This window comes from Schistocerca gregaria, chromosome 3 (assembly GCF_023897955.1).
Source record: "Schistocerca gregaria isolate iqSchGreg1 chromosome 3, iqSchGreg1.2, whole genome shotgun sequence".
Taxonomy (NCBI): domain Eukaryota; kingdom Metazoa; phylum Arthropoda; class Insecta; order Orthoptera; family Acrididae; genus Schistocerca; species Schistocerca gregaria.
Genome location: NC_064922.1, coordinates 732,773,005 through 732,845,093, shown reverse-complemented (window position 1 = coordinate 732,845,093; position 72,089 = coordinate 732,773,005). Strand labels below are relative to the sequence as shown.

The 72,089-nt window shown below is 38.3% G+C and overlaps 2 long non-coding RNA genes across 2 annotated transcripts; both read right to left on the bottom strand.

Annotated features, from left to right (window-relative positions):
• Positions 1 to 33,766: 33,766 nt before the first annotated feature.
• LOC126353773 (uncharacterized) lies at positions 33,767 to 58,197 on the bottom strand. The gene is made up of 5 exons (XR_007565203.1): positions 54,734 to 58,197; positions 47,681 to 47,736; positions 46,436 to 47,166; positions 38,317 to 38,578; positions 33,767 to 38,069 (listed from the first exon to the last, which is right to left on the bottom strand). It is a non-coding gene; the product is annotated as an uncharacterized LOC126353773 (long non-coding RNA).
• Positions 58,198 to 58,760: 563 nt separating this feature from the next.
• Positions 58,761 to 66,127, bottom strand: LOC126353772 (uncharacterized). Its single transcript, XR_007565202.1, has 5 exons — positions 65,927 to 66,127; positions 61,508 to 61,650; positions 61,320 to 61,423; positions 61,051 to 61,171; positions 58,761 to 60,957 (listed from the first exon to the last, which is right to left on the bottom strand). It is a non-coding gene; the product is annotated as an uncharacterized LOC126353772 (long non-coding RNA).
• Positions 66,128 to 72,089: the final 5,962 nt, after the last annotated feature.

Here is a 72,089-nt window from a genome sequence, read left to right as displayed (position 1 = left end):
ATGGTCTAATTATATGATGACCCCTTTTTTAAGATGCCTTTGAGAAAAATTTATTTTTAACTTTTTCTAATTAAAATTACCAACTTTTATTGACGTTAAATGTCTCCTTATAAAGTTAACATATGACTGTTCCAAACTCATGTCCATTACTGATTGTCTACATTTTGATAAAACAAGGAGAAATAAAATAAACAAAATGAAATTGTTTACCTTAACTTGTATCTTAACTGCCGTTTTTGTTTATGTAGCCAGTCATATGTGATGCCACTATTTTTAATCATCATCCTAAAGGGGCAGGTGTGAAACTTGTATCTTCACCATCACAAATATTTGTTTGTTCCTTCTGAATATGTTGGGATTTCTGAGATTGTGGTTACTGTGTGACTTGAGAACTCAGCTTTTTCTTTCTCAACACACAGTCGATTTCACTTCTATACTGCTATGAGAGTGATACAATGTCTCTTGATTCCAAACTTATCGTCTGCCCACTTCTTTCATTGGCTGTGTAGAACCAACAGCTCACACAGCCCCTATCATTCCCATGGAACCTTGTGGTTAATGTCGACAACATTGCTGTACGAAACATGGAGACTAGCTCCAATTTAGACTTAACTTCTTCTGCAGGAATCTATGCTACTGTTCAATATTTGTCCAATTTTAAGGGGACCACTACGTGGTTCAGGTAGAAAAAAATAGATTTTCGGTTTTCATCATATTTCGATAGATTAAGATTTTATTGAAGTACTCTGAAAATGATTTTGCTGATTTTTTTCCCCCTGAGCATTTTCCTACCACATGTGTTTATGGCCATGCCCACTTTTCTGTCACCCACTGTCAACTCTAAGCCATATGGAGATGCCTTTACTAGCAAAATAGAATGTGTAGGCCATGTTCAAAAATGTTTGGGAACAAGACTGAGAAAACTAACTGTTGACATGAGAGGAAAAAATTAGAATATGGAAAACTGTTGACCAGACAGGGTCGGTTAACTAAAACTGAAATGGTAAACTTGCAGGTATACTATGGGCAGGCAATTAGGAGAAATAAAGAGAATCTAGAGGCAATGACGACAGATGTTTGGGCCATATTCTTCCATAAGGCCTCTATTGATAAGCCATGTCATGGATTGTATCCATCAGGGGAAAATTCATGGTGCAAATACAATAGGGCTCATGCAACTGGAGAATTTTATTCTCACCAGCATTGTCTTCCTGCTGCTGTTATTACAGCAATTAAACCTACTTTCAGAGACCTGGCTAATCCAGACCTAAGGAAATGTCTGTATGGGCAGATACTGAACCCAAGTGAATGTTTCAGCAGCATAATTTGGAACCGCCTTCCTAAAACTGTATTTGTAGGTATGCATACAATGAAACTAGGAGTTCATGATGCTGTTATTACATTCAATCGTGGTAATATTGGGAAGTGTTGGGTACTGAAATAGCTGGGCTTTAATCCTGGTGAAAATATGATCACTGGGCTGCAAAACTGCGATAAAATGAGGATAGACAATGCAGTCAGGTGTGCATCAAATATGGCCAAGAAAGCAAGACAAACACCCACGGAGATGAAAAAGAAGCTGGAACACCGGCTAGAGGCCAAAGAAAGGCCATCATATGCAGCAGGCAGTTTTAATTAACTGTAAGTAACAAATTTCAAAAGTTTTTTCTTTAAAGTCAGTTTCCCACAAACTAAAATTTTCAGTACATATGCACCATTGTATCAGAAACTATTATGGATAAATGAATGAAATTTTCAGACTCTGCAAAACATAAAAATCCACCTCTGGTACTACATTTATTAATATTCCTCCATTAGAAAGTTCACAAAAATATTTTCTGTTAATAAATTTAAAAAAGTATTTCTTAAAAACTATAAAATGGATAAAGTAGATTTTAGTACAGTTGACTATTAGCACCACATAACATACAGTAAAAATATTAATCTTGCATCAAAAAATGTTTTTCAGAAATGGGTCAAGTACTTGCCTAAATTAACATGGGTTGGATAGGCAGGATGTGGTCCCTTTAAGGGGACACAGTCGCGAACAGGCTAAAAAAAAAAACGAATTTTTTTTAGTCTTTATCTATGCTTCAATTATTTGGCTACAAAATGCCATTTGTTTCATACAAATCTGATTATTAGATTCGGAGTTATTAATTTGTTCGTGAAGCATGGTAACTAGCGCCACGTCCATTTTTGCTGTGTCTTGCGCAGTAGTCAGCATTGACTATGGTACAATAATCATTTATGTTCCACGGATATAATACTCTTTATTTGGGTTGCAAGAGAGAATTATTATTCTGATGTTTGCCAGTCTGTCTGCATTGTCGACTATCGTTTGTCAGTTTCTTCATCCTAGATGTTTACGTTTTGGTGATTACAAATGTAACGATTTTGTGAAACGTTATAAACACAATGGGTAGAATAAGGAAGTTTGGATATAAGCCTAAGTTTCGTGGAAATAAATATGTAAAAATAAACCGCGAAACTGCTAGTTTTGAACAGAGGGCAGAAAATAATATTGAAAGTGAAGTCAGTGTGAGTGTCAGTGCTTCAAGCAAGAAGCTTCTGGGTGCTGCCAGTTTTCAAAGTGCCTCTCAAATGCATGACAATGCAATATGTTGAGTGAACAGTGTTTCTGTTGTTACTGACACAAACATTCTGATCTCCATGAGATTATTACGTGAACTTATCGAAAAACACATAAATTGTAAAAACTGTGGTGGAAACATTACTTTGCACTAATATGTGGTGAAAACCAAGGGAATTGTTTGTAATTTAGTTTTGACATGTTTGGAATGTAGCTGTACTGCCAGTACAATGTCATCCCACGTAACAAGAAGCAGATTGTATGAAAACAATATAAGATTAGTGTATGCACTTAGATCTATTGGAAAAGGGCGAAGTGCAGGTGCTGTTCTTTGTGCAGTGATGAACATTCCTCCACCTCCAAGAAAGTTTGATGTTTACAACAAGACTATTGGTGCAACTGTAGCTGAGGTAAGTGAATCTACAAAGTTGAAAGCAGCCAAAGGAGCAGTTCAGTTGAATGATACGAAATCTGACCCAAGGCAAATTTCTGCTGGTTTTGATGGCAGTTGGCAGAAACGTAGCCATACATCCCTAAATGGCATTGTGTCAGCAACTTCTGTTGATACTGGGGAGATTCTGGATACTGAAATTATTACTAAGTTCTGTGACATCTGTAGCAAAAATCCCACTATACAACATGTGTGCAAAAAGGACTATGATGGTTCTAGTGGAGGCATGGAAATGGCTCGTGTTGCTAACATTTTCAAAAGGTCTGTGCAGACAAGAGGTATCCTCTATACAAACTATCTTGGGGACGAGGACAGTAAGGCTTATCAGAAAGTGGTAGAAGATAAACGTTATGGGACTAGAGTCAAAATTAATAAACTGGAATGTATAGGACATGTACAGAAAAGAATGGGATCACGACTTCTAAAGATGTGTAAGGAAAAAAGTTAGTTGGTAAAGGGGGCCTGACAAAGGCTGAAATAGACAGAATCCAGACTTATTATGGTATGGCCATTAGAAATAACTGCAACAATGTAGAAGCAATGAGGAGAGCCATCTGGCCTATATTCTTTCATAAAATTTCAAAAGATGAGGAACCACAACATAACCTTTGCCCACGGGGACCTGACAGCTGGTGCAAATTCAACAACCCAGCTACATCTTCCAGCTATAAGCACAAACATTCAATTCCAGAAAAAATCCTGCGAGCTGCGAAACCCATTTTCAGAGACCTTAGTCGACAAGAGCTATTGAAAAAGTGTCTCCATGGAAAAACTCAAAACCCAAATAAAAGTTTGAATTCTGTCATTTGGACAAGGCTACCAAAAACTGTTTTCGTTAGAAAAGAAACACTAAAATTTGGTGTTCATGATGCAGTGACGTGCTTCAATGCTGGTGTGTCAAAGAAGACTGATGTATTAAGACTCTTGGGAACAAAGGATGGTATCAATACTGAAAGGGGACTGAAAAATATTAACATGGATTGTATCCATTATGCTGATATTTCTGCAGGAAATGCTACCCAGGAGGCCAGGATAGCCAGATGATCAAAGAAAATAAGAGAAGATCAAGAAGCTGAGCCACAGTGTAGCCCTAGAATGTTTTAAAAGTGTATCTGTCTGACATTGTACATTACTTTCTTGTATGTAAAACTTTAATACCATTTTTTCCAAAACTACATTTTTTGACCTTCTGGTACACTTTTCTCAAAAACTATGACTGCTACAGACATCAGACTTACTGTATCTCTTGTTAATACAACGATAATTAATTAGATAAAAAATAGACCAGTAATAAAAAGAACAGATTTACAAGCTCCAAGGTGTTCAGAAGAGTTTTAATTCTTTGTCTTGTAGCACAAAAAAATGATTACTCATGAAATATATAAAATGCATTAACTATTTTTTATGTGATTTGAGAATGATGTTTCAGCTGTACACTGTAAAAGTTTCGGTCTTTATCTCCATTAGTTACTTCAGAAAGTGTACCTGACGTTTGCTCGTTTTAGCATTGATTCCTTATGGGAGTTCCCTCGCGACTGTGTCCCCTTAAAGTCATTTCAATTCTGAGTACAAACGGATTCAGGACGATTGCATTTTAAGACATGGCACATATTAACCCTTCTAGTGCCAAATACGATCTAATCAAATCGTGCCGGAAGCGCAAAAAGTGCCTCGTACAATCTAATCATACTGCCATTTTCGCTCACTTTTCTTTCAAACTAAGGCACAGATCGTGGTATATTGATGTCGTGAAGACAAACGAAGGTCGAAAGATACTCATCAAGTACTTTGTATCAATTGTTGATGCCAATAATCGATATTTTCGATTTCCAAACACAAGGTTGTTTTCAGTTAGTTTCGAAGCCACTAAGGCACCACCAAGGAAGAAGTCTCAGTTGAGTGCGATGTATACCGCAGAAACTAGTGGAAGTGAGAGCGATTTTGCAGGTTTTTCAGACAGTGGATCAATCTATGAGTGGTCTAGTTGTGATTTCTCATCATGTCAGTCATCAATAGCTGAATCTGCACCCAGCAGCAATGAAGACAATATTGAAGAATTGACTGCAACCAGCGACATGTTTGCCGAAATTGGAACTGATGAGTTGGACCATCCTGCTCCTCACTGCTTCACGTTTTTGGTATTACCAGGCTCCAACATGTACCAATAAACGCTACACTAATTGACTCTTTAACTTGTATTTTTTTCTTTTTTTTCAATGCAACTGTTTACAATAATCGCAACGGAAACAAAATATGCTCGGCAATTTCTCAAAGCAAACGTAAACTTATCAGTGAACTCTTGTGTGAGAAAGTGGTATCCTACCTCACTTCCAGAAATGAGGGCTTTTGTGGCAGTAATACTAAATATGGGACTCATAAAGAAACCGACAATTTTTAGTTACTGGTCCACAGACGAAAATATGTTAACTTTATGGTTTTCCCGAATGTTTTCGCGAAATAAATTTCAGTTGTTCCTAAAATTTCTCCACTTGACGGACAATACAAAATTGCACCCTCTTGGGCATCCAGCATGTGACCCCACTGCAACGTTTGATATTACGCTGAACATTGCCAATAATGTGTTTCATCACCATTATACGTATCATCAACAGCTGAGTGTTGACGAAGTCTTGTTGGTCTTAAAATTCATTCTCAACTCATCCAGTATCTCCCTAATAAACATCACCACAGATGGGGTGTAAAGTTCTAGATGCTATGTGATTCTGTGTTGAACTACTGCCTTGGATTTTGTGTGTACTGTGGAGAAAGATGTGAAGCTGACAGAGTGGAAGTAAAAGAGCACAGATTAGGCTATGTAGTTATTACAAAATTACTTGCTCTTGTTAATTGTATGAACAAGGGGTACAACATTTTCTGTGACAATTTCTTCACATCAATTCCTGTAGTGGAAAAACAGTATTCTGTGGGAACCTTCCTCACTGGTACAATACGGAGGAACAGAAAATTTCTCCTACCTAATCTTGTTTCCAAATTTGACGTTGGGCAGGCCAAATTCTTTAGAAAGGCCTTTGTGCTTCTCTGTGGCTTCAGGGAAAAGAAGTCACAGAAAAATCTAGTTCTGTTGAACAGTTCCTCCTCTACTGCAACAGTGTCAGAGAGATTATTCGGAAACGACAACCTTTGAAGAATCCTGATGTCATATTTCAATATAATAAATACATGGGAGGCATTGATTCCTCAGATATGGTGACAAACTGTTATCTGGATGAGGGGAAGATGGTGAAATAATGGAAGAAAGTGGTTTTTAGCCTATTTGGCAGAATGTTTCTGAATGCTTACTTTCTTCATAAGAAGATCTATCTTCGTCCAAGAAACCACTCACACGTCTAAAATTCAACAGCAAAATCATCTGCATGTTGTCCCGGGAGTGGTTCAAGACACAAAACTTAGCCCCCACTACATCAAGTTCAAATGCAGCAGCCCCCACAGTGTATGGTTTAGAAATACTACCGGGAAAGGAGGAGGAGCCTGTGTTGTGTGCTCTACATAATATACAATGCGACAATCAAGAATCATGTGTGTACTCTGTAAGAAGGGATTACATCCCAAATGTGTTGGTCAACATTTATATGTCAATAAATGATCCTAAAACATAATTGGTATTATGTTATTTTCTGTTGGAACTAGTGACAAAATTATAGATGTTTTGCCCATTTTTCCCCTCAGATTTTTCAGGGTGCATTATCTTCAAAAATATGTGAGACAAACACACAAACAAATATTACATTGCTCAGAATACTATGTAGATTGATAATACGAAACAAACTTTAAATTCAATTATATTACATTTGGCTAAATATGACATAAAACCAAAGTTTTAATTTTTTCCATACAAAAACTCTAATACAAATGTTGTTTTCTTTAGAAGTACAAGGCCTAATGGTGTACTCTGCTCATATTCCTGTAGCTGAAGGTACTAGCTACAGAAAAAAAATATGGTCCTATGATAAAACGGTTCAGATTTTATGGCAAGTTCAACAAACTTCTACAATTCACTACAAAATCTCCTGGCGCTTTTCAGCTGATACCTCGAAAATCACATGGCACCAAAAGGGTTAAGAAAAAAGGAACAAAGTATGCAGTTTAGACTCCCATGGTTGGCAGCATGCAGAAATTTTGCTACCTGATTAACACTCTCTTCCATGCACTCGACATCTTTATCAGCCAAGTTAGCGTCACTGTTCCCCCTGGAACATTCCGCAGTGCTGTTTTTGAGCAACACTGAAACACGGATGGCACTATACACTATGGTGGTCATATGTAGCAGCAGCAGCAGCAAACACGCAAATAACATATGGCAATCACAATTCAGTCCTATTTTCGAACTTTTTCTCATCTCACATTCCGGTAACATTGTTGGTACAATCTTCACAACGGGTCTTTCCACTGTAATTTAGTCTTACAATAACAACTGCAGTACGTTTAATGCTATTTATTTTATTTGTTAAGATATTTATTTATGGATTAAGTTTCTTTCTTGTTTCATCTGAGTGTTACCATCTTGTTCCAAAGCTCATGAAAACCTGGTAACATTTTTCCCTCGGTATTCTAATACGTGAACAGCAAGAATTTCTTATTAGCAACCCACTTGATACATCATTACAGTTTCTCATAACCAAGTAAAATATTGACTTGGGTTCAGGGATCCTGTAATGGTTTTTGAATGACAAGATTTTTCACCTTTGAATGTTACATTCACTTATAAAGCACCATAACTGTATGTATACAGTACCCATACACCATTTTAAACCTGTTCAAATACAACAAAAGTTTATAAGTTCACAGACTTTAACACTATTTCGTCCTGTGTTTCACTAAAATGTCAGTTTTTATGCACAGCATTAGACTGTAGTAGTCACTACTTCATAGTTTCTTGTATGTTCCTTGCACTACAGCACGAGTCAGATGTCATGTGATTGTTTGAGGAAGGTCGATCTGCAGTGACATATTACGATATCTCAAGCCTTTTTGAACTCAAGCGCAATCCTTCAGAATGAATTTGTATGAAACCCAATAATCAAAGCTTTGTCAGTAAATTCAGACAACCCTCATATTCATCAATTACACAATGTAAAAACATTGACTTCAGCCATCAACAGTAGTTTAGCATGCAAATGTAAGAATGTACTATTTGAATGACAAATTTCGGAAAAAACCTTGTCTTTTCATCAGGTAAACATGGTATTTTTTATGTATTGGCTTGCAGTCCCATCAGAGAGGTAGATCAGTTTGTTTAAGAAAAGGGGTGCTCTTATGTAATTTGTTAATTGCAGCTGAAAAGTGACAGTCAATGATCCCTTCAGTGCAAATGCACAGCAAGCTTAAACTCTCACGCAAGATGCTGCAAATAATGAGGCCGGGACACTACACCAATGGAGCTGAGAATTTGGATTTGATGGGAAGCACAACTATGGTAACCTGTGTCCAGATGGCATAGTGCCTTAATCCTTTCGAACCTAACAGGACATATATGTCCCACAAAAAGTTCCAAGTAGACTGTTGTGATAAAGGCATCCCAATTTAACAATGAATTTGCACATTAGTCTTTTAAACTTCCCTCCCTGTGTCTGGACTGTTGGCAGCGCTTGTGAAACTGTTGTGAACAAATCACATGTTCGTGGTGATATTTGCATCGTTTCTTGAAGAAAATCATTGAAATAGAGCTAAGAAAACATGAGTGTCATATGTAAGTATTATCTACACCCTTTTATGTAGTATGGATTTATAGTTTGCACGATTATGGAAGTATGTATGGAGGGAAAAAAAAAAAAAAAAAAAAAGAAAAAAAAAAAAAAAAAAAAAGAAAAAAGAAAAAGAAAACAGAAATAGTGTTTTTGCGACTTGGGATGCATATGTCCCAGTAGTTCTCTTTCTTGGGACATCATTGTCCCACCAGTTCTCAATATAAAGGAAACACACTCTAATAGTTTTTATATTCTTTATTATTTCAGAAACACTGACGCAGGACTGAATCAAGGATGGCTTCCGATATGGATAAATATATCTCACAGTGGCTTGATGAAGACAATGATGACTGTGTTGATGATCCTGACTTCTCTTGCAGCTCTAAATCACATGATGGCAGTGCTTCTAACACGAGTGATTCTGGTGACAGTGACCAAGACAACAATGAGGTTTCGTACGTCAGAGGTTCAACTAACGATGTAGTATTGTGGTCAAAGGTTGATGCAATGTTCAGACCTCAAAAGACTATGTCAAACATGGTAATTCCAGTTGAATTAGCGAAATTGGATGGGAGTGCTTCAGAACTAGACGTTTTTGAGAAAATATTTCCTCCCAGTCTTTTTATATTTATCTCTCAGTGTACGAATCAGAGATAAAAATGATAAAGAAAACCACAGTTCAGAGCACAGACCTGGAGAAATTAGGTTGGTTCTTGGTGTTATGCTTGTAATGAGCTACAATAGAGTGCCCTCATTTTCGGACTACTGATCACACAATATGTCAATGGGAAATGTTGCTATAAAAAGAGCAATTTCCAGAGATAGGTGCAAAGTGTTACTTTCTAAACTGTACTTCAATTTCCCTGGGAAACCAGACACAGCTGGTAAGCTCTAGGTAGTAAACCTTGAGCCAATAGTCGCTTGTCTGAGAAACACTTTTAGGAAAGTGAGGTCAGGAAGTACAGCACAAAGCATTGATGAGTCTATGGTATAGTTCATAGGAAGGTCAGCCTTGAAACAATACCTTCCTGTGAAGTGTGGGATAAAGATATGGACAAGGAGTGATTCTGTAACAGGCTACACATCAACATATACTGTGGAAAGGATGCAAATAATCTGGATGGCACATTGGGCGAGTGTGTAGTTCTGCAGCTCTCAAAAACAATTAGACACTAATGTAATGTTGTCATTTGATAGATTTTTTTACATCAATTCATTTGATGGATACCTTGCCGTTTGCAGCTGTTGGTACATGTGTGGCTAACAGGAAAAATGTGCCAAAGTCGACAAAGAAATTTGCTTGGGGGGAATGTTCCTTTGCAATTCATCTGGTACATTGTGGTGTAAATGGCAGGACACCAAAGAAGTAATGTTGGTCAGTAACTGTCATTCTGATGATGTATGTACAGTGAACAGAAAAGCAAAAGATGGATCTAAATTGGTTGTAGAATGTCCAGTGGCACTGAAAACTTATAACAACTATATGGGTGGCATGGACTTGGCTGATCAGATGAGTACATTGTATGATTTAGACAGAAAATCTGATAAATGGCAGAAGAAAGTGTTCTACAAACTGTTGCTAACTAGTGTTGTAAAAGCCTGGATTTTACAAAACGAAATTCAACACAAGACAGTGCTATTAAAACATTTTCTAGTCAACCTAGCAGAGCAGATGATTGCCAAGGGACAAAAGACTGCCAAGGTACAGCGGAAATCCTCAACTAGGTGCCCTTCTAAGAGAGCAAGAGTTATGCAGAATGGAGGGCTACACCTCCCCAAAGGAGGACCTACAAGAAGAAGATGTGTTTTGTGTTCCAGCAACAACAAGGAAACAAAAACTATCTGCAAAATGTGCCAGCATCCATTATGCAAAGAGTGCTTTGCAACATGTCATATGTAATTATAATAAATCAGACGTGTAATTCTTTGATAGTGAATGTGTTCTACAATTGTTACTAACTAGTGTAATAAAAAACTGATTGTATACATCTTGTTTTCTATACATATTTTAGTAACCGCTATTGCTGTTGGGTTCTGGTGGGACATTTGTCCCACTCAGTAAGCCTAGTGGGACACCTGTGTCCCACTAAATAAGAATACTGGGACACCAGTGTCCCAGGGCCTAATTGCAGGAAGTGAGTTCAGAATTGACAAAAATGTATTTGTAATATTATCAAGACTATAAAACTCTACTTGGTCAAAAGAAGAAGTTTCTATATAAAATTTAAAAAATCCACCTTGAAAGAGTTAAGCAGGAGACTCAGATTAAAATCCCAGTCTGGTACATATTTTCTAATTGTTCCATTGATATAAACTAATGTGTGTGGACAGATAATGTCTAATTCCTTTGTGTATTTATTCAAAATTGCTGCAGTATGAAAACAGTGTGTGTTGTTCTGGACTTGTCCAAAGGAGCAGACATCATGTATACATGACAAGGAAATGTCTTTCTTTTTGAAGCATTGTGCACTGTTTGCCTTTCCAGTTATTAGTGGCACCAACTTTTCTGTTCCGTTTTTGTTACAATATGATACAACAGCTTCTCTTAATAAAATTTTCCACGTGGCATTTTTCTCCTCTGAATGCAAAATGTTTTTTTCAAGCAACCCATTACATCTGCATTAAAAAAATTCACTGGGTCTGTAATTTTCTGTAACTGATGTAAGTGTATTTTTCCATGACTACATTGTGTAATGTAACAGACTACTGAATTACCGATACCACTGGCTGGGGAGATGTGCGGTGCCGTCAATCAACTTGAAGGAGCACGTGAACTTTAACTACGTAAACATAAACTGAAATATTATTATTTGGTTACAAAACTGTTAATATGAGGACAATCATGAGGTATATTGCCACAGAACTATATTATAAACACTTTTCATTTTTCGTACTATGTTTTTGATATATGTATATGTGTGATGTGTAAAATATCGATATACAACCAAGGTTGGCAGTACTGCACAGTTTGTAAGCTCTGTGAACAGGAGCCAGTTGTTGGCGGGGATGATGCCCTGTCGTCATCCGAATGGAAACCTACTTGCTTTTTCCGTTACGTGGACGACACATTCGTCATCTGGTCACATGGTATGGATAAACTCCTCGACTTCCTTACACATCTAAACTCCATACACCCCAACATCAAATTCACTATGGAGACTGAAACGGAGGGTAAACTAGCTTTCCTTGATGTCTTGGTCAAGGAAGGGCTGACGGCACCCTAGGTCATGGGGTGTATCTGAAGACAACGCACTCTGATCTGTATTTGCACGCAGACAGCTGCCACCACCCTTCACAGAGGAATGGGGTACTTAAAACTCTAGTACATAGGGTGCGCACTATCTCTGACGCACAGAGTCTACCTCAAGAATTGGAACATTTGAGAACTGTATTTCGAAAAAAAATGGGTACTCAGAGTGGCAGATTCAACGTGCTCTCCGTCCAACCACTACAGCACAACCTGTGGAGATGGATGAAATCACGAGGGAGGACGTAGGCACTGCATTTATTCCATATACAGGCGCACTCTTGGGGAAAATCGCCCGCATTTTGAAGAAACACCGGTCGGAACTGTGTTTTGTCCAAATAAAACACGTGCACTGGTGGGGAGCCCCAAAGATGACCTCGGTTTGAGGAAGGCCGGCGTGTACCAGATTCCGTGTCAATATGGCAAGTCGTATATTGGTCAGACGATGCGTACCGTCGAGGATCGATGCCGTGAACACCATACGTTGTTTGTTGGAAAATCATGCTAAGGAATATGAACGCACGAAGATTCTGGTACAGACGTCGAGATACTGGGACAGCCTTGTTAGAGAGGCCATCGAAATTCGCACCAATGACGACCTCATAAACCGTGACTGTGGCTAGAATCTTAGCAAGGCTTGGGAACCAGCGATTGGGTTAATCAAGAGTAAATCGAGCAAACGTATAGTTGTGACGACCACGGCGGACAGAGTCATCACTCCGACGTAATCTCAGACGCTGTCACAATCTGTTCCACCGCGCGTCCATGGCGCGGATAGCGGAGGAAGCGTGGCGCGGGCGGAGAGTATTTAAATCGGCCGCCGCCGCAACCGAACCCAGTTCCCTCTCAGCAGCCATAGTGTACGGATCTCCGTGCCGGCACGTTCTCAGGAGCTCAGTCCGTCAGTTCACCTGATGATGGCGACATGTATGATCGCCGAAATATTGTGCCCGTTGGACACTGTAGACCGGCAGTACACCCGTGGATGTTTTGATTAGCATTTATAAAAGTTGGAGGCTTAAGTATTTGTCAGTTTTTACGTAGCAGAACACACACCCTGGACCTCAAATAGACTTAAACAGTGGATGGCGAGATTCATCAGTTGACCACGGGCGTGCAACAACTACCAATAAAGGTAAGAAAGTCATATTACTCTAAATTCAAATTGTGATGATACTTTTTTTTCTCCATGTCTTCAACCCTGTATGTACTCTATTGTTAGAGTGAACAGCGTGACGGTGACTTGTTGTCGACTAGGCACACCAGGGAGACCACATAGGTTTAAAATGATAATTTGTAGCTTAATATACTATTACTGATAATAATTAATATTTGTCCCCCAGAGAAAGAGGTGCATTACATATGGGGTATCTTTGTCCGGGATCTCAATTGCTTTGTTTGAACTGATACTTGTATGTTCACAGGTAACAATTCGTCACACTACAGTAAATTAACTAATAAAGACGAAGAGGAAAGTGAATCCAATGAAGAAGGTCAATAACATTTATTAAGGACGGACGCAAATTACGCAGCAACAGAAAGTAGACATATAATTACGACGGACGCGAGACCACGCGGAAAATAAGATAAGTGTAGTAATTTGTTCATATTGGTGACTTGTTGAACGTACACTCCTGGAAATGGAAAAAAGAACACATTGACACCGGTGTGTCAGACCCACCATACTTGCTCCGGACACTGCGAGAGGGCTGTACAAGCAAAGATCACACGCACGGCACAGCGGACATACCAGGAACCGCGGTGTTGGCCGTCGAATGGCGCTAGCTGCGCAGCATTTGTGCACTGCCGCCGTCAGTGTCAGCCAGTTTGCCGTGGCATACGGAGCTCCATCGCAGTCTTTAACACTGACAGCATGCCGCGACAGCGTGGACGTGAGCCGTATGTGCAGTTGACGGACTTTGAGCGAGGGCGTATAGTGGGCATGCGGGAGGCCGGGTGGACGTACCGCCGAATTGCTCAACATGTTTGGCGTGAGGTCTCCACAGTACATCGATGTTGTCGCCAGTGGTCGGCGGAAGGTGCACGTGCCCGTCGACTTGGGACCGGACCGCAGCAACGCACGGATGCACGCCAAGACCGTAGGATCCTACGCAGTGCCGTAGGGGACCGCAAGCGCCACTTCCCAGCAAATTAGGGACACTGTTGCTCCTGGGGTATCGGCGAGGACCATTCGCAACCGTCACCATGAAGCTGGGCTACGGTCCCGCACACCATTAGGCCGTCTTCCGCTTACGCCCCAACATCGTGCAGCCCGCCACCAGTGGTGTCACGACAGGCGTGAATGGAGGGACGAATGGAGACGTGTCGTCTTCAGCGATGAGAGTCGCTTCTCCCTTGGTGCCAATGATGGTCGTATGCGTGTTTGGCGCCGTGCTGGTGAGCGCCACAATCAGGACTGCATACGACCGAGGCACACAGGGCCAACACCCGGCATCATTTTGTGGGGAGCGATCTCCTACACTGGCCGTACACCTCTGGTGATCGTCAAGGGGACACTGAATAGTGCACGGTACATCCAAACCGTCATCGAACCCATCGTTCTACCATTCCTAGACCGGCAAGGGAACTTGCTGTTCCAACAGGACAATGCACGTCCGCATGTATCCCGTGCCACCCAACGTGCTCTAGAAGGTGTAAGTCAACTACCCTGGCCAGCAAGATCTCCGGATCTGTCCCTCATTGAGCATGTTTGGGACTGGATGAAGCGTCATCTCACGCGGTCTGCACGTCCAGCACGAACGCTGGTCCAACTGAGGCGCCAGGTGGAAATGGCATGGCAAGTCGTTCCACAGGACTACATCCAGCATCTCTACGATCGTCTCCATGGGAGAATAGCTGCCTGCATTGCTGCGAAAGGTGGATATACACTGTACTAGTGCCGACATTGTGCATGCTCTGTTGCCTGTGATTCTGTCAGTGTGATCATGTGATGTAACTGACCCAAGGAATGTGTCAATTAAGTTTCCCCTATCCTGGGACAATGAATTCAAGGAGTTCTTATTTCAATTTCCAGGAGTGTATTTTGTGGGTTAATATGTTTCTAAATTTCTTAAAAATGACAATAACAGAGGAGCTTGCAAACAATCTACATCTACATCCATACTCTGCAAGCCACCTGACGGTGTGTGGCGGAGGGTACCTTGAGTACCTCTATCGGTTCTCACTTCTATTCCAGTCTCGTATTGTTCGTGGAAAGAAGGATTGTCGGTATGCTTCTGTGTGGGCTCCAATCTCTCTGGTTTTATCCTCATGGTCTCTTCGCGAGATACACATAGGAGGGAGCAATATACTGCTTGATTCTTCAGTGAAGGTATGTTCTCGAAATTTTAACAAGAACCGAGCTTCTGAGTACCTCTCCTGCAGTCTTCCACTGGAGTTTATCTATCATCTCCGTAATGCTTTCGCGATTACTAAATGATCCTGTAACGAAGCGCGCTTCTCTCCGTTGGATCTTCTTTATCTCTTGTATCAACCCTATCTGGTCCCAAGACGTGCATGGCTTAATCTTTGAGACAAGTATATGACTACTGGCAGGATCAACCAGGGGGGAGGAGGCAAAATCGAATGCAAATCGTGAAGCTAATTCCAGTACAGAAGCAATGGATACTGTATCAAAACCGATGTTCAGGAATTAGATACATCCACGATGTTGCGATTACTGTTAAAACGAAACGCTGAACAGGTAAAACGAAACGCTGGACAGTTTAATTCTTTGAAGAATGTAGTATCTGATTTGAAAACGAAATTGTTAGAAAATTCAAAACTGGTGGAAGAAAAACTTTTGGAAGAAAATAGCCTATTAGCTCAAATTCTTTAAAGTAAGCAGAACTATCAAATGAGAAATGGAATTAATCAAAACCAATTTAGAAGAACGTGCTAAAGATATTGAAGATAGGGTGGGGGACGTGGAAGATAAGGTCGGTAAAGTTGAATTAACAAACGGGATGAGGAAGCAACAGCAAAATGTGTCTAATCCATTGTGAATGAAAGAAACATTAAAGAGGGGGAAATGATTACCAGACTTGACTTGCATACGAAAAGTTTCGACAGCAAATTGTCAATGCTTAAATACAATGTAATGGAAAAGGTTAAGACTGTTGAGCATAATGTTGATTCTTGTAACACTGTAGTTAAGGACAATGAGCATGAGGTGACAAAATTACAGAAACAATTAAGTGAAATTCGGGATAATTTAGCCATGAAATTGGTGGCGACTTCTTTTAACGGATTTTGGCCAGGTGTTAACGTGCGTAATTTTCCATGAGGCAGAAAATTACACCCAGTTGACTTTATCATGAATTGTCGTGACAATTTTTCGTCTGAAATGAGTGACACTGTAAAGAATAAATTCATTAAAAATTTACTTTACAGTGATGCTTTGACGTGGGCGAATTTGTCCACCACTTTTAATTTAACATACTGTCAGTTTGAAAAAAAGCTTTTTGAACAAATTTTTCTCAGTATCAGTTAGGCTAAAATTAAAAGTGATTTCCTTAATGGACCTAACTATAAAGAATGTGATGACGCAATAAGGGAATTTTGTGAGAAACAGTTATGAAAATTGGCACATTTGGACAGACCTGTTGACAAATGAACGCAAACAGACTTCAATGGGACTTAATTTATGGACCAGATGACTCTATTAAACAATTTTTGAATTATGTGGAAAAAGTACATTGTGCATTGGAGAAAAACAAAAGATTTAATGGACACCACTATGAAACCACTATGAACAAAACCATGGGGAAGGGGGGTTGGAACCAAAATTTTAATAGTAGGAATAGTCAAAGAAGAGACATTGGTAATTATCAGAATAATTATAATGGGAATCATCAAAATTATCAGCAACATCAAAATGAGAATTATCAGGAAAACCTCAATAGGAAAGAGAATGGGAACTAGGGACGAAATGAGGACAGGGAAAGCAATAATTATAGCGGGAACAGGAATAGACAATGGGAAAATTCTGATAGAAGACAAGATGTTTATGGTCAAGGCCAGTTAAACTAGTTGTCCTGATGAAGGCCTGTCAGTTTGGGACAAACAGATTTAACTTTAGAAATCAGGCTATGAGAAACCAAAGTAGTCATAGACAGAATAATTACAGAAAAAGACAGATTATTAATACAAGGAGGACACCTGAAAATGTTGAGACCTTTTGATAAACAATTTCGGCAGCAAATAAGTGATGGGGGCAAGCAAAACTAATTGACACATTAGTAATGATGATTCGGAAATCAGTGGAGATGTAATGAAGAATTTGTTCATGGAGGAAGAAAATGTTGTGTGAGGTGATGGTGGGGGGGGGGGGGGGAGGTTGTTTCTATGTTGTTAATACTAATGACAGCTATGATACTTAGTATTCTGAACTTGTACTAAGTGGTGATCTGAATGATGTTGAGACTTCTGTAAGTGGCAATGAGACTCAAGTACTGAACAACAGAGTTGTAGAACTGAAGAAAGAAGGGGGTGATATTAATGTGAGGGATAATATTGAAGTGGTTGATGTTAGGGAAGTTGAATCATGTGTTGAGGTATTGAAGGGTTCTGAAGAAGAGGCTGTTGTTGATAGAAATGCTATGGAATATGGAAGCGGGGTAAATGTTTTTGTTGTGGTTAAGGATGATGCAGATGTGGGTATTGAGGAGGAGGGTGTTAGTAATGAGAGTAATTGTTCAATACAGGAGGATCAAGAAGCAGTCATGTTGGTCAATACATAATCAGTAGTCAACAGGATAGATGCTGAGAATGAGGAGGAGGTAATTATTGACATAGAAAACAAAGAATAGAGCCTTATTTGTAGGTTGTGGGATAAGCTTAGTGAGGGTAATAAAGATAATGTCTTGGAGGCAATTATTGGAAATTTGCAGGAAGGTTTATCCAGTTTGGTGGGAGCAAGCAAAAGTGGCTGTAATATGTAAAGAATTGCTTATGGAGAATATCAATAATGTGTCTATGTGAGGAGAAGCCTGATTGTCTTGTGCACAATGTGCAGACTGAAAATACCTTAGCTTATGTTAAACAAAATGACCTGAAGTGTGGAAGATGATTTATTGCATGAAGATGTTGAGGAAGAGAGTGAAATTATAGGTAGCCCTTATATAAAAATTTGTATTAAAGATTGGATGGGTTGTTGTCTGATTGACACAGGGAGCCCCATATCAGGAGTCAGTGGAAAGTTAAGGGGTAAAAAAAAATAAAAACCATGAGTTTGCAGAATTGCCAGTAGTAGGGGTTAAAATCAGGGGGGCAACAGGAAGATTCAGTAAAACAGTAAAAAGTCAGGTACTTTTATCTTTCAAAGTTGGAGATGTGATCTTGTCATTCCAGAGCTGAGTGAAGATATAATTTTGGGCATGGATTGGAGATTGAAAGTGGAAATGGGATTTGACTGGGGAAGCAAAACTGTTATACTTGTTCATCCTACAGATAAAGATAAGAGTTGTAAAGTGAATTTCATTGAGAAGTGCAGCAATAGCCATAATCAGATCAGGGGGTAGATTATTCTGATGATGGGGGATATTTGGATTGTTTTGGACAACAGACTTCTGATGATGTGGATTATCAAATCTTAGCAGAAAACAAAATTGCTGAATTGGGGAATTTAACCCATGAAAAGCAATCTGACTTTAAGGAACTTTTATGGGAATATTCTGATGTATTTAGCGACAGACCAGGCAGAGTAAGAGGTTATGAATGTAAACTTGTACTTAAGCCCCATGAACCCTTTTTCATGAAACCGTATGGTATGCCAATAAGCAGGAGGGAAACAGAAGAGAAAGAGTTGGAGAAGATGGAGACTTCGGGGGTTATTCGAAGATGCAATAGTGAATATAACAATCCGAGTGTAGCTATTGCCGAGAAAGATAACAGTGTAAGACTTGTCCCTGATTCCAGATTTCTGAATAGATTATTATGTAGGTAAACTGATCATCCTGAAAACATTAATGAATTACTACACAAGTTTGAACATGTAAAATTTATGTCAAGTTTGGATTTGACCTCAGGATTTCATCAGATACCATTAGCATGGGAATCTCGGAAATACACAGCATTCCTATACAATGGAAAATGTTACACATTTACTGTAGTACCTTTTGGACTTAATGTTTCTATTGCAGAGTTTATCAGAGCCTTTATGTTTTGGGAAAAGAATTGTTGAGTAAACTAACTATATATGTGGATGACATTTTGGTTTTGGGAGAAAGTTGGGATGAACACATTGGGTTACTTCAGAGAACTTGTGAGGAGTTTAGGAAAGGATGCATGTCTCTCAAGCTATCAAAATGGAAATTTGGTGTGAAACAATTGAAATTCTTCGGACACATTATATCAGAGAATGGAATGATGCCAGATGATGAGAAAATTGAAGCTATTGCAAAGTTTCCACCTCCTAGAAATAAGAAACAGCTGAAATCATTCCTTGGAATGTGTGTATTTTATAGGAAGTTCTGTGCTACTCAGACACTTAATGCACCATGTTTGGGGAATTTGCTTAGATTGTCACACTGCTTTTGAAGAGATCAAACATCAATTGATAAATAGTAAAATCTTATTTAGGCCAGATTTTGAATTACCATTCTGTCTGATGACTGGTAGTAGCAACTATGGTTTGGGGGCACATGTTTTCCAAGTGAAGATAGAGAATGGGATAGAAGAACATAGATCAATTGCTTTTGCCAGTAGGACATTGCAGAAACAAGAGGGAGAGTACACCATTGCAGGAAAGGAATTGTGAGCTGTACACTGGGCCTTTTCGAAGTTGACAAATTAGTTAGTGGGTCATGAGGTAATAGTCTTTTCTGATCACAAGGCACTTTCTTATTTACAAGAATGCAAGTTATACCATAGTAGAACCACAAGATGGGCACTCTTTCTTCAGCAGTTTAACTACACCGTCAGATACATAAAAGATAAAGAAAATTGCATAGCAGACGCACTTTCCAGGCATCCTTTGGGAGAATCAACTGGTGACAATGACAACGATGAGAGGAATGAATTTAGAATCATGTATCTAAATGGAATGAGTGAAGAGAAAGAAGTCATGAAAATTTGCAACGATTTCAGAATCATGATTCAGATTGGAAGTTGGTGAAAAGTTATATTGGAAAAAAGGAAAAGTAGGGCACTATTACAAAGTTCATACAGGAATACTATTTAGGAGAATGAAGTAAGATAGTGAGGTATGGAAATTGTGTTGGCCACATGTATTTGTTAACTTGTAAAATATACCCACGAGAGTTATGGTCATTGTTAAGCACTCAAATGTGTTCAGAAAATCCAGAAAATGTTTACTTTTACAATATGGCAAGGATGGTCAGGAAAATCCTGTCTATTTGTGATCTGTGTCAGAGTTACAGTGACAAATCAGACGAGTAGGGGGTCAGATGCAAAATATAAATCCTAAACAGCAGCTTGACATTGTAGCAATTGACTTGTATGGAAGACTGCGAACTTCTAGAGGAGGGTTTACGTATGTCTTTGTAATTGTGGACCCACTTTCTAAATTTATTAGGTTATACCCATTGAGAAATGCTACTAGCAAGAATATTATTACATGTTTTACCCAAGACTATTTTAAATGTGTGCGAGTACCCAAGGCAATTCTCAGTGACAATGGATCACAATTCACATCCAAAAGTTGGGAATCATTCATGTATAGAGAGGAAATTAACCATATTCTTATTTCAGCTTATCACCCTTCGAGCAACCCCGCAGAAAGATACATGTGGGAAATTGGGAGATTATTTAGAACTTTCATACTGACCATAACACCTGGATAGAACACATTAGCAAACTTGAAGATGTGATGAACAGCTTACATCACAATTCAACTGAGTTCTCCCCTTATGTGATACTTTTTGACAAAAAGCCACCAAATTTTATTAGTGAATTGGTTGAGTTTCCAACATGTACCAGTCTGACAAAACCGGAAAAAGATGAAATAGTAAGGAGGAATATGAAAAAGAGAGGGGAAATTGGAAAAGCTAGCCATGACGAGCGAGTTTAAAGTTGGTGATCTAGTCCTCGTGAAAACGGTAGAAGTCAAAATCATTATGTGAGGAACTTAAGAAATTCTTTGAGATGTAAATATAGGACCTTTTGTAATATCTGAGAATCCTTATCCAAATGCCTTTAGGTTGATCTATCCGGAATCTAGAAAACTTTACGGTCTACGAAAAATCACTGAGTTGAAACACTATAAAAGTCCATGTTAATAATTACAGTGTCATATCTGTCACAGCTTAGGTTACAGTTTCTGTCTGGAATTTTGCCAGTCAGTTTGCAATATTGTATATATTTATGGTTTACAGCATGAAGATCTTATGCTCTTGTCTTACATAACGAATGCTAACTTGGGAAATTTATTCATGCTCATGCCTTTTGAAAACATTTTAATTGTAATATAGATAATTTTGTTAATATGCACTTATTGCAGTATTTGGGTTTCTGGAGATCATTTGACCCAGTTTATTAATTTACTGATCTATTCACCCTTGTGCTATGTTCGGGCTGAAAGTTCATATGTTTACTATATAATCCAGTATTGTGTCTTATGCAGTTAACTGTTGAATTCTGAAACACACTATTCAGCCATGTGGCGTTATAACTGATCACTAGTCATATTTTGTTTGACATGTGCTCTGTGCACCTAGGTAGATATTTGGTCAGGTGTACACTTCTGAACCAGGAATATAAATATAATTTGCATGATAAATACCATATTTACTCTGATCTTAGCCACACTTGAATCTAAGCCGCACCTGAAAAATGAGACTCGAAATCAAGGAAAAAAAAAAATTCCCGAATCTAAGTCACATCTGAAATTTGAGACTCGAAATTCAAGGGGAGAGAGAAGTTTTAGGTCGCACCTCCCAATCAAAACAAAGTTGATTCACTGTTATATGCGACACAATTAGGTCGAATGAATGACGATACAGCTACATAGTTAGGTTCGAATTGTAAGCTTTACCAGGTATCCATTGCTATGCGTCAGGCACTCCGTCCGTATTTATACGAGTACCCTTTCTTTTTCACGTGCTTCGTCTGGTTTGAATTGATTGCTTATATCTCTTAAGTGCCGTTCTCTTTGTTATAGGTGTTTATGTCACTAAGCTGAAAATGCAGTACTGTACTGTGTCATGCATTGTTTGTCGCATTCTGATAAGGAGTGTTTACGGACTGGCGCCGCTCGCGGCATGACTTGCTTTTGTGTACGCTACCGCCGCTTACAATTTTTTTTTCTCTTTAAAAAAAGTGATACGAATCGTCTCATTAGCGAAACAATGGCAAGAGACTGCTATTTCTTGTTACTTACACTGCTGCTTTCTTTGATAATGATCAACAAGAACCAAATAATAGACTGCGTGTGATAGATGTTCTGAATAAGAGTTTACCTAAAATATTTCTCCATTTGTAAATCTTTGCAGACGCCTCTTTAGTACATTACATTACGCGCACAGAAATTAGTCAACTCAGATTTAAAAATCTAGTCAATTGCCGTGCTTCCTTTCTGACTGTATCACTATTAGGCATAGGAATAATACGAATATAAACATGACATGATATGTTTATTCTTATGCGTTTGCTGTTGTCTCGCTCTAGTTTCGTAATTTATTAGGCAGACAGGATTTAAATGAGATAGCAGCAAATACGAAAGAATACATGGTAAAAGGTTTATATTCATCATATTCTTATGGTGAAGAGAATACTGCATGTGATACAAATTCATAAAAGCTCCTATTAGCAACCATCTCTTGTCACAGATAGGAAAAAATTCAGAACGTAGAGTTGGCCACAATGACAAACATCCCAGTCTTGCCAGTTGGGTTTTTGTAGTACATTGAAATACTGCTACATTCGAAGATGAACAATGCGGAATTTGTATATGAAAATGCACTGGTCAAAAATAGGGGCGGAGAAGAAAAGCTCGTCTTCCACCTTCTTTTTTTTAAAATTTATTTACTGACGCAGAGGTTTTGGCGCCAGTATTTATCTTTGTGCCTGCAAAGCATGCCTGTGTAGCGCTACATATATTCTATGGCAGAAGTTAGTTGTGGCATCACCTACTAACATTTTTCAGAACTTCCGCTTAGTTTGCACTCGATTCTAAGCCGCAGGCTGTTTTTTGGATCACAAAAATCGGAAAAAAAGTGCGGCTTAGATTCGAGTAAATACGGTATACGTGAACTATGCTTTTAGACCACACATATACATTATGCTCATTATGTAGTTTCTTGTTGAGCCATAACGTACAGAGAAGTACTGCATTTGAATTGGAGAGAAACAACAGTAAATGAGATTTTTCAGTGGTAAACCTTTCCATTAGTGAACCCATTTTACATTGTAATTAATTTTCTATAAGCTTTATGCTACTTTATATTCAAAATTTCTGGAGTTGTGATGTTTCTGCTGTGCCACTGAAACATCTCGTTCAAACTTACGTTGTTTCTGATATTGGATCTATAATACACAAACATTTATATAATACTGACAAACAATGAAAATATATAAGAAATGTACGCTTGACACTCAAGAATCTGAAATCAACCTGTACTTAATAACTGTGAACTTATAAATATGGAAATACCAATCATCTGCATACATATATAACGATCTGTTGTCTTACACATCATATTACAAGCGCATGGCTGAAAAATTGTATTGCCTTTGAACAAAATTTTGAAACAATTGGAATCCTGTAGTCACATGTTGTGAATAACTATGCTTTGCAAAGATTTTACATGCCATGATTAACATTAAGAAGAGACGGAAACTAACGTATGAACATCATGTTCAACTTATACTTGTACAGTATGATGACAATTCAAATACCTATTAGTAGGTGAATAACCGTAAGAAATATTCAGGCTGAGGCTGCAACTTTGCTGATGATACTTTATATAAAGACACTGGATATGTGATACTTGCTGTATCAGTTGCCATTCTTGTGAAACAATTTTAATACAGAAGGTTGAGGAGAGAAGGTGTAATGGAATTCCATGATCAGCTCAGAGGAGTTGGACAGTGTATCATACTTGTGGCACAGGTGACTCATACACACTTAACACATTTTCTCACTTGTGAGGCGAACTCTTCTTGCGACTTTTGTGCGGCGACGTATCATGTGACTATTGGAGGAAGTGACTGGTGTAATCTGCTCATACTGCAAACTGTGTGACAGGAAGCTTTGGAGTCTGCAGTATGTTTGTATGAACCAGTGTCCATACACATTTATGGTGATGCTAAACCAGTATCGGCAAGTTGCGAATACTATGTGGTTCTCACGGAGACACACAGACCTTGTGCATGTTTGTATTGGTTGGACTATTGCTCACTACGGTATCACAGGTTCTGTCAATAAGACATGGAACAGTTTATGGCTGTGTGCTGGTGACCGAGAGGAGAAGACTCCACGGTTTACTTGGTTATTCTAAACTTTTATTGTTTGTGAAGCATGGACCTTAAATGAAGGATGCTACACACTGTACATAACTACACATTACATATTACCTATGGCATAAATTTAGGGAAGTTTTATATATGATTGACTACCATTTCTATGCATTTTTAGGATTAGGGATAAATTTACCATTTTGTTGTATAGTATAAAAAACTGAACTGACCAAGAAATTGCTATCCTCTATTTTACACACATGAGAAAACAATGACGTTTGTGTGGATGGAGACTTGAACCTCCACAGAATTACTTATAACTACATTGAAAGAAATCAACTAGTTTATACACATGATTTGATATGAGGGAAAGGTATGAGAGTTACAGGACAGAACGGATAAAGGCTGTAGGGTAATGTGCAAGAAAGTACTATAAACACACAGGTTTGTAAAATATTGACAATAATATAGTTTATTTCCTTTCATTTTTGTACACTATATGACATCACATTAGGATTAGACAATTTTGATGCACTCTTGCTGCTTGTGAAGCATTATTCTTTAGGTTAGAGAGATGATGTGGTAGGGAATTATATTTTGTCTGATTCACATTATTGAACTTTAAACACTAGTGACCCACTACTACAAACCAAATCAAGTTGCAATCTACACTATTATTTCTACATTTTGATACAAGAGATGGCTGGATTAATATATTCCATTGCACTGCCATCACTGATTTCAACTATTATATATCTTGAGAAAATATGTTAGTACTGAGGATGACTGGGTTAACAGGTTCCCATTGCACTGTCACTTCTGATGTGAATTATTAAAATTTGGTAATCAAGCCCAGAAAGATAGAGAACAATCGCCCTGGGTGAGATACCATTATAAATATGTGCCATTAATTGAATGTTATATAATTCCAGGATAGTTACCAATGTACTAAGTCTGAAACCTTACAGATGTGGAGATAAATTCAAGAGAAGATTGGCGGGCACAAGAGGACATCTGAAGAAGATTGTTAGCATTTGTGTAGTAGGGTCAGTTCCATTGCATGTCTTGCCAGGTCCCCAGAGGATTTAATTAACATAACACAGCTATTCTTAGCAACGCATAATGTAAAGGTTCAGCCAGTATTTCTTAAGCGGGTGCAGCGCAGTGAAACCCGGATTTCCGCAGACACGGAAGGGAAAGTGTCACACAGTACAAATAGCCTGAGCTAGTAAACACGTTGAGGATACAAACAGCACATCTCCCGGAACTTTGATGGTGAGAAGGAACTTTCTGCCCCGGGACTCTGCCGAACATATCGAAACCAATATAGGTCCACAGCAACTAAATGTCCGGGAAGACCAAAAAATAAGTTAGAGAAAGCAGATGTGAGGGTTGTGACCGAGCAGGGTAGACCTTCAAAATGGGTATTTCAGGGCATCCACAAGCAGCAAGGAGGAGAGTCATCGCAGAAGTTGAAGAGGAAACAAGCAGATGAGGCCCGGCAGCATTGAGAAGGTAGCAACCGCTACTATACTCGGGCCGCTGAAACATTGCACTTGACGTTTGCGTATGAAGTTGGCAGCGTAACAGAGTAACAAGTGAAGAACGATAGGCGCTAGGCGTTCAGCGTGGGGCGCCAGCCAATCACAGCGCAGTGAGCACTGCTGTTACTCACGTGCTGTGACGTCAAAGTAACCGCGTTGCCGGCTTTGTTTAGTGAATGTGTATACAATGTGAGTTGTGTGTTGTTTACCGCGTGTTTTCGTTGTACTGTGTGCTATATCGTTGTGACTTTTGTTACGTTGTGAGTTTACGTAATTGGAAAATGCCACCGAAAAGACTTCGTTCACCTAGTGACAATCCTTTGCGTCGAGGGGTGCCGCTAAACAGCCAGGCACTGGAGTTCCTACGCAGAACTCTTGAGTTTTACCAGCAGGAGAAAAACTACGTAAGCATTCATGGACAGCCATCAATTCCTGCCGACAAAGTGGTGGAACGTACGTCGAAAACTCTTGGTATTAGTGCAAGAACGGTAGTAAGTAAGGGAGTATTACTACAAAACGTGGAAGATACTGAAGTGAGCCGTAATGATGTTGTAACCGCAGAAAAGCCAAGTCTAAATGCAGTTGTTCTCAGACGATACACCAGAAATCATACGGGGAGATAGAGTTAACAGGGGACGCCAGGCGTGTCAGAGGGGTCACAAAAGATAACGACGCAGCCAGATAGCCGAGGCGGCGGTCCAAGCGGCCAGGCAGCTGCACGTGATAAGCAAGGAAGCAGACTCAGCTATTAAGATAAAAAAAGAAAGAAGTCATAGAACTATTGTAGAGTATCTCAGACACTTTGTAACAGGAGATCAAAGTTCTTGGGACAAATGGGTACCGTATGCAATTTTTGTGTTCAACACTACACCACACAGCAGCACAGGATACACACCATTTGAATTACTATACGGAAGAAAGGTTAACATACCAGGAGTACTGCAGCAAGAAACACAGCAGGTAAGTTACAATTATGAAATGTATGTAAATAAACTAAGAGCGAGAATGCAGGAAGCCCACAGAGTGGCCAGAGACTCGATTATAAGAAGTAAGAAAATCAGTAAGGAACAGTATGACATGAAACAAAATCCAAAAAACTTCAAGGTAGGAGATAAAGTATTACTGCACGATGAGTCGGTGAGACGGGGTAGATCTCGGAAATTAGATTCACAATGGAGAGGTCCATTTGAAGTAGTAAAAGTGGAAGGTCCTAACGTAGTAATAAAAGTTAAATGAAATAAGGAAACAAAAGTACATGCCAACAGGCTGAAACAATTCTTTTAAATTTCAGGTATGGCACTCAAGTGGCAGGTCGTGAAATTCGTCATAGTGATAACAGCATACTACATCACTGCATCAGAGCATGCAACAAATGAGTACCAAGTGACGCCATTTCCGAGTTCATCAAGAGTATATTACGATAATAGAGGACAGGTAGAAATATACAGTACCACATGGAGAATAATCACATACGTAAATCTAGATATAATAACAGAAAGGTTTCAGAATGCGGAGAGGTATGGTAGGGCAGCGGTACAAAGGTGCCGAGAAACACTAACACAATTAAATGTAGGATTAATAGAATGCAGGGTACTAGACCAACAAGTAACCCATCATGTGGAACAAATCACAGGATTGCAACTTTTAGTACAGCAGCTAACGAAACACGAGACCAGAAGGAAGAGAGGAGTATTCAACTTCGTCGGGCAGGTAAGTAAAATACTGTTCGGGACGTTGGACGAAGCAGATGCAGCATACTATAAGGAAAGAATAGACGCTATGGAGAAAAACTCAGAAGGGTTGTTGAGGCTAACAAAGGAACAGGTGGCAGTGGTAAGAGCCACATTGGCGGGAGTAAACAGGACGGTATATACACTAGAGTCAAATGAGCACGTTCTGAAGACAGGTATGCAAAGACTAGAACGATTCATGAAGGAATACGTGAAGGAAACCGATATAGGGTTTAAACGTGTAGCGTCCTTCGCCACAGTAACAGAGCAAGTATTACAACTATCGGCAGTGTTTGGTCAGATCGAAGAGGAATACGAACAAATGATAAATGCCATTGTAAATGCTCAGAAGGGAATACTACAGCCTCATATAATTAATCCAGTCCAAATTGTAAAATACCTAAGTTTAATACGGGAAGAACTAAAAGATGTAAAGTTTCCTGTTCCTCTTACGGAGTCCTCAGGTTATCTATTGTTATGAATAATTGATTTAGATGTTTTCATCTCGGTTAGCATACTAGGATATGTAATTAATATTCCATTAATAAATAATAACAATTTCAATTTGTATAGAGTACTCCCACTACCAAAAGAAATTCCTATAGAGTACTCCCACTACCAAAAGAAATTCCGAACATGAAAGGTAAATATGTGTACATACAGCCAGAGAAAGAATTCTTACTAATAGATGAATCCAAAAGGCAGTACGCGAAACTTTCTGCGGAGGAACTAAAATGCAAGGAGCTAAGTAAAAATAAGAGACTGTGCAAACAAGCATTCGCCTTGCTGTCAACATTCGACCACGAAGAGTGCGAAGCCAAATTGTTGCAACCGGTAAGAGAAATTCCGGAAGATTGTGTGCGAAAAATAGTCGCACTGAATCAGAGCCTTTGGACTCATCTAAACAGTAACGAATGGCTATATGTAGCACCGAAGGAAGAAGGCTTAACAGTATCGTGTGGAAGGGAACCTAGTAATAAAAGGGGTAGGAAAAATTAGTTTTTCCAGTAAATGTGAGGGGTATGGCACTAGAGTGTTCATACAAACAGATAGAGTGATTCAGAGTAATGTGACGAAGTAAGACATAGTTCCGCAGATCAATCTAAAATTCGATTGTTGCGTGGTAAACAAGGAAAAAAGGAATGTCTCAACGTTAGCATTAGATTTGCCATTGGACCAGGTAATAACACAGTTAGACGACTTTAAAGTCGCAGGGAAAAGACTGGATGATGTCCAGAAGATGGTAGAGAGACAAGAGGAGGAAATGAAGTACTCCAGGTACTTCACACATTACTCCATAACTACGTATGTAGCCATATCAATAGTTATTCTAATCATAAAAACATGCTGTTGTAAAAACTGTAAATGTTGTAAAGACTGTTTTAAAAGTATATGGAAATATTTTGAAGACAGTGATTGTTGTGGAAAAGTATGTATAAGAAATACCATAGTCAACCAATACCCAGAGACTAGTTCAGCTAGAAGACACACTAATAAAGAAACTGAAGAGATAGTAATTTATGAAAGATGTGGAAAAGACCAAGGTGATACGGACGCTTTCAGAAACAGACGTTAAATAACTGTATCTGAAATGTGTAATTGAAATGTAACTGTATTTGAAATGTGTAATTGAAATGTAACTGTATTTGAAATGTGTAATTGAAATGTAACTGTATTTGAAATGTAATTCTAATTGAAATGTGAATGTATGTATCAATGAAAGTGTCTTTTGATTTTAATGCAAATGCTTTTGACATAACTGAATGTTAGGCATGTATAATGTAATTGTATTATTGTGTGTTTAATGAATTTGACTTTACTAAATGAAAATTAAACATATAACATATCAGATGCTAATGTAATAAACAAATCTGTAAAGCATGTAATGGAAAAAAATAAAAGAGTCACAATTGATGCTACTCTGAGGAGTAACGCCAATTTCCCTGGCGGGGGAGGTGTTGTAACCGCAGAAAAGCCAAGTCTAAATGCAGTTGTTCTCAGACGATACACCAGAAATCATACGGGGAGATAGAGTTAACAGGGGACGCCAGGCGTGTCAGAGGGGTCACAAAAGATAACGACGCAGCCAGATAGCCGAGGCGGCGGTCCAAGCGGCCAGGCAGCTGCACGTGATAAGCAAGGAAGCAGACTCAGCTATTAAGATAAAAAGGGCGCTCTGGGCAGGTCCCTTAATAAGCAATAACTTACAGTATCAACACTCTTGGCTAGAGGGAGAAGTCTGGGAGCGGAGAGAGAAAGAAAGAGGGCCCTAGGTGGGGACCGCACTACGTCATGAGGAGCCAATGAAGGGCTCAGGACCCCGTGACCATATAGGGAGAGGCCCCTCTACCCCTCCACCCAGCTTCTGAAGAAAAGTACTGAAGTTAATACTAAAACAATCCCTAATAAGGAAAAGTTGCACTCGACGCTACGTCATGCCAAGCGCTGGCGGGGTCGAAGGGGAAGAGCTAACAAAACTCGGAGGCACGCCGCTCCGGGGATCTCTCTCTCTCTCTCTCTCTCTCTCTCTCTCTCTCTCTCTCTCTCTCTCTCTCTCTCTCGGGTTTAGGCAGCGACGGTAGTCAGCGTGAGTAGCAGCCGACTTGGGCTGAGGGCGGGCTGCAGGCAGACAGTTGGAGATAGTCGCCGATGAGCGTTTAGGCAGCGACCGCGGGACTCTGACGCAGGGTGCTAGTGTGGGCAGCAAAGTGCTGGAAAGTTCTATCAGGCAGCCAGAACGGTGGAAGTCAGTCACCGTCTCTGTAATGGGCTTGGCTATTCTGTAGGTACAATCACTACGCAGTTAGGGTGATCTGTATTCTTTATGAATAAATTAGAACTTTTATAACGTCCATACGAGTTTACTTCTACCAACATCCTAGCCTTGTACCTTCACACCAGGGAATTTTAACATCTTAGCCAGATCAAAAGTCTCCCTCTCAATTAGGTCAACCGGCTAATTCCCGTTTACGAACCGTGTCGCTCAATCCCTTGCAAAACCCACGCTTGGGACGCGACAATGATTCCGAGCTGTCTGGATCAAATAATACATTTTTATCAACCCCGGGAAAGAAGAAAAAGCGGTGTAGTCCTATCACAGATTTAGATTCTTTCCAGACTGATGCAGTTCGTAGGCATGTTTATGCTTACTACAGCAGAAAAGAGTATCCGACTGTAGCTAAGTTATTAATCTCTTTAAAAGAAAGTGAACTCTTCAGGGGTGGTAAAACATCACTAAAAATTGTGCTAAAAAATATGGGTTTCCGTTACAAAATGCTAGACGGACGCAAAGTACTGTTAGAGAGGGCACATATTGTTACCACTCGTAGCATTTTCTTGCACAAAATTGTGGGCAGAGACATTCATTCCATAATTTGGCTAGACGAAACGTGGGTTAATGCCGGGGAAGCTGTCAGTATATGTTGGACGGATAACACACCCAGCAGTAGCGGCCATCAGCCAACGGGAAGAGGAGCTAGATTAATTGTGGTCCATGCAGGCTCCTCTAGTGGTTTTGTTCCTGACGCACTTTCAGTTTTTAGATCAAAAAAGACTGGTGATTACCATGAAGATATGGATCACGCACGATTTGTTGAGTGGTTCAGGAACCTTTTAAAACAATTCCCTGACCCTACAACAATTGTAATGGACAATGCTCCATATCATTCAGTGATACAGAACAAAGCCCCAACTACAAATGATCGGAAAGAAATTATGGTGCAGTGGTTACAGGCTCGAAATATTGCAGCGGATATGGGTATGACAAAGGTTCTGTTATATTCTCTTGTTAAAGAAAATAAGCCTACGACACCTACATACGTAGTAGACGTAATTGCCAAGGAGCAGGGTCATACTGTAATAAGGCTGCCACCATATCACTGCCATTTCAACCCTATTGAGTTGGTATGGAGTGACGTAAAAATGTATGTAAGGAACAACAACAAGTCCTTTACAATAACAGAGGTGGAAAAGCTGTCGCATGAAGCTATTGTGACTGTGGATGTGAAGCAAAGCAAGCGCTGTATCATGTATAAGATACAGAGGCGAGCGAGTGCACGGGACTTACCCTAGTTCACTGCTAGTAGCGTCACGTCATCGTAACGCGCCTGCATATAGTATTGCACCACATTTAACATAAAAGTAAAAATTAAGATTTGTGTGTAAAACTTTGTTAAAGTATAGTTCTATGTAATAATGTTTCAGGTAACAAATTTTAATGTTATAAAATTAGTAGTTTACGTAAAATTCACGTTTTGAAAGAAAAATCAGAGGCGCGAAATAATAGAGCTACAATATTGAAAATTGGTAGGATGCTTCAGTTCACCCTAATAATAATAATGGAAATACCACAATCAGTTACCTCTTCTAGTTTTTTTTAGTAATTTAGTAAAAACTACTTTTGTGAGTAAAATGTACATAAGCATTATAGATTAAGTACTTTAAATTTTAATGATAAAACAAATTCTTTAAGACCAATGATCAGATAGGACAATTAACAAAGCTACACCAAGTTTTAGTCTTGTAGCATAATTAACAGCTGATACAAGTCTTGATAAAGCTATGGTTCAGAGGTAACAATCTACCGTTAGTTCCATTGTAAAAATTCTAGAGAGTAAAGTTTTAATTTTAGCGGGCTGAGATTTTCTACGTGCTTCTGTACTGCTCAGATGTATGTATACAAAAATTGAGAAGTTTGTAAAGCTATTATTAAATGTGATATTTAAGATTATGTGCCTGAGATAGCGATCACTTGGAGGCTGCAGGCATCTGCATAGGAACGGAAAGAACAGATGCTCTCTTGGCGGTACGCGCCGGAGCTATATAAAAAGAGCGGCAGAGGCAGTAGTAAGCTCACTCCGCATTAGACCAACGCCTAGTCCACGCGAGCTTAACGTCCGATCGCGCCTCGCCTCGGGTGACGTCATAGCGGGCTGTGACATGCGCGTACTTAGCAATGTAAACGGACATTGAAAATCGCGAGGACTGTACACCGTCCTGGATCGTTTAGACTTCGGTAACAAACTGTTATTGTGCCGTCCGTGTGAAGTATAATTCCGCGTGGCAAGTGGTGACTAACTCCACTTTTAAGGCGAGCATTAATCTTTTTTTTTAACATTATTGCGAACTATTAATAGAGCACCGTTAGTTAGAGTAATGAACTATTCGGGAGGAACTTGCTGTAGAAGTCGCCTCTGAACTATTAAACGATTGGCTGAATTAACAATATTTTATGTCTTTAGCATTTTCAGAAGTTTCGAGTAATTTGTGTGAGCCTTTAAGATAATAAAATCTTGTTTGGAACTTTAAATTTTATTGAAGCAGCCCTAATCCCGTGAAGAACTATGGATATTTTTCGTTTAGCTGGGCTGTACAGGAATGTGGCCGTGCAGACTGGGAACTAAGGTCAGTAAGTTTCCCTTCGCTTTCTGACTGGCCACCAAATTAGTTGCCAGGCTCGCGTGATTTAAGGTGGCAATGTTCAACTTTCATTCAACATTAAACAACGACTTCTTCGCCGTCCCACATATGTTGCATCGGCAATAGTCTGTTACGTGAAATGAACATTCAAACAACTCATTCGACAACTTCTTCGCCGCCCCACAGATGCAGCCTCACGGAGAAAAAAAGTAGAGCACGTCGAGAAGCTTATACGAGCAGCACAGACAATAGAAGGCATTATCAGTGGCCATGAACAATTAATGATTTGTCTTGCCGATGAAGACGGTTTTAGCGATGAATCGGACAACAGTGACGATGGCGAGCTGGATGGAATTGCGCCATTATCGCTGTAAATTGGTGAGTGAAAAAATTCTAATATTGGTTATTTATTGCAATCTCGGTTATTATTTATTTTGTAAACTACGTACATTATTGATTTTAAAGTACCAGTCATCAGATGCTTGTTTTTTGTATTTCTTTGCTCCGTTATCGAAAAGGTGCGCATTGTTATGCTTTTACATGCATTATTATACGGTTGTTTACTTCCTGTCATTGTAGTACAACTAAAAACGAGTTTTTATATACATTGTAATTGCTCAATCGCTTGCATTTACGAGACGGGACGGAAAACTGTATCGTCTGCTGTGTGTATAGAGGCTGCTGTTGCAACATCGCTATTACAGTATAGCCAACCTAACTAGACCAAAAGCGAACTGTCAAGTGCAATGTTTCGCCGGCTGGGGTATAATGAGTATATAGGAACTGCAACTACGAGAAGACAGTGATGCTCTGGTGGAAGCAACTACAACCGTCAGTTAAGTAGAAGTTTTGCACTGGATTAGCTTTGAACAGGGACAGTTTGTCTCTGTCTCAAGTAGCCTCTACAGTTAGTTTCAGCAATAGAAGGAACAAGCCACTGGCTGGTGTTTGTCTCCTGTAAGATAGGATAAAGGTCCATTATTGAAACGAAGAGTGAATTCAAAGGTGGTAGTTCTCGTGAGTAGTCATCGTTGACAGAGTGAGAAGTGGAGATTCTGGCTTAATCTATAGAAGTGTACAGAGTAAGGGGAAGGGTCTGACACCTCACATGTCCTTTGTGATATTAGTTCAATAAATTGCATTAAGGAGACATCTCACCTTACTGTTTTGACAGTTCAGTGCTGCCAATTCCTCCTTTGAACCTGCCACCTATTGAAAGTACTGTCTAATGTATCTACACCTCCTACACACCCTTAGACAGTCCAGGGAGATTCTACTCCCTCTCACCTCCGTAATAAATGCTAGTTAAAGGGAACCACAAACCTTTAATTTTCGTCAAGGTCCCGATTGCGCCACACAGGCTCCACCAGCTCTATAGTGGTATCCGGGACTTGTGCCGGGACGCGACAGTCTGTCGAGATCTCATGCGAAATTCTTTCACATGAAATCTCTAGGGGTGTGTGTAATGTAAAGGGCTACACGAAACTACCGATACCACTGGCTGGCGAGGTGTGCAGTGCCATCAATCAACTTGACGGAGCAAGTGAACTTTAGCTACATAAACATAAACTGAACTATTATTATATGGTTACAAAACTGTTAATATGAGGACAATCATGAGGTATCTTGCCACATAACTATATTATAAACGCTTTTCAGTTTTCATACTATGCTTTTCACATACGTATATGTGCGATGTGTAAAATATCAATATACAACCAAGGTTGGCAGTACTGTACAGTTTGTAAGCTCTGTGAACAGGAGCCAGTTGTTCGTGTGGGTAGAGACAATGGGCAGTTGGTGTTGAGATGTCTTGTTATACACTTGGTTTGAGAAGGTCAATGATATTAGGAATGAAATGATGTATTGGAAAAACTGTTACATTGAAGACTATTGAATACTGTCACAATCAGCATTTACATTGAAGACTATTGAATACTGTCACAATCAGCATTTTAAGAAGTTGGAAGTTTAAATATGTGTCAGTTTTTACGTAGCAGAAAACACACCCTGGACCTCAAGTGGATTTAACAAACAGTGGATGGTAAGATTTATCACTGGACCACAGGTGTGCAACAATGACCAATGAAATTAAGAAAGTTATATTACCCTAAATTCAAATTGTGATGATACTTTTCTTTCTCCATGTCTTCAACCCTGTATGTACTCTTAAGAGTGAACAGAGTGACGGGGACTTGTGGTCGACTAGGCACACCAGGGAGGCCACACAGGTGTAAAATGATAATTTGTAGCGCAACATACTACTACTACTACTACTACTACTACTACTGATGATAATTAATATTTGTCCCCCGGAGAAAGAGGTGCATTTCAGTTGTCAGTGTCCACACTTCACCTCTAACACATTTATATACTAAATTATGTCTGTTCTTGAACCTTTTGATCCAACCACTGGATGCCTTAATGTGCAAGTCTCCACTTTTGCACCAATACACTGCTTTAGCATGAATCAATGTACCATCAATTGAAATGTTGGGAGTATGTGTTTCCTTTATCCACTTTAGGGGGCTGTCGTGCACTCTTTTCATTTGCCACTTTCTCCTTCCAAACATGCGTCTCCCATTATTTTTCATTTGTTTACCATGGTATTTACTATTAGAAGAAGCCGTTAGAGCTACAATCAACCTATACAAACTTCTTCCACACATTATTTTTCTACCATAGCAAATGATCTATAAGACTTGCACACTTGCCCACACTGAACAGCACTGTGTCCCTGCATATTTTTGCACAACACAGCTGCGAACGCCCTGCCTCCACCACCCTCAACTCTTGGCCGCAAAAATTGCAGGGGTCAAACAGTACCAATATGCCAAATTTGAATGTGCTAAGCAGGAAGGAAAATGCAAAAATGTGACAGTGTACCATCTGTTTAATGGACGTGGGACTTCCAAAAATGGATTTCCTGTGCAAGAGCGGAAAATGCAGTAATGACGGATCTACTAACAAGATTCAATATATTTCCCACATCTCCACCACCTGAATGTGTGCACTGTCATGAATTGCAGGAAAACAAGCTAAATTCAGTAGTAAAGTAGAACATAAATTCTTAGCCAGAGTAGCAAAGGCGCATACATGAGCAGACGCAGCCACTGTTTACTAGTTTTTCTGCCAACAAGAGCAGACTGTAGCATCACAAGGCTCTGAGTAAGCAAGGAAAGGTGATCTTTTGACAGTCAATATGGAAATACCATACGGGTGTCTCGCTCCCGCGTGATTGGCCCCGCCTGTGTAAGTACAAGCAGCTTCCAGAAGGATGGGGCCGTGCACAAAGATGCCTATAAAGGGGCTCCCCACCCTACTGGAAAGATCGTTGTATAGTCGTTGGGAGGAAGTTAGCAAGTGTCACTGTGTTACAGGGGCTGGACTTAGAAGAATTCGGTGTAGTGAACACAGGCCAGCATGCTCACCTCTGCACGACAAGAGTTAGGCTCAGGGAAGAATAGGAAGTCTTATAACCAAATGAATACACTTTGTAGATAGACTTGTACACAGGGAATATGCCAGTGGGTGCTTCCAGTAATAGTATCTCTCAATTTATGATATCCTCCTCGAATCATCGAGATTCCTGCGAAGTTCCGTACTTTAACCCACTCAATAGCTCACTTTTCAGCCAACCAAGTGAAGTGCAGGTGGCCCACTAGCAGAAGTGTTTTTGCCGTGCCTTGATGGCGAGTTTTATGACACATTTGTGCAGTCTTTCCTAATCCCTCTCAGGACTCGTTGGTGGGACACGACAGTCGCCCCCCTCCCATGACATTCATTCAGAAACTAAGACTTACAATAATGGTTGCATACGAGGAAGTGTGTGAAGCAAATTACTTTCATACATAAAGCAGATTTGATGAATCTCACATTCGTGCATTTACTCTGTACATTTCTGAATGAAAGCTTGTATCTGAAATGGAACTCTGTCAAAGTTTCAAAGCATTTGGGTTCATCAACAGGTTAAGCCATTATCCAGCCATGGCAGTGAGAATTGATGTGTCAGTTGAAATTATGTGAATTGTGATTTTGTCTTCTGATAGGTTATTTTGTTTGTGCAGATCATAAGGAACACTAGTGTCTTATTGCGGCCTGTAAGAATCCAGTACAAGCAGAAGTTTCTCTCCACTGATTTTTTCCCCTGCCATTTCTTGTCTCAACAATTCTTTGGTCATTTTGCTGGAGGAGTGAGAATGGACAATTAAATTTGGTGTTGGGAACACGGACTGACATGTACGAAAACTCAAGGAACAAGACTCCCGAAGTGCAACAAAAGCCTTAGGGCATGTCTGCCCATCTGTGAAAGTGATGGAGTAATTATGTACGCATGAGTTGTCATGTGAACAAACTGTACAACTCCTACAATCTCTTTAGAACCTCTGAGTGCTTGAGTGCGGCCCACAGTCATCTCCTTGTTGAATACACTTTCATCGGCATTGTAGACATTTGTGTCTTTAGAGGCTATCATGAGTGCATGAGCTGCTTGTTGCCAGTTTTCTACCATTTTCTAGATGGCGTTTCTGTTGTGATACATTTTCAGTGTAACAAAGAATTTTACTTTACAGTTTACAATATGGTTTGTCCACCTTTGGCACGGATAACATCAGTGACACATCGTGGCATGGAAGCAATCAGACAGAGGAAGGTTGCTGGAGGGAGTTTAACATCTGCATACATGTCACCAGATTCCTGTAAATTCGAGGAAGGGAGATGACTAGCTCTAACGCCATGTTCAGTCACATCCCATGTGTCCGATCAGGTTCACATCTCGCTGGGCACCAGCACATCAATTGGAACTCACCACTCTGTTCCACAAACATTCCATCAAACTCCAGACCTTGTGATATGGCAAATTATCTTGAAAAGTGATGCTGCCCCCAGAAAACATCATCATTATGCCTACTCTGCTACAAACATTTATGTTATTCTGTCTGTCCATTGTATTCCCAGAAAACAATCTGCAAATATAAAAGGCAATCAGTCAGATTCCAGTTACCATAATCATCACATTAAGATTTCACTACATTATATGAACTTTCAGAAAGACTAATCGAATAACTGCTCACTGTTCTTCACATAATCACAATCACCATCATCATTAAGTTCAAGACTGTCCTGTAAATTAAAGTTAAAATTTCCTTGTGTGTTTCACATCAAGAGCATCAAAAGAAGATTTAAGATCGTACTGATCATCTGTTTACTTACACCCTTTAGCAACAGCAAACTGCCACTAATTCTGCAGCTCATTACAACTTTTACATGTCATGACATCCTGCATGTTTTCATCTTCCACATGCTGGTATCATTTGAAATTTGACCACAAGTCATATGATATGATACTCGAAGCCATCCCGAGACCTCAACCACACCAAAAACAAACTGCATCAAAAAACCGGAACGGTGCAGTTCTATTTAATTAATGCTCCATTTCTTATATTGCACCTTAATCCACACGGATACAGTATATCTGGAACAAAAGAATCTCTCAGTAACAATTGGCAAATACATTGATTCAGTAATATTTACAAATATTTTATACTCAGTTCTTCTCAGAGGACATTTAAACAGCACGTAATAATTAGTAAGAAAATTTCATCATTGTTTTACTAAACAACCACAACCTCTCCTTCAGCAACTCTGGCTATAATGTTAATGTGTCAGTATTGTATCCATTCAGTTATTTAACTGTTTCACACAACCCTAAAATCTTTTATATAGTTTCGTAAGACTTCATACACTGCAGTTCTTTCCCTGTGCGGCGTGAATACCACACCGTCTTAAGCCGATGAATGCTCTCGACATTTTAATGTGCCCTGCTGTTGTGTCTGGGTGCTCTGTGTGTGTTATGCTCACCTTTGATCCTTCCATTAGATGGTCTACATGTGTATAGGCCTGACCCTTGCCACTGTGTGCTCTGGAAGCTTTAATGCACAAGGCACTTAAAGGCCAGATAGAGATGGCAAGTAACCACATTTCCACCTAAGTGCTCAGCGGCTTTCCATCGTTCAGTCTTTGTGCATTTGCTGCCGTGACCTTATTTGTGTTGCTGTTTTCATCTTCATTTTTGACTGAGAACATGGCAGGCTGCTGTGGCTGTAGACAGGAAGTGATTGTGAAGATGATGACGGGCACTTACACCTGGTTCTTGGCATCATACGATAAAAGAAACGTAAGCAGAGTGTAAGACGCCTCCATATAAAGACCACTGCGGTAGTCTTGCGGGAGAAACTAGGTAGCAACCTAATGCCATTACACATACCTATAATGCATTCTGCATGTTGTAAATTAATGAAAGCTCTCAAAGAAAATGGAAATAACTGAACATTTATTTACTTAGCAACTACATTTTGTGGCATAAAAACAAATAGGTTTTGATTAAATCTGAGTATCCCACATATAATATCATATATATTGAGCTATGGTTACCCATTTCTCCTTCTCACTATCGATAGCTCCTAGCTAGTGCTTCGCTAGATGGCGCGTATTTACTCCTTTGTGTGAGTATCGCTGCTCTGGCTAGTCTTTGAAAGCAGCTACTGGAGCGGCATCTTGGGGCCTTTGAATAGCGCAGGGCAGGCAGTTTATGTGTAGCCTTCACACAATGTGAGGCTGGGGACTGTGGCAGTTCCTCGAGCAGACAGACACATGCTGTGGATCAGCATGTCTTATGGGTTGCCATTCATGCTTTTTCAGCAGGACTGGGTAGAAGGCAAAAGATTTGGTTCACCCACACCATGTGTATCTAATTGTTCAGCTCTGTGCACAGATTTCCCACTTCGCAAGTTGCTTTAGAAAATGTTCATGTTTATAGTCATTGAGTCATCATGCAAGCCTCTTGTTATGTGATTGTGTAATTCTAGGGCCAATTCATTGTGCTGTCTGCTCTGTGTATTTCTTGAAGAGACTTGCGTTAATCTGCTGGCCAGTGTTATCTCTAAAAATCTGTGATGATTAATGCTGTTATGGCTATCTAATGTGTCCAACTTTCATACATAACTGTATCACGGTCCCCTGAATTACCTAGTTTTTTTTAAATTTTGTGTTTGTTTTTAAATGGGTTTATGTGAGAACATACAATTTCTAAATTTTAATATTGATTCATTGTTTAAAAGCTGGTATGCTCTCTGGTATTACTATGACCCAGCCCTGTAAGTTTTGTTTTTTTCAACCTCCAGCTAATGGTAAGACCTTAACAAGTTATTATTTATATTTACAGCTGCTTTTTAGTAGTTCCCTGTTACATGTTACATTTTTAGTGACACTTATTTCCTTGGGCATATGACCTTATTGGATAGGTTCGTATCCTGTCTGCACTCAAGTTGAGTATCTTATATTTTCCGACTTGCGCTGTAAATGAAATTTTGCTCTCAGCCAAGAAGCCTTAACTAGTTTTGCACAGGGAATTTTCCCTTTACTGCTTGTTTAATACATATTTTAACGTTCTAAATTTTATTGTAAATTGTTTAGTGTAAATCTTTTGGGTAAGCCGTAAGGCATTTTGTTATGTCTTGTTAATTGGTTAGTATTAATCTTTTTGGCATCTACCTAACGTATTGGATTTGAGCTCACTTGAACAAATTTACCAAGAACTCAGTTTTAATTATTTTAGCAGCAGATTTAATAAAAATTTTAAATGCCAATATTGTTAAAGTATTATTTTCTTGCAACTTATTTGAGTCCATCACTATTGTAATTTTGCAACTGTCATTCACCATTTAGAACACCTTCAAGTTCGTAAATTAAACATGGCACATTGTCTAGTCCTTCCATGTCATTTCCCTGACCCTGGTAAATCCAGATTCCGAATATTATGTGCAATGTCGCATTCTTTTTTGACAAGATATTAAATGTTATTAAAAAAACTAAATCTTCCCACTAAAAAAATATTCGGGTATACGCTAAAAAAGTTTCGTGTGTACCTCAACAGAGAAAGAAACGAGTATTAATCATACAACAATATATACACCCTCTTTGCGTACTATCATTTGCAAAACACCTCTTTTACATATCTTGAACCATTTATGAAGTATGATGGGTGTTCGACCATGAATCAGGTTGCACATGACCACACTGGACATGACCAGAACACTGGGTACAATATGCACAACATTTCCACAGATACAAAAACCAATATCTTGAGAATGATGATAGCAATAGCTCTGCTCTCAGCTTTAAATACAATATTGACATGTTAGCAACATTTCATGCACTGCAATCATTGACATAAAACGAACCATACACAAAATGTAGAAACAGGGTTGTTGGTTTTTTTTTTTTTTTACAGAAATCTTAATTACATTCAATTTTTTGTTTAACTGGAAGCAGCACAGTAACAGACAAATAAATTCAGTGCTGTACTGGGCGATGAGATACCATAATATGTGGGGGGAATATGAATTTTTCACCAGTTTTCTTAGAATTTGCTAAGTATTTCATTAGCTGCCGTGCACATCCACTCACCACAGCACTGACAATTAGTAAATGAAATCAACAAACATGGAGCAATGAAATTATACCTGTGGTTCCCATGACTGCTGATGTATTAGAATAGTATTTTGCACGAGTGTGTGAAGGTGTATGTTGTGTAATTCTGATGAAGGCCTGTTTGGCCGAAAGCCTCGACTGACAGTCTTTCTGTTGTGCCCATCTGTGACTTAGTATCTCCATACGGTCAGTAGCAACTAACCTTTTCATAATATTGTCAGAATGATACTGAGATTTATCATTTCCTTGAGTTATTATAGTTATGATTATGTAGAACAGCAAGTTTATGGGAGAATAACTAACAAAGAACACTATGTTATGTGGATGATTCCGATACTTCACTTTCATCTTAGGGTTCTCACATCCTAAGAAACATGTAATTTATGTGTGATGCAATGTAGACATAACTGTAAATTTGTCTATGGAGTGATTCATTTCTAGAGGACTTTTAAAATGGAAATCTTAAGTTCTTAGGGGACGTGTATTTTGTATGGGGGTTCGTGAAAACCAGAGCAGCATACAAAATTATCACGTCCAGCCCCCCTTGAACATTCAGCACAGGGGAGCAGGGCTGTGTGGGAGCAGTATAGGATAGGGCAACGACTTCAAGTTGCCTCTCCATAGGATGCAAGTAGCATGTTTGTAGCAGTCAAAGAGTTAACTGTTACACTGTTCATTCACAGGACATTAAAAAAGAAAGTGATAAAAACACATCTAGTTTAACTTCATCAAAAATGTGTTTGATGCCTTTAATGAGCCACTGCACTGAAAAATCACATTTCTGTTGGCATCAGATTTTAAAAATCATCAAATCCAGCTTCTAACCAAAGAAGAAATCTGCTCTCCATGATTCTATCAGTGCACAGGACACTTGACATCATGCAAATGTTTCTGGCAGTAAAGCAGAACATGTTTTAAATATTTATTCAAAATAACTTTTACTACTTTGCAGAATAAAGTTCAGTATTTTCTTGTGTCTTGAGTCACATGTTGAATCTGTTAGAAGGCTATGAAAAGAATAGTTTGAAAATTTAAAAAAATTAACAGAGTAAATGACAGTGTACTAGGCTGCTGTTCTTTTAATTTCCTATATGTAACTGTATTGCAAACGAAGATCTCAAAATTAAGATTGGACTAGATAATCATGTTATTTCACAATGAAACTCAACCCTTTGAAGTAATAAGATCACATATAAAACAAAGAAGTTATCCACAAAACAACAGTAGAAAGTGTATGTACACCTGCATCTTAAAGTGTGGGAAATAAAGACAAAAGGGTAAGCTACTAGCCTTGGAAATTGCTTACTGGAGCAGTAGTGCTAGTCTCAGAACTTTACATCAAAAATGAAGAGAGCAGAAAAACGACTGACATGGAAGGAAACATGGTGGAAACTACTGAGAAGAAAATTACTACATAACAGACATTCAGAACAAAGGGATGCTTTTAAATGGCCGAAGAAGGCATGAAGATCAACAGCCTAAAAGATGGACATATTGCAGTTACAGACCTCACGAGTCTCCAAGACAGCAACTGGGAAGGTCACAAACTACAGAGGATGGAACATGGTAATGGTTTGATTTGTAGTGTAGCCAAGATGTAGGTTACATTGAAATGTGGTTGAAAGTTGTAGCTGACAAGAAGTAATTACACATGTTGTGCAGCATGAATTAAATTCCTCCAAATTGTAACATATATGACAACAGTGACATTCCCCCCATACTGTGATTAGCTGTTACAAGCAAACCAAGTAAACTGCAGAAATGTGTACGTGTGGAAAATCTGAGAAGATAAAACAGAGCAATATATGCCAGGAGAAGATGAAAGTGATTTAAAGCCTTTTTTTCTTTAGTAATAAAAATCAGAGAATGAGCTTGGTCACGCCTATCCTGTTCACTGCTGCCACGTCATCACTCTACCACCTCCAGTACCAGTTGTCAATGAGTTGCTAACAACACTTGATCTGGTAATGTTACAATTGTTATCTGTTTTGATTGTCTGTATAGGTTGAATGTGACAAGATTACTTCCACACTACTAAGCACAACTTAAATTATACTATGGGCACAGATAATGTATGCAGTCAACACTGCCAACCTCACTGCTTAACTGTATCATTTTATTAATTTGACAAAGGTATAGAAATGAATGAAGCACTATGAAGAACAAGTGAAGAGTTACAGACCAACATAAAAACGAAGAATATTGCTCTGGACTTATCCTAAAATAAAATGGCATTATAAAATAGTTTTTGAAGGATGTGTAGAAGGAAAGAGAAAATTAAGAAGAAAGGTCTGAGACCCTGTATATGATATGATGGGAGGTTACATATACAAATAACTGAAAAAGAGATAAATGTAAACCAGCACAGATGACTTGTTATATTTTGCCATGGTTTGCAATGGACGAAGACTGGCTACACATTGCCACATGATGGGAGGTTACATATACAAATAACTGAAAAAGAGATAAATGTAAACCAGCACAGATGACTTGTTATATTTTGCCATGGTTTGCAATGGACGAAGACTGGCTACACATTGCCACTGTCAGATTCCAGCAATTCACTACCTTCAAACTCAAAACTCATTTATGCTGCATCAAGAAGCATGTGTGGATAGTTTAATAAAAATAAAGAATTGCACAAAAACTGCTGAAATACAGAGGAATACTGTCTAATTTAATGTGCACATAAATTTTACAAAGGACTAAAATACTACACTACAGAACAACAAAAATTACACTGTTTGGTACATTAGTTCTCCCACCCCTCGTCTTTCCTCAGTTTCTAAGTGCCAGTGAGAGGCTATTGGCTAAGCTCACAGTTTGACCACAATGTCTTCCTCCTCAAAGGTGCCATCCAGGTAGCATGATAAGCAACTACCGAACACTTATTGTTAAAGGGTTTTTGAGGCAATACTGTGCTTCATTCCCACTGTCACCAGCACAACTCAACTTTGTTGCTACCCATTATTCACTTTTATGTATGTAAGGAAATACTGTACATTTGCTAACAGAACAGTAATTTTCATCTGCAGTACTGCACTTTTTGTTAGTGATAAAGAGGCAGTTTCACCAACACACAACCAAATAAAGGGAATCATTAAAATAAGGCATCTAATTTTTTTTCCATTATCATTAAGACAATGCCAGAAGAGAAAATTTTGTCACTGCTGATTGCAACAATAAATGCGTGCGGTGTTTCACTGCCAACTATACAGAGAATATTTGCAGAGGCATGTGGAATGGGTACTTGTGGTGAACACCAAGAACTGGAACCAATTTGCATTGCTTCCAGAAACCATCTTCATCAGAAGACCTGTGTTGAAATTCCTATGACCATGGTAAGTGTCCCAGACAAAAAGTAGCAGATGTTTTACCCAAGATTTCTTTAACAGGTGGCTGATATTCAATTAGAACAATTCTGAAATCTTTAGGATTCAGGCACAGAAGATGCAAGTATGGAAGAGGGTTTCTGATGGAGAGAAAATATTGGAGCTAGAAAATTATTCTGGGAAATAGCCATAACAGAAAAGAAAATTGGCACCCTATTAATTATCCAAGTACGATCATAACTACACCAGGAAGCACATCTGGCAGAATAAAAGGAACAATTGTGGTTTGAAGGTATTGACTAGCACAGGAAACCGACATTGTCATCCACGACCTTATCAATATAGCAAAGCCAGCAGTTACATCTTGCAAATTCAGTGATCATCACAAAAAGATGAATAGTGATGTATTTAAACACTGGTTTTTTAGATTTATTACAGGGTTCAGAAGAGGATTCTGTTACCACATGGATAATACCAGTTACCATTCAAGAAAAATTTCTAATTCAAATACATAGGAGGAAGAAATTTAACAGTAATTAAAAGATAAAATTTCAAATTTGGGCTGCTACACAAAATCAGAGGTGTTGGAAGTCAGGCATCATTAGTACATTTACCATCAATTTGAACTCGACAGCTCAGCAGTAGAAATGAGCCGTAAGGTTGTGAGGATGCCTCCATATCACTGCCACTACAACTTGATAAAAAATGTGTGGGCCTTAGTGAAAGAAAGAGTCACATGCATAAACTGCACATTCAGAATGAAATGATGTGCAGAATTTAAGTAAGCAAGTCACTGATGATGTCTCCGAACACTGGATAAAGTGCATACACCACACTGAAAATTTGCAGGAAAACCAGTATATGGAAGAACGCATCTAGGAAAAGTGAACTGAAAGCATCGTTATTGATTCAAATGACATGTCTTTGGGAAAGGGAAACTGCAATAAATTGTGTTAAATGTTATTTTTCTTATTCCTTCCACTTCCCAAAGCTGTAAATACTGTTCCCTCCCTCCACTACCTTCCCTATCAGCTTCCCTCTCCCCTCTCACTCAAAATATTCATCAATATGTGGCAGAACAGCTGCCAGAGATACACTGCCTGTGATGGCATGATGTCACTTGTGGAGAACAGAAGATCCACATTATCTGCATCGCCTAAGGCTAAATTAACACACAAAGATGCAAAATATCCATTTCCAGCTACACAATTTTTATTGCCAAAGCTATCAGCCATTTTCAGATCTCACTTTCAATTGAGGTCCTTCTAATGCACCATGCATGTGTCATTCACAGGCCACAGGCTTCCAATTTGTGATGGCTGCTGTGTACAGCAAAACAACCTGTGGTGGTGGTGGTGGTGGTGGTGTGCGCGAGAAAGGTTGATGGGAGACCAAATTTGCTTCTCCAGCTACTACTTTCACTGCTTCTTAATATAATAAGATTAATGTATCAGTATTCTTAATCATAGAGGTGAAGAATCTTTGGGAAATAATTTATCGTGACTCACCAGATGCAAAACATCACAGTGTCAGCTTTTTGCAATAGTAGACAATCTTTCTCATAAACAGCTTAATTTATCCCTGCTCCTCTCCCATCACCTCCGTGCCATCACCTGCTCATCCTGGACCTTCCCGATGCAGGCTATATTCTCAACATACAACACATAGGCAACAGAGCACGCACAATGTCGGCACTAGTACAGTGTATATCCACCTTTCACAGCAATGCAGGCTGCTATTCTCCCATGGAAACGATTGTAGAGATGCTGGATGTAGTCCTGTGGAATGGCTTGCCACGCCATTTCCACCTGGCACCTCAATTGGACCAGGCGTTCGTGCTGGACGTGCAGACCGCGTGAGACGACGCTTCATCCAGTCCCAAACATGCTCAATGGGGGACAGATCCGGAGATCTTGCTGGCCAGGGTAGTTGACTTACACCTTCTAGAGCATGTTGGGTGGCACGGGATACAAGCGAATGTGCATTGTCCTGTTGGAACAGCAAGTTCCCTTGCCGGTCTAGGAATGGTAGAACGATGGGTTCGATGACGGTTTGGATGTACCGTGCACTATTCAGTGTCCCCTCGACGATCACCAGAGGTGTACGGCCAGTGTAGATCGCTCCCCACACCATGATGCCGGGTGTTGGCCCTGTGTGCCTCGGTCGTATGCAGTCCTGATTGTATGGTGGGTCAGACACCAGTGTCAATGTGTTCTTTTTTCCATTTCCAGGAGTGTATCTGCAAAAAGATAACAGCACCACTATACACACAATACATTACAGCATTCAAAATTAAATTTTGTCACAAATTTTCAGAAAGACTAATCAAACTGATCACAAAGTCACAAAGCAGCTGTCATCATGAAAGTTAATATCTCTTCAATACTATATAAATTTGTAAATAAACTACATTCTATAAAAATTTGAATTTCCTACTGATCCACACATTTTAAACACACCAAGAAATTGAGTAAAATGTTAAAATCAGTAATCATAGCAAAACATTGAATTTATTCTTTAAAATTTACTTTCATGCAATCAGTTAATTTTGTGTGTTTATATGCATTTGAACTGCAGTAAACATTGTCCACATAAATCCAATGCTTCACATTTACATGCCAAAGACACTGCTTACACCTCAAATTTCTTAGCATAGCTACTGTAGTTTAGTATAAGTCCTCACTTTTCAAAAGAGGAAAGCCATCAGTTTGGACATTTTTAAAAACAACCACCACCAGAAATTTAACACTCACTTCATGAAAAGAACTTCCACTTGCTCCAAATTTGATGTCGGCATGGCACAAGTAGCCTGTAAATAAGGAATCCAAGCATTAAAAACTTTATTATAATGTACTGATAATCAATATTAAATACAGGAACTGTCAGTTCTTCTTAGAGAACAGCATCAGGCACTCAGTGATATGTTACATCATTTCTGATCTAAATACAATATTTCTCATCCCACATCTGCACACTGAGTTGTTACATTTACTCTTCCCATCTTTTATTCCACCTATGAATTAAGTTTCGTCACAGGAAATGATCATGAAAATTGAAGAATTTCTGCTCCTGCACCAGATGCTCCAGGACAATTCACAACTTTCAATAAACAAGCGACAGTAACAGCATTCGATCAGCATTTTAACGAAACTTGCTATAACACAAATGTAAATAAATAATAGGCACACACACACACCACAAGAATTTCTTTTCAACCTGAGACATCTATTATAAACTTGGTGCAGGAGGGGAGAGGGGACAAGACAACTCAAATTGGGTCTTCACAGATCACCAAATAGAAAGTCCCATCATCCACAGATTAATGCACAATAACCAATGCCAATGTATATTAGACAAGAAAAAATACACAAAATCATTATTCAAGGGGGATTCCATTATCATGGGTGCCACAATTGCAGTGTTTTTCAACAATCAGAAGCTGATATAAGAAAAGGTATAAATAAATTGAAGAATGAATAACGATTGTATGAACAGTTGTTTCACCTTCACTTTAAATCTGTATTCAGAATTATATGAAGTGAGCTGTTAATTATATCTGAAACCTTGTCATAGGTGGGTCAGAAATTTGACATCATACCCAACAGTTTACAAGAAGTCTGAATTACAAAATTATTTTAATTTTAACTATTAAAACAATTGTCTATACGATGAAATATCGGTCCCAATAATTAACATATTTAGATGTCACTTCCTACTTTAAATAATCTTGTTGGTATTTTTGTTACCTATAAATAAGAAATTTCAATGCAGCACTATTTTACAATTATTTTAATTTAAAAATCCACCACAAAAGACTGCAGGTTACTACTCACCCACTTTCAAAAATGTCAATTTTGTGAAAACTCATATCATAATATAAGATGTCCCTAATATGTTTGTAGTCTGGATTTGAGAGAAACTTAAGGAGTTGTTCAAACCTGATGTAGGATACATTGACCTCATCAACTTTGAACACTTCCACGCAGTTCCCAACTGTTTTCACATACATAATCAATATTTCTCAATTTTCTTCAAGAGCCCTCTATGTGACTGCAGCATACCTATATTTGGCTGATACTTTTCTTGCAATCTGAAACTAATTATTCTTGCCAAGGCCTTTTTGACAGTTGATAATGACACTGTAACTTCTTGAAAATTGTGTCTACAGGGTCTTCAAAATGTGATTGTTCATCACTTACCTACAAATGTGTATACATGAGAGAAACACATAATTCAATATGTGGATATTCTTGCATATAAAAAAAGAAAGAAAAGCTTCCTTTACTATTACAGATCATGTGACATTTCTGCAAGCAAAGTAGAAGGAGCTCTCAAATATGAAACACTAACCCCAACGAGGTCACTGAATGGTTTCAATCAAAGGTAATCACCATATGCGTTCAGACATTTATCCCACTGCAACACAAGACAATCAATTCCCATTTCAAAGAGCACAGTCAGCCACCGACAGACCCACAACTGCACAAACTCTCGTGGCATGAAAAGAATCTTGGCATCACTGCCTGTGCTAGTCTGCAGGGGCCCTTATATAACCAAATATTGACTCCATATAATTTATTCAAACTCTGTGATGATAGTATTCCAGACATAATGGTTTCTTATACAGGGTGGTCCATTGATCGTGACCGGGCCAAATATCTCACAAAATAAGCATCAAATGAAAGAACTACAAAGAACTAAACTTTTCTAGCTTGGAGGGGGAAACCAGATGGCACTATGGTTGGCCCATTAGATAGCGCTGCCATGGGTCAAGCGGATATCAACTGTTTTTTTAACGAACCCCCATTCTTTATCACATATTCGTAAACATATGGCTCACAATTTTAGACGAACAGTTGGTAACAAGTAGGTTTTTTAAATTAAAATTCAGAACGTAGGTACATTTGAACATTTTATTTCGGTTGTTCCAATGTGATACATGTACCTTTGTGAACTTATCATTTCCGAGACTGCATGGTGTTACAGTGTGATTACCTGTAAATACGAAGTTAATGCAATAAAACTTAACATCAGAAGAGGCACCAATATTAGCACTGAATAGGGGATCATGGAGGTTTTATAAGGGAGAGTATGCTCTAGACTGAACGGTGAAAGGCATAATCAGTCTTAAATGATGATGATGCAATAAAAATGCTCAAAACGAGAGTTTCACTCTGCAGCAGAGTGTGCACTGATATGAAACTTCCAGGCAGATTAAAATTGTGTGTTGGACCGAGACTCGAACTCGGGACCTTTGCCTTTCGCGGGCAAGTGTTCTACCAACAGAACTACCCAAGCACGACTTACGCCCCATCCTTACTTCTGCCAGTACCTCGCCTCCTACCTTCCAAACTTTACAGAAGCTCTCTTGCGAACCTAGCAGAATTAGCACTCCTGAAAGAAAGGCTATTGGGGAGACATGGCTTAGCCACAGCCTGGGGGATGTTTCTAGAATGAGAAAAGTATGGAAGGTAAGAGGCGAGGTACTGGCAGAAGTAAGGCTGTGAGGACGGGGTGTGAATTGTGCTTGGGTAGCTCAATTGGTAGAGTACTTGCCCGCAAAAGGCAAAGGTCCCAAGTTCGAGTCTTGGTCCAGCACACAGTTTTAATCTGCCAGGAAGTTTCAATGCTCACAATGATGTCCATCAACCTCAATGCATTTGGCAATATGTGTAACAACATTCCTCTCAACAGCAAGTAGTTCACTTTCCGAAATGTTTGCACATGCATTGAAAATGTGCTAACGCATGTTGTCAGGCGTTGCCAGTGATTCACAATAGCAAATATCCTTCAACGTGACCCACATAAAGAAATCTGGGGACGTCACATACGGTGAACATGCCAGCCACGGTATGGTGCTTCTACGACCAATCCACCTGCCTTGAAATATGCTATTGAATACCGCTTCAATCGCACAAGAGCTATGTGCCGGACATCCATCATGTTGGATGTACATTGCCATTCTGTCATACAGTGAAACATCTTGTGATAACATTGGCAGAACATTACATAGGAAATCAGCATACATTGCACCATTTAGATTGCCATCGATAAAATGGGGGCCAACTGACCATCCATAATGCCGCACCATACATTAACCTGCCAAGTTCGCTGATGTTCCACTTGTCGCAGCCATCGTGGATTTTCTGTTGTGCAATAGTGCATATTATGCCTGTTTACGTTACCACTGTTGGTGAATGACGCTTCGTTGTTAAATAGAACACATCCAAAAAATCTGACATCGTCCCGTAATTTCTCTTGTGCCCAGTAGCAGAACTGTACACGACATTCAAAGTCGTCGCCATGCAATTCCTGGTGCGTAGAAACGTGGTACGGGTGCAATCGATGCTGAGGTAGCATTCTTAACACCGATGTTTTTGAGATTCCCAATGCTCGCGCAATTTGTCTGCTACTGACGTGCGGATTAGCGGCGACAGCAGCTAAAACACATACTTGGGCATCATCATTTGTTGCAGGTCATGGTTGATGTTTCACATGTGGCTGAACACTTCCTGTTTCCTTAAATAACCTATCTGGCAAACGGTCCGAACACTTTGATGATGTCGTCCAGGATACCAAGCAGCACACATAGCACACGCCCGTTGGGCATTTTCATCACAATAACCATACATCAACATGATACAGACCTTTTCTGCAATTGGTAAAGGGTCCATTTTAACACAGGTAATGTATCACAAAGCAAATAACATCCGCACTGGCGGAATGTTACATGATACCACGTACTTCTACGTTTGTGACTATTACAGTGCCATCTATCACAAAGCGAAAAATGTGGTCCAACTAAAACATTCATATTTCTTTACATACTACACGAACATGTAATAAAAAAATGGGGTTCCCATTTAAAAACACAGGTGATATCCGTTTGACCTATGGCAGCGCCATCTAGCGGGCCAACCATAGCACCATCTGGTTTCCCCCTTCAAGCTAGATGAAGAAAATAAACTACTTGTAATCAGCTCAGAGTAAGCAGAGTTTTCAATGATGCTACAGCATTTATAGTGAATGTATTCACAGCCCATTAAGAAATTCAAGTAAACTCAATTGGAAGTTTACAACAAGGACGGTATGTTGCATGTATGTATGGCAATTTTCGGTGGACTGAAAATGTGTGTAAAGTTTCACATGAACAAGGTGTCATCAGCTTTATGCATCCACACGGTTCTCCTTGTTTCTCCCACTGGCTGACTGCTGAAGACATTTGCTGGATTCCTGAGCAATAAATTTCATGAGTTTAGAAGTGTCACATCATCATCAGGAAGATAATACAGTTATCCACAATCTGTTCTTGACAGAATTGAAGTGTTTAACCAAAAATGGAACTAACGTATTTTAGTTCTGCAAAATTTGCAGTGTTTTGTGCTGTAGGCCTCCTTTTTATGCATGTATTTAATTATTTAAAAAAAATAATTACAGGGCTTAGTGAGCAAAGTATTTCACTTTTCAGTCTTGCTGAGGTGCTAAAATAGTAACTCTTAAAACATTCTTACTCATAAAAATGCAATATCCAGAAACTAAACAATACTGCTGTGAAAGCTTTAAGTATGATCCATTGTGGCACGAAAAAAAAGGATTGCGCAAGACAGTTGAAATACTTCCCTCCAAAAATACCCTAAAATTTGCATGTAGAAAATTTTGGCGAACTTGCCAGATGCATCTCTTTCCATCCTGGCATGCAATGTTAATTATATTTGATTGATATACAGACATCATAGATACGAACTACTCTCTGAAGTTTTGGTGTGATCGGTTCATATAAAAGTAGCAGTAGTCAGTGACACCTTGACGCACAAAAGCGCAACACATTTTTTAGCCACTTTAGAGGTGAGGCTACATCTCTAGTTTTTGCCTTGGCATGATTCATCGTAAAAAGTTGTCTATGTATATTAAAACAAATGATCAAACATTTGCTAGAACTTTTAAGAAGCCTAGCAAACTTGGCTAATTTGCACCTCTGTATGCGATAGGAAGACAAGTAGCCTCTCTTTAAAAGCCCCTGAAAATTCATTTGATTTGGAGATGTTCAAGTGGGAACCAATAGTCCCCTTGATATGGAATGACGCAGATTGCCATACAATTTTAGCAACTGTGCTTGCTGATATTACAGAACTAAACTTCAAGCAATCATTCTGTTGGCAGACATCTCAAAGTTACTAGGCCTACCTAATCTCTTGTCTAATGTGACTGCCTCTGTCATTAACAAATTTTGCTTCTGTTTTCTCTCTTATCAATACAAATAACTTGTACAATGCACAAATCGGAAAATAATTTACCAATTTTCGAGGCCAGTGATTCTGATTTCAGTCAGTTAATTAACTTATGAATAGTCACTTTTTTTAAACCAAACTCTCAATTTTCTCTTTTTTGATGTTTTCTGTTTGCAAGCTGTAATTAATATAATTGCACCACACACACTTTCTTTCAGGTGTTTGACATCTAAAGCTTATCAAATCATGTTAACTGACAATTTTTGTCCATGTCATTGATGGTAAGAGTGCATCAATACAGTGAAGGTCTGAAACTAATATTAATAAATACAGAATATGTGCAGGTCACTTGAAGTACTTATTTCAGATGAAATATGATGTGCTACAGCACCATGACACAGTACTATGGGTCAGATCACAAAAGCTTAGAGATGTAAACAAATTTAAATGAAGACCTACTTATAAGACAATATGAAACCATAAAAACAAAAGTAGGTAGCCTACAGGTAACACTCAAACTACCAAGTGCTTCCTCTGCCAGTCTTACTTCAAAGTTTTGTATATATGGCAGATAATAATTGGACTGATGGTTAACATGAACAAGGATACATTGGCTTTCATTGGTATTGGTAAACTTGGCAGGTTTTTCCACAATTCTTATGAATTTGAAGCAAAGATCATCTTTCACTTCATACAGAGGGCAGCTCAGCACTCAATGTTGAGAATCATAATGGGAATCGCTATGAGAAGGAAGTAAACGTACTTCACTGAAGATGCAATACCAATGTAATGGAAAAGGAAAGGACCATGTCAACAGAAGGCATGGGTGGCCCAGGACGTTCTTTGCACGGTTCCAAGAGAAGACATAGTAAAAGGCAACGCTAAGCATGAGGATATAAGGCATTGCTAAACACATGCCTAAATAAAATAAAACAAAATCTTTAAAAAATGAAAAACTGACGACCTCCAGCAATGGATATTAAATTTCTTATATTTTATGACCGAGATCTTAATACAAAAATTTAATTATGTAGTACATTCCAGAACTGTATTACTTAAAAGTAACTGTGACTAGATAAACAATGCGATCATACATCGGACTGAATCAATTACCAGCAGAAATATTTGCGTGCAGTTACAGAGTTAAAACTTGCATCATATGAAACTACACCGCAGTGCAGCCGCACTTAAGATGACCAAACGCATGGCTTTTTAATACTATTAAACGTATAACAATATTTGAAAACTAACAGGGCAGTGAAACTGGCGACATACAAGTGCATAAATTTCCGAAATCAGAGTGAAAGCGAAAATTAATTTCACGAGTTGTTCTTGTTACACAATAAACGAAATGTCTGGACGCAAAATATTAATCTACACAATTTGATTTCAATTATGGTGACTCACTTTTAAGTACTTGCAACTGATGGAGGTCCTCGTGAGAACACTATAAAAATTTACTGCAATTCCCGACAGCGCATATCTACACTGGCATATTTTCAATTACAAAAACACAGAGATAACGCATTAAGTTCAGATAACAACGAAATTCAATAAAATGAAACAACAGTATCTTACCAATTTTAAGTTCCCCGCACAGCCGTTTTACTGATACATTTAACACACGTGTTCGACCAATAACTACCGGAAAGGGAGAGCTTCGTTTCACCCGAACGAGCTAAGGAAGTGACGTCAAAATGACGTAGCCCAGCGTTCGCGAAGTATGTCGATACGTCGATCGCAGAGTACAAATAGAGTTGATATGAAAGTTTAGGCCAGCCACGGCCGTTCGGGTGCATTCTGAAATGGAGTCTCCGAGAGGGAGGACTGTGTGTTAACCACGCAATAAAACTATGTAGTTAACGTGTAGAAAAGAATGTTTTCTCTTGTATACTAATAAACTATACTGTGTCTGTTCGTTTCCTTGGCAAAATATGCATACGATATGTCTTCCAGTTATATTTGCCAAATTTTACGTGCTTTCCCTAGTTGATTAATGATGTAACAGAGTACTCCAGAAAATTGCACATAGAATCGAAAAACGCATTAATTGGTTTGTTGCAACATATTCACCAAAGTCTGATTAAAAAACGAAGGTTGTCACAGACTCAAAAGAGTTCTTTCTCTATATTTGCTGCTGAATATATGAAATGACTCAGCACATCATTTAGAACATTCATTCCCACGCCGTATCTGCAATTTCAGAATTGAACGTGGATGTTCAGACGACTATTTAAAAATAAGGACTAATTAAAAAGAAATGCAAATAGATTATTAAATAAATTATGAAACAATTATCGGTACTCTCATGTGAATGCTATTTTTCTGAAAATGTATGTATTGTTCTACTGTTTTCATTAAGAGCAGTGTACTGTCTCCAGTCATACTCAGTCATGGATCCATACATACAGAACTGTATCAATAGTGTGCAATAATGTGTTAAAAAAAGTTAAAATAACATATGGCTACCTGAGTGGTAGTAGGAGATTAAACATAATTCACAAACTAAATATTGAGGTAACTGTGATTTGGTTGGCATAATATATATGCAGCTTCTAAACCTTTTTTTACCCTGAGGGGCAGGGTGGATTTTGTAAACAGCAACAATTTGTATTGTTTTAAAAAAGTGCATCACTGAATTTCTTTTTGTGTACTGTATCATTTATAAATTGCTCATCTCTATTTGGAATGTATCCTGATATGCTAATACTGAATGGAAAGTAGTTAGCTTCTTTGGAAAATAGCTTGGAAGCCCATACAAGTATTTCATTTGTTTGCATCCAGATACTGATATTGGAGACTGTTTTAATAGTGAGACAACATTGTTTTAGTATTGTTTTTTCTGTGCACCCCCACAGAATTTAGTAGACATTGTTCATTGCCGTTCCCTCAGTCTCAGAAAGGATATTTGCAGTCGTTTTAGCCACACTTGTGACGGAGTATTTTGTGCTAGGACACTGAGGACCTTCATTCTTCGATGGCATAAAACCATAGTCAACTTCGTGGCATTAAAGCAAAAGTCGCAGAGCTTGGTCTCTTCTACAAATGTAGTAGAATATCAAATGTTCAATTCAGTCTGGTGTCAATCATTCTCTGTTTTATTTATTGTGATTAAAATTATGTTTGATAACTGTTATCATGACACACTGGCAAGCACTGTACCGAGATTAAGGGTAACAGTAAACAGTGTGTGCACAGAATACTCTTTATCCTAAGCCTTTGACCATATTTGCATGTTCATGGAGATGAGGGAACCAAAAGCCCGTATGGACAAAGCTCCTAGCTACACTTTTACAGAAGGGCACGGAGGAAGGGATGCAGATCAAGACAGTAATTGCCAGGGTATGGGAGGGCAGACTTTCATGGGGCTGGGCTTCTCTGCTGTGTTTCCAAAGGAGTTTTCATTATTTTTCAGGCATCTGTTTCCTTTTGAAGTACTAACCGTTGCTACAATTTGAAGCAAATAATTTTGTCATCTTAGATACTGAAACAGTAATATTAAGCTCCTTTTTTTGCATTAATGATTGTTTTCCTTAATTCATCATTTATGAAGATTGGCAATTTTTTGGTGACTGTGGAAATACCCCTTGAAATTGTGATGAGAACTCATCTATGCATGTTTAATATTAAACTGTCAGTACTATATATACAGGAGACTGTCATAAGCTAGAGTTTATGGTTGCAGATTTTTCACTGTACCTCTCTAACTGGTTCTAAACTGCAAAAACACTGTACAACTAAGGCCTTTCTTAGCACTTTCAGTTAAGTAACATACATTAAAAACTCCCCACAACATTATTTCTCTTTTAGTACTAGGTGTAGCAGGTATGTTTCTTAACCATGCATGTATGGTACAGAAATATGTGAGATTCATAAACTGCCAGCTCTTACCAGCATACCATTGATTTTCATTTGTGTACAGGCCTAATTTTGCTAGAGTGCCATCATTATTTTTTACATCTATACAAGTTTGCACAGAATAATTGCACATCCTGGCTAAAATAATGGGCTACATGATTGTGTCCATGTAGCATCCCGTGGTGTATTATGAGAAGCACAGCAAATCACCATTGTCTGCACACTCCTTTGTGTTGCTGAAGCAACCAATGAATAGGTTTGTATTGTACTTTTCGGCAAGGGGATGGCCTGGCTCTATTTCTGGACACATTTTTAAATGAGATTTTCTATTATAACTTCAATAAGAAATACATTTTTATTTCTTGAACACACTGTCTGCCATGTGGCTGCAGGCAGCTACAGTAGAACTAGATGCCTGACACTACCTAGCCACTTGAGGCCACAGCAGAGCCTAGCACCTAGCACTGTGTGCCTGGCAGCGAAATATCCATCAGTAAGTGTGTGCCAGTCTGTGTTGAACTTCAGTGTTTTAACCAGTTGCAATTGTGTTACATTGTTTAAAAAATGTAATATATCTTCAGTTTGTGAAATTTTGTACAGTAATTACCTAGTCAGTAGAGAGAGATAAATGATAAAGTTTAACTCGGGTTGAATGGCAGCATGTTACATTACATTCAGCTACGCAAACCACTTGTTCCATTGCACATTGTGTGTAGTGGAGACTTATTAAATCTATGGAGTGCTTTCTGCTTGTAAAAGTGCTAGAGCAAATTTTATATCATCTCTCAGACCAGTAACCCACCATAGTACTTCCTGAGGGTGAAATGCAACATATACAGTGAGAATTCTGGTAACACCGTCTTGTGTTAAAGGATTTCCATTTTGGTTCTTTCAGGTAATGAGATACGAAGCCAAGCAGGCCCACTTATATAGATTTTTGTTTACTTGATGTTCTGGCTTCAATAGTGAAGGAAAATATTGTTTAAAATGATATGAAGTACCACAATCAAAACGTTGCAAACATTTTTTATAACTCCTACTACATTGGTGCCACCATGTTACACAGGAAACATTACTGGCCAATGATGAAACTGAAGTGCTTGTGGTATCTACAATTTGAAATGTAATATATCTCATAACATACAAGACAGATCACGACTTGTAAAACAATGGCAAATTGGATATAAAAGATCGTGTACTACAAAAGTAAAATAGATGAATTTTAGAACCATTATTTCTTAAGTTTTAACAGTGATACTCAGGACAGTTTATTTACAACTTGAAACATACCTATTATAGATTTATAACAAACTCACAACCATGAATTACAGATAATTATTATTTGATGGAATGGTAGCAAGTTTTGCTGGGCTAATAACATTTCTAACAACATTCAGAATTAGTAGCCTTAATTTATTGTCCCCAAAAAACCATACAGAATTATTGTCTACCTGGTGCCCAATATGGTGGTACCAAAGAAGAATGGTAAGGTGAGCAAGAGTCTCCAGAAATACAAAAGGAAGGGGCAAGTGACAGTCAGGCGGACAATACCAGGTGCAGAAATTCCCCTGCAGTAGGCTCTGTGTGTGCTACTTTTAAAGTTCTAGTCCTCTAGTGAAGTAAATAAACCTAAAACCTGTAAGTTTGTTAGGTTGGTTTCATTTTTCAGGCACCATAATCAAACTACTTTACTTTTGTATCTGTGGGTTCTAGTGGGTAATTGCAAATGATTAAGAAAACTTCATAATTATTAATATGACATTGTTTTATTATCTGTAATAGGAAATACATGGAGTTTAGTTTTCACTCAAAAAGGATAATTACACAATGACATTTCTTCATATGTCCAATTCACATACGTAGTTCATGCGTGCTTACATAAATGCAAAACATAAAATACATTGACATGTACAGTAATATAAACATTTTTCAAAAACACTAACAACTAGTCATTTTGAACAACAGATTGTGTGTAAGCTTAAAGGAACAATGCACACATAAGAGTATGCACTGAAAATTATGATTTGAAAACTGCTATTCCCTCCAATGTCATGTTTAGCTCATATGATTCATTGCCAAAGGAAATGATAATTACATAATTGAATTTATTCATTCCAACAAGTGTATTCTGACTACACAACAAATTATGAGCAATGTACATAAGTTTTTTGAGTTGCTACTGTTTTATAAATGAAAAACCTTTTCTCAAATATTGTTTTACCACACAGATTAAACAACTTACACCCATGTGCTCAGAGCTTATTTCTTGTAAGGAAATCAGTGAGTGACCAGGATGCAATACAGAAACACACTTGCTGCAAATAAAACATAACTAAAGTTTGTTCGTTAACACTTTCGGGGATTGTGCACTTTAGTGTTGCTGGAACAGGCCAGATCGGATGAACATAATGTTTTACCCAACAGATAGTACAATTTATAGCCATATGTATCGGGCTCTGTTTGATTTGAAGAAAACTGTTATTGACCAAGATGCATTAAGGAATCGAATTAATGGGTGGCAAAAGGAATCGAAGGCTGAGAGATTTTTTTCAGACCGTTTACAGACGACAATGGAAAAGTCCAGCCATTGCTTTTTTGTTACCAGCACAAGTGGCAAAGGGAACTTTTTTAAAAGTATGGTAGGGTATGTTTGCTTGATGCAACATACAAGACAACGAAGTATGACATTCCATTATTTTTCTTGGTAGTGAAAGCTACTGTATGCTCTTTAGTAGTTGGGATATTCTTCATTCAAGTAGAAAACACTGCATCAATTAAAGAGGCTCTAGAAATTTTCAAGGCACGGAACCCAGATTGGAATCAAGTTTCATGGGTTACATATTTCTCTGAGCCTGAGATACGGGCAATTAAAGGAACATTTCCAATGTCAAGAGTTTATCTTTGTTTATTTCATCAAAAGCAAGCCTGGCAACGGTGGCTTAGCAAAAAGAACAATTTAGATATACCGGGAGATAGTGAGCAAATTCTGAAGCTGTGGGAAGAAATTGCAGAGTCACCATCTGAAGAAAAATTTTTAACTGCAAAACAAAACCTTCAATCTCATGAATTATTTACTAGAAATTCTGGTGCACTTGATTATTTTAATAAGCAATGGCTTTCAGTATCTGAAAGGTGGGTGAAGGCCTATGAGGACAAGGAGAATTTCTTCGCCAATATAACTACTACTAATGCTGTTGAATCACTAAATAAGAGTGAAACATTTTTTTCTTCGACACTCAGCAGATAAAACATTGACAAGTGTTGTTAAAGTTTTAATAAATGATTTCCTGCCTAGCCTGTTTAAAAAATATTGTCTGAAGAATTCAGCTGTGAAATCTTACAGCAGAGCGATTCCTCACTTCTTGCATAACAAGTCACACGAATTTGTCAATCACGTAATGAAAAGGTATTCTTCAGCACAAACGGGACTTACCGAAAGCTCAGTGAGAGAAATGGGTGAGGCATTGTTTTGTGTAGAAAGTGCAGAGGCCAAGGATTGTTACTATGTGGTGAATTTTGCAAAGCCTAATTGCACATGTGAAGACTTCCAAAGGTGGAAATATCCATGCAAACATTTCTGCGCAATTTTCATTTATTACCCTGGCTGGGACTTTCATAAGTTGAAAGACAGTTACAAGAACAGCCCTTTAATTTGTCTCAATGGGACCTTTGGGTTTGGCTCGAGCAGCAGTTGGTCTGAATCTGCCAGACCTGTATTACAAAGTTCAGAGGATACCAGCAGTGAGGAGGCAGTAAACCAAGTCAGTGACAATCCCAGAAGCTCAACTTCATCAGAAGCACTATAAACATTAACAGACTTTGAGAATGTGTGCACTAGCTACATCTTATCCTGAGGATGATGTAATAGCATCATTATTAAAAAAAAAATGTCAGAAATTTGCCTTTCTGTCTTACTTGAACACCAAGGCCACTTCTGCAACAACCTGTAACAATACAAAGTTGTCAAATCATGTACAGTGAAGTGGTAAAATAACATGCTACTAGAAATATAATTCAGAATCAGATACTATACTCACTTCTGTCTCCATGTGGTAATTTGTTCACTGAACAGAAAACCTGGAAAATTGAGCCATTTGTCTGAAACTGTAGCTCAGCACTCATTTGTGTTCATTATATTTTCTCTTGGACTGATACAGTCTAAGTGCAGAAAGCAAAATTAATTTAAAAAAATTGCCTTGTAACAAGAATTTATGTAAATAAATGTTATCACATTACGCAGCTTGATGATACACAACCAGGTAATGTGCCACAGCAACCCTATTTTTAATGGTAGGGACTACCGCACCTGGGTATGCATTGTGTGTCAATAACACTTTCCCCGAGAGGAGGTGGTTCAGAGGAATGATCACAACATTGCCTCTCGCTGCTGGGAGAAGACAACTGTGTCACCTGAATGGGAATACAATGATTAACTTTAAAATAACTTGGCCTGCAAGCGATTTTAATCAAAAATCAATACAGGTACTGACATACCTTGATATTGCCAAGGTGATCTGCAACTGCAACTCTTTTGTAAATTTTGCTTGTGGCTTGTCCATTGCTCCCATGCAATACAAAAGAACCAAAAAAGCTGATCTAAATGCTGCTTTTAAATGTGGCACAAGAACACAGAGTACCTGTGAACCGTGAAATAATGTAGTAAGCAAAAAAAGGGTAAACAATACATATTTAATGATGAAGCATATGTAACATGTTTAACTGCAAAAGGGGATAACTCCCACACCACCCACAGCTTTAAAATAAAAGATAGATTGCAATTCTTACGTATCACTACTGCAATCTATATATGACTGACAAGGTGTTAAGAAAAATTTCCTTTACAATATAATAATCTGTACGTACACAGAGTAACTGTGGTAAATAGTACAGATTCATTCTACTTGATGCAGGATACACATAACATGTATAAGAATGGTAATATAACAATTCAAAGCCCAGGATGGAATAACAATTTTACACTGTTATCCATCTTGGCTTTCAGCCAAAGCTCCTTCATCTGAAATACAAATTAGACACACATTCTGGCCACAGTAGTGAGAGACATTGGTCATGGGTGTGTATTTTTCTATTTCAGATGAAGGACTTTGGGCTGAAAGCTAAGAGTTGTCAATCTTTTCATTGTACCAGTTTGTGAGAACATTTTGTATCCTTTTCGTAATGTTAATATTCTACTTCATTAAGTCTGCTGCAGTTGGGAAGTCCTCAATTAAAGCTGATCTACAGACAATTTCTACTTCTTGGATAGTGAATGTCAAACATACTGTGTGAATTTGGAATTGGCAGAAACATGTCAGTTCATCTTTAGCAAAGTGTAGAACACTGCCTGCCATGACATACAAATTTCATTATAGTAAATTACAATTTACAGGATACATTTATCAGCAGTGACTAAGGTCTTAACCCATTGTCTTTAATTATCAACCATCAAAGATCCTCTTGCAACACTGTCTAAATTGTTTACTCTATCTGCAAGGTTGCTTTCACCTCATGGTTGGTAGTCTTAACAAGTTGTTTTACAGAAGTAATTGCAGATGTAACACATGTCATTAAAATTTCAGTATGGAAAAAAATCAAACACTGTGTGTGACATGACTTTTACCAAGCACCCCTATACTCTATACAATGAGTTAATAAAATATTAGGAGTTGCACACATAGAATGAGTGGTATCATGCAACAGATTAATGTCTCCATTTTCTACATACCTACCCTTGCACTTCATAGGTCAATGAACTGAGGTAAATCTTTCCAAATAGGTGAGGCTCTATACCATCTCACTGTTAGAAATTAAAGGGGCAGGATAACAAATGAGGGCAGCTCAAGGAGTGTGTGTTGATCAAGAAGATTGGCAAGCAGGGGGATAAGTAGCTACTGGAATGATACTACTGATGAAAATAGCAATACTTTAGTGATTAATGGATCTACAGACCAGAGCCTCAGACAAATTCGTATATGTATACACATATAGGTAGAGTAATTGAAAAATCTTTGGGAATTGTATATAACAGCCAATTGTGTGTCAGAGTAACTGTACAACAATATTTACTCCATTCATGCACGTGATGAGGCATTAGCTACTTAAGACAAGAGCTCCTTTCATCTGACCACCACAAGACTGTATATAGCAACTTCCACAACAGTGGAACAACAAAACTTTTAAGCGAAAAGATCGAAAATTGTACCCCATAGTACAGTACAAGAACCATGTAGATTGAGTCATCCCAGGTGCTCTGCCTTTCAGTAATTGTAGTAATATGTAGTGAAGGGGGGGAAAATAACTGTAAGAGAGATAAGGTGGAGGGAATGGGGGCAGAGAGAGAGAGAGAGAGAGAGAATTTGCTTACAGGAAGATTTATAAGGCACATATTATTAGAACAGGAAAAGTTTTTGTTAAGGTAGGACAAACTATGAGAGAAGGAAGGGGCAGCTGGCACTTGTGCAGACTAGACAATGGGTGTTATGAGGAAGCAGCCCAAGTTTTGAACCAACTATTGTGAAACATCTAAAATAGGGCCAGTGGCATACTTATACGTTTCGTGCAGGAATGTTTTCAGCACTTCTTGTGAAGTATAATGGAGCAAAAGAGGGTGTGTCAGCTGTGTTATACAGCCAATGAGATAGCAGTAGGCAGACTATATGTTTCAATGTAATACATTTGAAAGAAAGGATGAAACATTGTTGTAAACAAGAATCATATTTAACTGCTCCCTGTTTGAGTCACAGCTATTTAAACTGTGGTAGCATCTGAAAACTGAGTTCAGTGTCACAACCCATGGTGTATTTGAGAAAGCAGTGAAATATTTTTCTCCTCTTAGTTGAATATAGAATAGAATATAGAATATTTTTATTCGCCTTTCAGTATGTTTCATACAATTGGCTTCGTCAAAGTTTACAATGGAGTACAGTTAGGTCAATAAACACTTATATACACAGAATTATTTAGCTTATTTAAGAATTGAAAACATTTATCACTTATCAAAAGCTTATATTATAATGAGTATTTCCTAGGAATTCTTCAATTGTATAGAATTCACTGCATTTTAACCAATTTTGCAATACACTCTTGAATTTATTAAATGGGGCTGTACGAGCTGAGTATGGTAACTTATTGAAAAATTTTATGCCCAAATGTTTATAGTTATTATGAACAGCAGCTAGCCTCGAGAAAGGAAACTCCAACAAGCGAATATTTCTAGTATTGTGTGTGTGTGTACATCACATCTTGTGCTAAATTTGTCCAGATTTTCTTTAGCATACATTAAACAGTTATATATGTACATGCTAGGTACTGTCATTACATTGAGATATTTAAAGTGGTTTCTGCAGGAATCTCTGGGTGCTAATCCTAGTATACATCTGATGGCCTTCTTTTGCCATCTGAAAATACATTTAGCCTCCGAGGAATTACCCCAGAGCAAAATTCCATACTTCAGATGGGAATGGAAGAAATCAAAATATGACTTGAGTAACAGCTGTTTGCTCACACTGTTTCTCAATTTGTACAGTAAAAAAAGTACACGGGCTAGTTTGCTGCACAGGTGATTGGTGTGTTCTTCCCAGGAGAGTTTTTGGTCTATGTGCAATCCAAGTAGTTTCACTGCTTTATTTTTACTTTTTGTAGCTTTTAGCTTAAAAATTATTTCTTCTGTTTTTGTATTGTTTATGCACAGTTGATTGGCCTGACACCAGTGACTAGTCATTTGCATTATTTCTCTGTTGTTATCCAGCACAGATTGTAAATTGTCACCTGAGGTTATTAGTGTTATATCATCAGCGTACAGTATATTCTTACATGGAATATAATTTGAGGAATCGTTAATATAGACAATGAACAAGAAAGGCCCAAGAACCGAGCCTTGGAGTGTTCCTCTTTTTATAGGGAGTATTGCTGATCTCTGTTTATTTGCATATACAAGCTGTAACCTATTGCTTAAATAAGATTTGAATAAGGTGAGTAGTATATCTTCAACACCATAGTATTCTAATTTTTTAATGATTATGTCATGAGACACTGAATCAAATGCTTTGCTTAAATCAATAAGTGTTCCAGATATATGCAGCCTCTTTTCATATGCTTCATATACGTTGTTCACCAAAGCTTCAATTGCTTTTACAGTTGATAGGTGAGACCTGAATCCGAATTGCTGTTCATTTAGTAGTTTATTGCTTTCAAAATAGCTGCATATGCATACAATTTTCTATTATTTTGGATATGATTGGTACTATTGATATGGGTCTGTAGTTGTTTGGGAGGTTTTTATCACCTTTTTTATACATAGGTAGTGTAACTGTGAGCTTAAGACATTCTGGAAAAATTCCTTCATCTAGTACTCTGTTTGACAGTGAGAGAAGTGGCATTTTGATTTCCTTTGCTATACACTTTATGATGAAATTACTGAGTCCATAATAGTCTTCTGTTTTGGAATTGCTTAGTTTGTTTATCGATCTGCAAATGTCATTTAGGGTGATAGGGGTCCAAGTAAATTTCTCACTAGTCTGTTTTGTATGAATGAGTAGTGTTTCTGCATCTGTGGTAGAATTATTGAGTGGAGTGTGTAACATTACAGGACATATTGGGACATATTGAAGTATTCGATACTGTAGACTTTTAGGGGATGTCGATACAGATATGCAAAATGTAAAGGGAAACTTTGGTGATGTTTAAATATTGTACTGTGTCAATATTAGGACATTTTGCACAGAGAGAACAAAAATAGAATTAATGTAAATATATATTAGTGTTAGTAACCTATTTTCATTCAATTTTGTAATTATATTTCATTTTGTAAAAGAAAGACTCACTGTTTGCTGTAGCTCTGATTAATTGTATAAATTATCAGTTTTGTGCTAAATTATTTCGTATAATATGGACAAGATACTTTTAAAAATTCACCAGCTAAAGAGAAAGTCTGTAAATGAACGTTTAATGCACACTTCTGGAACTTTCTATGGAGAAATTCTATATTATGATCGCAAAAATACGAAAACTTGTGAAAACTGTTTCATAACCTAATTTCGAAAGACGATTTGTATCAAGAAATATTGCTAAAAAGATTTATTTACGTTTTGAAACACGATTTAAATCATTTTACATATAAATAGTTGTTCTAAATCACTCAAGAAATATCCAGAATCAAATGTCAGGATATTTCTGGAAACATCGGTACGGATCTGGTGAAGGTTATCCAGAGGCTGGTAGGGGAATGTTATGGAATCTATTTGTAAATTATGCTTGTAAGAATTTGTATGTACTGATACTTTTATTTACTTTAATCTGTACTAAAATTCTGTAATGTCTAATTTAGTTTTGAGTCGTGAATTGCTATCGTATTGTAAACAAAACATTGTCAAAGACTCTCATTGTTTGGAAAGATATTAATACACCTAGGAGTTGTCAGTTGCCAGTTCGGATATGCAGTGCGGTTAGCTCTGAGAGTCAGTTGTTGAGTCTGTGAAGTCTGTCAGTTCTGTTTTGTAAATAAACGTCTGTAATGAAAAATTACTTGTTGTCGTCAATATGAACTCAAGACCTTTTGCACGAAGCAGACACCTCCTAATGCAACGTTTTAATTTGGTTGAGGAAGCTGGGATCGCTATAAGTGCAAAGAAATTGAAGTGGAACGTCTTAATTTGGTGTTGAGGAGCTGAAATGTTATAAGTGGCAGTGGCACTATTTACAAAATAATCATTGAGTGTATCGCAATCTATAGGGATGTTGTTTTCTTTATTGATGTTATTAATTTCCTGTTTTATGACTTTCCAAGCTGCTTTACATTTATTTTTGGAATTCAAAATATATTCATCATTTGCATTGCACTTAGCCCCTTTTATTTCTGATTTGTAAAGTTTTCTCATATTTATGTAATTTGCCTTGCCTTGATCACTTTTTCCAGACTTATCCTTCAGAATTAGGAGTAGTATCCTAAGTTTGTTAAGTTTTGGAGTGTACCTCTTGTTAGTAGGCCACTGCTTATGTGTATTATTAGGATGTTGTCTTTTTGTTACAGTATGGCACGTCTTTTCTACAATGTGCTTAATTTCTGTGAGGAAAATAGTAAAGCATTTGTCAGTTGTTTTATTATTATTAATTTTATGAGACCAATTAATTTCCTGTAATTCATTAATCATATTATTTACATTGGATTCTCCTAGAAGTCTATATGTTACTTGTCTTTCTTTAGGGTTGAGTTTTGTATGCAATCAATGTACACAAGAACAATGAGTAAGTGGATCAATGTTTTTTACTTAAGTCATGGAAGAAGGTAGGTGGAATGGTGCTTTTTAATATATCACATGGGCAACTATCAATGAATACTAACCCACCTACCTTCTTCCACGATGAAATTAAAAAAAAAAAACATTGATCTTGTTATTCAAAGTGGAGGCTTATGCTGCACTTCCAGACGATTCCACCCACTTAGTCTTTAAGAGTGTTTTCACCAACACATCTGACATTTTCATGCCCCTGCAATTAATCCATGAGATATACACAAGCAGATGACATCATCACGCAGAACAATCACTGAAATCAGTAATTTATAGCTTACACCCCGTATCACAAAATATTTCTAAAAACTCATGAATACAATGAAAGACAGAAAACATAACAATGCTTTACAATTTCAGCACTAGAAGTATATCGTGTCTGTTCTTGTCTCTCATTGAATATGTCAAAGAATCATTCTTCTGGCCACGCAAAACTGTCGCATCACTAACCAATGAGCAGTAGATAAGCACCATTTTGACTATCGCTGGCCCTGACCTAGATTTTAGCACTTATTATATGAAATCAAATTGGTTTCAGCAACTGGTTTATTAAATTTAAATAAAGACTACTGGTTGTCTTGTTATGTTCATGCCTAACTGATGCAGGGGGCTGAACTGTATTTTATTTATGTTCATCTTTCAGTCCAGGGTGATTGGTATGGGCACCAATGCAAGTAAGTAGTTCTTTCAATAATTATAGTTGTAGTACATTAGTTTTAGAAAATGTATACACAATAAATTTATTTTAACTTACATATTCTTGGAGCTAAATTTGCTTCTGCAGAGAGGTAGGATACTTCAGATTGCAGCTGTTCAAGCAAAACATGTATCTTACACCTTCTATCCATTTTCATACAGTGTGATTACGAGACTTGGGCGGTATGTGGTACACCAACAAGCTGAATTTCCCCTCACAAAACATTATCAAAGCAAACACACACACACACACACACACACACACACACACACACACACACACACACACACCCATGCACCCACGCACCCGCACACACACACTGTAGGTCAGGTTTATGACCTGCCTTGCTAATTCCCGTGCATCTTGCTCCTCTGATGAAGTTGAGCTTCTGGGATTGTCACTGCCTTGGTTTACTGCCTCCTCACTGCTGGTATCCTCTGAACTTTGTAATACAGGGCTGGCAGGTTCAGACCAACTGCTGCTTGAGCCAAACCCAAAGGTCTCATCGAGACAAATTAAAGGGCTGTTCTTGTAACTGTCATTCAACTTATGAAAATCCCAGCCAGGGTAATAAATGAAAATTGCACAGAAATGTTTGCATGGATATTTCCACCTTTTCAGACTGAATTATTGATCTTCCATCGAATGAGTTTGTAAATCTGGCAGCTCTGCTTACATTACACCTTCTTAAAGCCACTTCTGTCTAAGGGGTACAGAAAATAAAAGTTAAGAAACTCGTAAAGGTGCACATAACACTCTAGATTCATTACTCCGAAAAAGAAAAAAATGTGGATCAAAAGACAAAAACAGAGTAATTCTGCATCGATAAATAAATGAAGGAAACAGGAATAGCAGAACAAAAAAAATCACATGCTTAAGACAGACAGAGGCAGCAATGATAAGACAGCGCCTTACAGCATTGATACTCCTCAGTAGAAATCAAAGTAATTAATGACCCAGAACAAATGTTTTTATAATTGTTCTCGAAATATAACCTTGAATGAAATTTAAAGTGAACTAAATGCCGATATTAAATTTAATCTATTTCCCGGTAAATTCATATCACTATTTTGTGCAGAAGCTCTACAGAAGGGACATTAAACAGTCATGTAAAATACCATGGATTATTCGACTGATGAAAGTACCTTGTGAAAGCAAAAGTTAAATGTAGAAGGTGTACAAATTTGATCCCGCCGTTTGCCGATAGATAGGGGTGTAGCGGTCTAAAGAAGCAGATCGCAGATGTCAGGCAGTTTGCTTGGTAGCCCAGCGCCTGCTATACGGACGTCTGAGTCACAGCTCTCATACAAGATAAGTAATTTAAGTAGTAATAAACTGTTTTTAACACTTTAAACTAATTTATTACGTTAATTATAGTGCTCTTCAAGCGTACCATTAATGTTTTTTGTCTCACTTGCGTATTTTCACGCAAAGTTCGTTTTGTTTACATATCGCGACCAAGCCGAACTTTTGAGCTTTCAGATTAAACTTCATACCGCAATTTTAAGTGCATTTACTGACAGTTTAGTGTGCTAAACACGTTTGCTGTCCCTTTATATCTATAGAGTATCGTCATCTCTTAAGTAATTTCCAGTAAAAAACTTCTGAACCACTGTTTACATAGTCGCGAGTAGGCCTAATTTTTCGTACACGTATTTTCATTGTTTTCCGGTAACTTAAAATTGTCTTTCTGTCACTAAAATCGATTTGTAGCATGAGTGTAAAGTGCCTGACGTGCTGTAGAATCGTTAGCTCTGGGGTCTGGTGTAATGGATGTAGTAACTTTTTTCATTGGGGTGATTGTAGTGGCGTGAGAATTGGGAAAATGGGCGAGACTCATCAGTGGTTCTGTAGGCTATTCAGTAGAAATAGAAAGATTATGGAACAGGAGGGAAAAATTGCTGCCCTTCAGGATGAGTTAGATGAGGCTAGGCGAGAACTGGGCAGGTTAAGGGGGGAGAAGGGTAAATACCGGTGGGAAGTGGCATCAGGCATAAGGAACAGGCCAAGAAATTATTCTGACAGCTTTGTTATTAACGTACAAAATAGGTTTGACCTGTTGACTCAGCCTCTCACAGAAGTAGATGTAGACAGTACTCAAAAAGCTTTCAGCAGCAAATTGAATAAGATTGTAGGGAAGTCTGCAAAGAGAAAGAAAGTCTTGTTGCTAAGTAGTTCGCATGCCAGGGGTGTGAGCCAACTTCTGCAGGATGAATTAGGGTCAGAATACCAGGTCACAAGTTTTTGAAACCTAGTGCTGGACTGGGGCAGGTTACAGAGGATTTAGATTCACTATCTAGAGTCTTTACTAAGGAAGATACCGTGGTTATTGTGGGTGGGACAGGCAACAGTATTGGCAGAGATCCAGGGTACAGCATATAATGTGATCTGGCAAAGATTGCATCAACATCGAGTCATACCAGTGTTGGGTTTGTGTCGGTTCTGGAGCGCCACGACCGACCTCATTTGAGCTCTTCTGTCAGGAGAGTTAATTCTGAGTTCGAATGGCTATTTGGATCTGGTGCAGGATCACACATTGGTGTGGTTCCTGTTGATTCACTCGGTAGGTGGGACTATACTAGACATGGTCTACACCTCAACAAGAAAGGGAAGGGTAAACTGGCTGGGCTGATAGCAGGAAATTTAAAGGGGGGAGGAACTACATCTCATGGTGGAAACTCTTTTTTAGTGTAAGATCAGTGTCCAGTGGGAAACTCAGCCAGGCAAGTACTAAAGATGTTAAAAAAAGTTCAAGATACTCACGAAAGTAAAGTGAAAAATAATGTTCGTATATTTCATCAAAATATTGAGGGACTGAAGAATAAAATTGATGAGCTTCTGTTTGTTTAGAAGATATAGAAACTGAGAATGTAATAGCTGTACTATGCCTGTCTGAGCATCACATTGTCACTGATATGTAAAAGGTTAGCATCAATGGGTACAAATTAGCTGCACATGTAAGTAGAGATAATATGATGAGAGGAGTAGTTCCATATATGTCAAAAGCTTCCACAGCGTAAAAAATTTCGAAACTAAAAAATTTTGTGTAGAGAAACATATGGAAGCATGTGCCACTGAACTTAAACTAAATGATGGCTCTTTCATAATTGTAACAGTGTATAGGTCCCCCTCAGGGAGTTTCCAGCTTTTTCTAGAAAACTTGGATGCTTTGTTGTGCTATCTGTCAGCCAGGGGGAAGCAAATTAACATTTGTGGGGATTTCAATATTGATTCCCTGAAAGAGTGTAATAGGTAGAATGACCTTGTAATATTACTCAGTTCTTTCAATTTGAGCACCATCATTGATTTTCCTACTCGGATAACAAAGAACAGCAGTACATTGATAGATAACTTTTTTATAGACCAAGGTAAGTTAAAGGACATAAATGCTTATCCTGTTGAGAATGCTCTTTCAGATCATGGTGCACAGCTAGTTACAGTACATGACATAGCTCCATGCAGTATATCAATTCAGACTTTCAAAGCAGTGTATTCAATTAACAATACAAATATTGCAAACTTTAGGGAAAGCCTACAGCAGCTACACTGGGATGAAGTGTATGAGGAACCCAATGCAAACTTGAAATATAACCTATTTCAAGACACATTTTAAGGGTATTTGAAAATAGTTAAACATAATTCCAAGAAAACATATAAAAAACCTTGGCTAACTAAAGGAATAAGAATATCTTGTAACCGTAAAAGAGAACTATATCTAACAGCAAGAGGGAGTACTGACCCCGAAATTGTTCAATATTATAAAAACTATTCTGAGATACTAAGAAAAGTCCAGAAGCATGTGTATCATGTCTGAGATCAGTAACTCTGATAGTAAAATTAAAGCAATTTGAAATATTATTGAAAGGGAAACAGGGCAACCAAGAGCACAGGAAGACTTTAGTGCCATAAAACTGAATGACAAGTATACTAACAAACAATCAGAAATTGAAAATATTTTCAATAATAATTTTTTAAATGTTCTGGAGAAAATAGGATCTCGATCTTCACTAGAAAAGGCAAGGCTACTAGTAGAAGAGGCCATACCTGTGCAGTTCGAAACAACTGTATTTCCACCAACCACTCCCTCTGAAAT